This window comes from Brachionichthys hirsutus, chromosome 15 (genome assembly GCF_040956055.1).
Source record: "Brachionichthys hirsutus isolate HB-005 chromosome 15, CSIRO-AGI_Bhir_v1, whole genome shotgun sequence".
In the NCBI taxonomy this organism is placed as follows: domain Eukaryota; kingdom Metazoa; phylum Chordata; class Actinopteri; order Lophiiformes; family Brachionichthyidae; genus Brachionichthys; species Brachionichthys hirsutus.
The window spans coordinates 10,181,386-10,242,333 of NC_090911.1; the positions used below are offsets into that span (position 1 = coordinate 10,181,386).

At 48.5% G+C, this 60,948-nt stretch overlaps 2 protein-coding genes and 1 non-coding gene across 3 annotated transcripts; 1 reads left to right on the top strand and 2 right to left on the bottom strand.

Moving 5' to 3' along the window:
• Positions 1-23,360: 23,360 nt before the first annotated feature.
• Positions 23,361-23,434, bottom strand: trnat-cgu (transfer RNA threonine (anticodon CGU)). The gene has a single exon. It is a non-coding gene; the product is annotated as a tRNA-Thr (tRNA).
• A 2,394-nt stretch (positions 23,435-25,828) lies between these two features.
• dnah9l (dynein, axonemal, heavy polypeptide 9 like) lies at positions 25,829-52,638 on the top strand. The gene is made up of 90 exons (XM_068748351.1): positions 25,829-25,873; positions 25,963-26,153; positions 26,245-26,440; positions 26,580-26,679; positions 26,828-27,039; positions 27,119-27,352; positions 27,460-27,627; positions 28,042-28,158; positions 28,401-28,538; positions 28,748-28,872; positions 28,966-29,161; positions 29,285-29,389; positions 29,462-29,653; positions 29,753-29,953; positions 30,027-30,362; positions 30,450-30,527; positions 30,602-30,657; positions 30,733-30,853; positions 30,943-31,112; positions 31,195-31,417; positions 31,505-31,621; positions 31,775-31,861; positions 31,977-32,135; positions 32,274-32,357; positions 32,446-32,604; positions 32,787-32,909; positions 33,302-33,424; positions 33,491-33,715; positions 33,792-34,010; positions 34,098-34,265; positions 34,409-34,534; positions 34,616-34,723; positions 34,806-34,937; positions 35,018-35,178; positions 35,255-35,411; positions 35,494-35,639; positions 35,754-35,870; positions 35,945-36,083; positions 36,399-36,491; positions 36,570-36,764; positions 37,017-37,094; positions 37,178-37,310; positions 37,473-37,600; positions 37,669-37,817; positions 37,894-38,044; positions 38,199-38,330; positions 38,421-38,594; positions 38,665-38,869; positions 39,151-39,316; positions 39,397-39,499; positions 39,641-39,778; positions 39,883-39,984; positions 40,135-40,296; positions 40,394-40,477; positions 42,114-42,223; positions 42,292-42,454; positions 42,543-42,666; positions 42,774-42,916; positions 42,987-43,148; positions 43,247-43,306; positions 43,394-43,567; positions 43,656-43,802; positions 43,990-44,103; positions 44,294-44,437; positions 45,130-45,312; positions 45,536-45,637; positions 45,724-45,858; positions 46,219-46,392; positions 46,474-46,606; positions 46,714-46,816; positions 46,901-47,023; positions 47,111-47,315; positions 47,395-47,559; positions 47,706-47,846; positions 47,984-48,154; positions 48,229-48,351; positions 48,449-48,642; positions 49,262-49,410; positions 49,486-49,613; positions 49,902-50,039; positions 50,116-50,205; positions 50,271-50,462; positions 50,560-50,679; positions 50,778-50,837; positions 50,949-51,131; positions 51,230-51,412; positions 51,528-51,643; positions 51,714-51,826; positions 51,916-52,056; positions 52,391-52,638. The coding sequence occupies exons 1-90, from the start codon at positions 25,844-25,846 to the stop codon at positions 52,636-52,638; spliced, it is 13,086 nt and encodes a 4,361-aa protein (XP_068604452.1). The 5' UTR covers positions 25,829-25,843.
• A 102-nt stretch (positions 52,639-52,740) lies between these two features.
• LOC137904205 (protein kinase Npk) lies at positions 52,741-60,298 on the bottom strand. The gene is made up of 11 exons (XM_068748352.1): positions 59,992-60,298; positions 58,965-59,052; positions 58,056-58,157; positions 57,496-57,561; positions 57,366-57,394; positions 57,122-57,259; positions 56,916-57,002; positions 56,155-56,229; positions 55,911-56,017; positions 54,227-54,407; positions 52,741-54,153 (listed from the first exon to the last, which is right to left on the bottom strand). The coding sequence occupies exons 1-11, from the start codon at positions 60,148-60,150 to the stop codon at positions 53,221-53,223; spliced, it is 1,965 nt and encodes a 654-aa protein (XP_068604453.1). The 5' UTR covers positions 60,151-60,298; the 3' UTR covers positions 52,741-53,220.
• Between the last annotated feature and the right edge of the window lie 650 nt (positions 60,299-60,948).

Below are 60,948 nucleotides of genomic sequence, written 5' to 3' on the forward strand. Positions count from 1 at the left end.
GCCTGTTTATTATTCCTTCCTTAATGACACTAATTGTACTGTTCCATTTAATTAGTTCTTGATTGAGTGTGTGTGTGTGTGTGTGTGTGCTGATCAGTGATCATGAGAATGCTAATCCCGTCGTTGAGGCCGGCCTCTGCGTGCGCGATAGAAAACAAAATGTCTGAGTGACTGGGTTGGTCGCCTCGCGCGGCGCCCCTGGAGATCCGCCATCTTCTCGTCACCGACCTCCAATCACAGAGCAGAGCAAAACCAGACATCCACAATTATGGAGGTGGAAGGAGAACAAGTGGGATCCATTACAGTTTGCAAAGATCACAATTAGTCGTGCACGATGGGCGGGGGGGGGGGATCACAGGCGTTCTGTCGCCGCTCCGTCTCTCAGGCTAATTTTCCCTCGTTTCTTTGTTTCCTCTTTGCTGTTTCTGATTTGTTTTTTTGCCTCGGGCCTCACGGAGCCCCGTCCAGGTCCTCAGACATAAAGAGACACCGCTTCTGCCTCCTGACTCTCTGTTTTCAATCTAGAACTGTTGCCATAAAGCACAATAACAGCTCACTGTTCATTCCTTCATCCTCGCGCCGCTCTCGGTGCGTTTGAAAGTAATTATTTTTCTCTGCGCCTGTGAAATGGGACGTTCCTGATCCGCTGATGAGAGCAGGCTGGGAGGTGGGATTTAATGAAATTGAATACATTACAGGATGCTGTAATGGCGCACGCAGGCCAGGCGTTCCCAGAGTTCTGCTGCTGAAACCACTTCCTTTACCAAACTTCTCCAAACATCTCCAATCCTCAAACTCCACGACGCTCGTTTGTTCCCTCGAACTTTGACTTGCGGCATCCGCTCCGCTCCATGGGAACAACTTGAGGGAATGTTTGTTTCAACTTTTGACAGTTCTAAAAACGTATCCTCCACCCGGGATAATATGAAAGCAACGCTTCTTGTGATCAGAGTCGGAAGTGAAGTGACTTGTATTCGGCTCGCCGGAGTTTCCTTTCATGTAAGCGAAAAAAAAAGTAAAGTAGGAGACGCTTCAAACCGCGACGACGATGGCAGACGCTCTCATCGCTCGTGTTATTTCAAATGCAAAAATCCTCCAGTGTGGCTGTTCTGCGGGTTGTTTTTAACACAACTCCGGCGAGCGCTCAGCAGTCGCGTGGCTATTGCCAAGATGTCGCCCGCCTCTGCAGGCGACGTTGTTTGATGGGAGTCTACAGTCTGCTCTCTGCCACCTCTTGGGTTCTCCTCTGCGACGGCGCCTGTGTCTTCATTCTTAAAGAAAATGCTGAAGAAACAAATGCAAAAATCAGTTCCGTAAACGATGCAAAGACAAGCAATGATTATAGCTGCAGCCAGACTGACTGTAGTTTAGATAATGAAGCAGCTTTAGATCGATTATATTTAAGACAGTTGTCCTTGCATGTTGAACGCAAATCTAATATTCCTGTTACCGAGTCCGGATATAACATCACTGACCCCTGAGTGTCCTGGTTATTCTGCAGGAAAAGGAGGAATTAAGGTTCGTCCGTATTCTAAACCCGTCTGCTGGAGGACAGACAGTAAATGTGCGGCACAGGTCAAAGGTCAAGCGCGGAAGTCATCTCGTGTCTCAGAGGTCATCTGTCTCGTCAACCACTTGCCTGTAAGCAGACGTGTGTGTGATGCTCAGGGGGAGAATATGAGCGGTAGCGCGTCTGCAGGCAGCATCGCAGCATCAGCATACAAACACGTCGGTAATGAAGCGCCAGCAGTGCTGGCTTTTACCCACGTATCCGTCTTCCACATGCATTATTCACGGCACACGGCCATTTTGCCGCCCAGCGTACCCGGCAAAGATTGGTTCCACTTTTTATTCATCGGTTTTTCATCCCAGCCCTCCCTCCCTTCCCTCCTCCTCCTCCCTTTCTGCAGGTTTTCAATTAAATTAAGGCGAACGCAACGCTAAATCTACGCAGCCCACATGGCAATTAGAGCGCCAGCCACAGAGAACGAGGAGGAGACGAGATGCCGAACACAGCTCAGGTGAGGCAGAGTACTTATTAAGGGCAATGATTTTAAACAATGCACCCATAAGTTCAAATGTAAATTTTCACATTTTAGCCCAACATGAAAAACTTGCAGGCGATTCATTCAAACCGAGTCAGCAACAGAACGGCGCTCGTTTGAGCCGGGAAAGCAATTTATGCTAATAAATGCTTCTAATTCAAAACTAAATTACATTTTTGGGCAGAACCTCCATCTGTGATTAACACCTATAATCTCAACAGACCTCGTAATCAGCCAGTAACACCTCGGCCTGGCGGCGGGAGGCGTCGCCGTGGAGCCGCGGCTGATGGGGTCAGAAAGGAGCAAAGTGACGAGTGGCTGGTTTCGGCGTGCTTTAAAACAGAGCAGCAGTTATAACTCTATAAGATGATTGGTGATCGAACTGCAAAGCAACAGAAACCTTGCATGACATCGATGACCAAAAGGAGTCACTTTCTGGTTGCCATGGCGATGGGTTATGCCTGTTTCTTCTTCAGTGCGTGCATTCTCCAGTGGGCACCCACGTAAAGCGAGAATTTTCGGAGTCACCGGTCGTTTCAGGGAGAGCAATGTTCCCGACGCAAGCAGAGACAGAACCGAAACAACCAGTTAAAGGAAAGGTCAGGCTGGTTAGACTGATGGTCTCCCATTACACGAAGGCAGGAAGTTAGGACACACACACACACACACACACTCATGCATTAAACAGCATTACTATGTTTATGCAGATCCAGTTCAAATCTGATTTTAACCCCTGATTTTATGTTAATGCCTCAACCTCAACCTGTTTTGGCTTCTTTCCCTTCATTTTTTTCTTTGTCTTCCTGAGAACAAGGATCCCACAGAATCATCTGCAGACACACGTGACGGTGCTCATGTCTCGCGTCAAAGAGAAGTTAATATGGCGACATTTCGCCAGAGGGCTTTTTAAATGAGATGTGAACGGTGCAGCCGAAGCAAAGCGGGAGATCCTGGTGTCGGTTAACAACGGAGAACAACCTGGGAGGAGCAGGAGGAGCAGGAGGAGCAAGTGGGTTAGGTAGGGATACAGGCAGAACAAGGAATGGAGTCACAGAGGAGGGAGACGGAGAGGGAGAACAGCGGAGACACTCGGCTGAGCAAAAAAAAACTAAAAATTCACAACCCAGATTCGATGAATGTCGGCTTCACACCTGAAAGCAGCTTCATAGTTCAAACAAAGGCCGGCCTTCAGCCTCATTGATGATCCTCCAGCTCTAAACTCTTTCTCTCATAGAAAGATGTTCCGTCTCACTCCAGAAGAAGTAATGACATCGACAAAAATGTGTGAGTGAAGAGAGCGAGCGAGCGCCAGCGGCTTCGGAAGGCTGAGTGACATCCTATTTATTTGGGATGATGAAGATATTTCCATCCGTGCAGCCGTTTGTGGCGTCAGTGGCTGGGACGGCCCGTCAGGTCCGCTTTAGCTCTCCGTCCCGTCGGCGTCGCTGTCGGCAACACACGCATCAGCACGCCGGCCGTCTCCCTGCAGAACACAAGAGGTGTGTGCTTTGACATAACAGCACACCACCCAACACACACACACACACATGTGGGGTAAATGCATTACCCTCGCCTTTCCTATGTCGCCCAGCCAGAATATGTTACCGCCTGATTCCCTCTCTTGCACACAGCCAGTAACGAAACGCTCCGCCAGCAGCAAGGCGGATGCTCGGTCGTATTTAGCAGGTTGAGTGTTGGACGTTATGGTAGCATAAAAAGCAGCTTGTGAAACGTAACGAATCCTTCAACGGCGCAGCGGCGGCGGCAAATAAAGCTGGAACCGTAATGTCATGGCGGGACATAAAACAGACGTCCAGGGGGCAACAACTTCAAGGAGCCCCGAGTCATCAGAGGCCGGACATCAGTTGCAAACACACACATGGGTCAGACATAAATGTGAACACACACACACACACACACACTAATTATCTCTCTCTGCACAGTCATAACTTTGAGAGTACATAAGTGGCTTTCGGGGAGACTGCAGGCAGAGAAATGATGACACACACACACTCTGTAAGCGTGTACTGTGTTTGTGTGTGTGTGTGTGTGTGTGTGTCTTCCCCAACACACATTAAGTGGTGTATGGAGACTGAACTCTGGCTGAACTCGGGGTAAATGAGAGGTGAGCGGCGCCGCCACTCCAAGCTTCACCCAGTGCAGAGGTACACTGGGAAACTGGAGATACTGGTGGCGTCCGACTAACTGGAAGTCCAAGTTTAAATAGAATTATATCTAAATGATTCCCTCGTTTTAGGGAGGGAAGAGGCTTTATTGGTTAAATACACTATTTATGAGCTGTTTACAAAAACACAAATCAGCTAGAACAGGTTAAATAGAGCAGTACAACAGATATTATGTTTTCATGCTAATAAAACAACAAATAATACTTTTACTGCAGTCTCTAAATTCAGCTCTCTAGTACTTTGTGCTGCTAACATGATGCATATCCCGACTGAAGCTTCTGGCAGCATTCCTGAGGATAAAGAATATTCCTGGTTTATGTGCTGTCCGTCACAGCGAGATTCAGCCATCAAGGATGTTTTTCCCATCATTAGAAAATCATTCTCAATCATTATCCAACAAACAAACAGAGAATAGAAATGACCCACAAAACACACACACGCATGTAAAAGACACTATTTAATGAGCCGTCAAATTCAGCAATCCAACAACGAGTCGGAGCGATGACGGCGCGGCAGGGAAAAAAGAAGGCGTGGAAACATGTGCATGTGTCCTTATTTGTATTCTGCGTGGCGCTTTACCTTCCCACAGGCCCACCGATTGGATAAACAGGACTGAAGGCGGGCAAACGTGCATCTACGTCTCAGTTCACTTCATGGAGAGGACAAGCGGCTTCGCATTAGCATATTATTTATTACGTTTGCCTTTTAAAACTCACCTTCTCTAAAGATGTTCAGATTGTAAAACCCAATTTGTCCTCACCAATAGATGCCTCCTGCCCCCCCCCCCCCCCTGCAGCTCACAAAAGGTTAATGTAATTAAATAGTGCACAAACACACACACATGCGCTTCTTGTTCAAGTGTAGGGAATGCAGGAGGCACAAAGCTGCACGCCTTGTTGTGCGACTGTGTGCGTTAGTGCACACGGAGGACGATGGAGATTGACTTGTTGAGTAATGAAAACCCACTGCAGCACTCCTCGGAGAGACGGGGCGAGGGAGAGGAGCGGCAAAGTGAAGCAATGAAGCAATGAAGGCTCCAGAGGCGGGCCGATTCTCCAGGCCCCCGCAAAGCCAAACACTTAGCAGGTGTAGAAACGCCCCCCCCCCCCACCTCCAGGGGTGATGATGCTGATCCATTTCCATGGCATATATGTGCTTGTCTGCGTCTAAGCGTGTACGGCCATGTCTTACATCAGAGCGGCGGTAGGTGTGAGGTTTCGTAATTTCCCAGGATTCCATCCTTCTCTTCCAGGGAGAGCAAAGTGAGGGATGGGGTGGAGGAGGGGTAAAGGAGAAGGGGAGGAATAGGATTTATCCTTTACGCTCCTTGATGAATCTGCTCTGGGTGGCTAAACTATTTATGAGCCTCAAAGATAAATTCTTTCATGCGTCTCTTCCCTTCCTGGCCGCGGAACCCAAATCTAATTCAGCCCGGTGAAGCACACGCATACATGTGGAGATGTGTACGCATACACATGCTGAGCACAAAGCCGCTGGAATTTACACACACACACACACATAAATTAGCATTTGCGTCTGCCGGTACACAAATGCATATTTCATGAGGGTGATGGCTGGAGTGTTTCGCGTGGCAGGTCTGGCGCTTGTGGAGACCAAAGGACCAGCACAGGAACGGGCTGCGATCCGATTATCGCAGGAAGCCGGGGCCTCGCTCCCGTGGCCAATCTCCATCTCTCTGTAAGAGAGTGAGCAGGACTCGGAGCCGCTTTGTTTACGCTCCAAAACATTAGAAAATGTGCTCCTTCATCTGTGTAAAAAATGCTAAATGGCACCTCGCACACTGTGAAATTAAAATCAGCGAGAGTGTGGAGTATTTATGAGCTGACTGCTTTGGAATTTGGGTGTAATCATTGGCGTAAAACTTGCATGCCGACGTTTTTTGGCTAACATACCAAAGGTGGCACCGGGACACGAGAGGAGAAGACAGGAGCGCTGAATCTCCTTCCTCGCCAGGGAGTCAGAAAAGTTTAGCGGCTCCTCGTTTCCTTTCCTGGAGGGGAAAAAGGTGAATAATCACGTTTAACCATCCGAGACACACAGACAGTGTAACCTAACTTTATTCTGCCGGTTGAAATGAAACGGTGAGCGAGCTGGCTTGCAAATCACATCAAGTCAGGCTAACATTATTAGCATTCTGCAGGAACTCGGTCCACGGTACACTTCCACTGGGGTCGTCCAGCCCAGCCTGCATTTGGAGCTTTGCAGCAGAGTTGAAGCACTGACATTAAGCATTAAGCAAACATAAAATATGAATCTTGAAAATAACCAACGATGCTTCAAGGGGAAACCCTTTAATCCGGGTTATCGTCACAGAGACTACAGAACCGGGTATCAATCTGAGGTTCGCCATCATGCAGTGAGAACGCCACGCCGGATCAGCTGGAAGTTGACTCAGCAGCTTTTCCCATGCCTTTGGCTTTCCAGAAAAGCAGTGGCTCTAATGCGGCGTGAAGCCGGCACTGCAAATCAATGCGTGCCAACAATTCATAGCGACGAACCTCAGCATCCATTCCGTAATCTCCTAATCAGCTCGAAATCAAAAGCATGTCGCGAAAAATCTAGTGGGAGTGGGAGAATGTCCTCGTGATCGGGATTATTTTTGCTAAGCTTGTAGAAAATTAATTTTCCAAGCTGCGTTATTGCAAAAGGAGATCGAGGAGCTGCGTTTCCGTCGCGGCTAAACGCCCCGGAGTTATAATCATTTCGACAATGAGAGCTGAGCGGCGGCTTCCTGGCTGAACAGAGTTCCTTTGTCCCATCGTGATCAGAAATGAAAACACACGCAGTGTTTGAATGTATCTGAGAGAAGACAAACAAACAGGGATAAATGCTGTTCCATGTACCGGCACCTCGTAAACAGTGCAATTATTGTCTGCAGACGAGGGAACATTTTTGCCACGGCTGGAATCCTCTGAGACACATGGGAATGTATGCAAAACGTCAGGATGTCTTCATCGGTGAGAATCGGTGTTTTAGAATGTCTCCCTTTATTAACATTTGTCAGAAGGTTCAATAAACGCTCAAAAATTCATTGTTTAGGCTGCGGAGAGATACCGGTAAACGTGCTTTTTACATACATGAAAACAGCATTTCAGTGAACATCTCGCTGTTCGCTCTTGTTTCCAGTCGAATCTGTCGTGGACTCCAAACTCTCGCATAGATACTCGCTTAACTCTGAGAAACAAATCCAATCAGGCTCATCCCCCCGAAAGAAATCATTCTTTAAAAGTTCTGGAACATCTTTCAGAAACTCTCGAAGGTCTATTTCGCGAGAAGGCAGAGGGGAGACGAGCTGCTTTGTGTGAGCCCAAATCAAGGCGACAGAGAGAGAGACGGAGGTGAAAAATTAGGATGACGCTGGGATGCAAAGTGGCTTATTGAGTAATAGATGGGACTCATGGAAGGACAACACAAAATCACAGAGAGAAACAGAAAGGGGGAGAGAGATGGAGGAGTGACCGCAGGAAAAGGGAGTCAGAGTGACAGACGGAGAGAGAAAATGCCGGCGCCGGGGGGGTTTGATCGGCTATTCTCTGAGGTGCATTGATCATGTGGAGAGGTTATTGAAGCCGAGGGCGACAGACAAGAAGACAGACGAACAGACCTGCAGACAAATCAGCTGCTCTCTCTTCCTTTATCTCCCTTATCTCTCTCTCTCTCTCTCTCTGTATGTCTCTCTGTCTCATCTCTCAATTCCCAGCTCATCTTTTTCCATCTTTCTTTTTTACTTTCTACCAGCCCCCCCCCCCCCCCCCCGTTTGTTAGTATTTCAGACACTTTAAATGAAAGGCCTTTGCTTTTTTTGGCAGGTCGGGATCGCTCGCAGGCATGCTGCGTGCATAAATTGCACCAGTGTGTATCGGCGTGCAAAGCGGCGCGTGGCAAAGAGGTAATGAATTCCTTGGCGAAGCAACGACAACAGCTTGCAGATCAATTTTTAATAAGAGCTCTGCAGTTCGGAAGCAGCGCAAAAACCTGTGTGTGCGTCTGATAAGGCCTCTGCTGCTGGCTGGCAGAGTGACAAACATATTGTCGTCAGTGGCCTCTGACCAAAATCAGAATCCCTCTATGTCGTGTGAGTGTGTGTGTGTGGGGGGGGGGGGGGGGGTTGGTTTTAAGCCAGCTGCTGCATCTTTTTCCTCAACATGGCTGACACAGGTCTGATTTGATCTCAGGTCATGGCCTCCTTGTCTAGCTTCTCATTCACTACTTTTCAGTAGAACAGCAACGAGAAGCCGCCGCCGAGTGGCCCGTAGTACGTTCCCGGAGTCACCGTAATGACTTCCCACTAGAAAGAGAGCGTTGAGATTCAGAGCACACCTCTGGGGTGCGAGCACGAGGCTCGATCAAGGCAGGGGAGGCCATTCGTATTCAGGCCCAACGCAGCGCCTCGGCTCCCATCCGTTATTCATGAGCGTGAACCTCCTGCCTCCTGGCCTTCACCACTTCCCACACATGCATCACACCTGAACCACCTGTGAAAGCAGTTATTCAGAGAGCATTAAAGGGACTGGCTGCCAGCTCCTGCAGGGGTGGGGTCGGAGAGGTTCAAGGGCGCGTGCAGAGCCCCAGATTGAGGTTTTCACCTCCCGAATCACCGCAAGCAAAAAAGAGCAAACGTGGGATGACTGGTTCATTTTTCTGTTTGCCTCCTCTTATCCTCTAGTTCATTTATCTTTGGGAGTGACTTCATTACGTAACAGTCATTGCGGCGCCCACATGACATTCACCTCTAATCCCAGGTTAGTGGGCTGGCAGCGCTGATCTAATCTCTGCAAAAACAATACTGGCGCTTGAAAAAGCAGAGCGACAAAAGACTTTCTGGGCCTGCAGCGTGGAGGACATCTGAAGTCCTGAAGGGCCAGTAAAGGTTAATGCAGGACGAGTGATCGGGCCGTCTCCGGCGCCGTTCCCGCCGCCGTTCCCGCCGCCGTTCCCCTTCAACCTGAAGTATATCCGATGGCGACTGGGGAAGCGAAGTTTAAGTCTGTGGCTGCTGTAAATCTGCTCCTGCGTTATAATGTGAAGGCCCACAGGGTCACTGAGGCGTCGTCCCGTATCGCCGTCCAGTCGTCTAATGAGGCTGCTCGCTGAGGCGGTTTGCTGACTACGCTGCACCGAGCTAAAGAGCTACGCTAACAGGCCGAGGCTGTTCATCACAATGCCCCCCCCCCCCCCCCCCCGTTCCTATTGTCTCTGCTGCTTCCCGCCTGTTAGCCCAGCTGTTCACCCTGAGCCGTCTACAGCCGGGCCATGCATCATTACACTCTAACCCCCCACTCTTCACGCCATCGTCCAGTCGTCCATGCGGGACAAACGCGCCGGACAATGGCCTGTTTATGTGCTCTACTATTTATTTGGCGTTCTCTTGGACTCACTGGTAATTTTCTTTTTGCCTCTGAGCTCGGCCTCCAGGAAACATCAGGCGCGTCCTCCGCTCACCTCTCAATCAAGCCATCAGAACCTCGTCCAGTCTTTGTTCAGCAAACCGACGGGATCCATTCTCCTGCTCCAGATTGGTGCTTTTCATTTGGGTCGAGAGCTGAACTCAAATGACAAATACAAAACTAAAAACTAGCCAATTTCAGTAACTTCCTCTCTTGAGGTTTAATGGCAATATCTGTGTTTTATACTGCGCTGTATTTTAAATTGCCCCGGTGTCGAGCAGTGCCCACGAGGCTTATAGGGGAACGTAAGTCTTCGGCACGAGTCTCTCAGACTCTGAACGGCAAACGTTTGCAGACGTTTGGGTTTTATCCGAAAGCCTTTATTCGTTCAACTACATTGAGAATCCAAACACTGAAATGCTAAACTAATGGAGGTTTAAAGTTTGTGACCCGTCGACAGAAAGTAGAGGTGCATTTTTAGATGTTTCGCGGGTCGGTGCTGAGAGCAGGTGTTCAAATGGGCTTAGAAGGGATGTGCTTATTGAGCTGGCAAAAGAGAAGTGGAGTCTCATGACTTAAATATGATCGAAAAGTGTAATAATGTGTGTATTTTGTGTGTGTGTGTGTGTGTGTGCAAGGCCGTGCGTTGAGCCCCAGGATTGTGGGACTGCTTGGCTCCAGTGAAAGGGCATCGTGGATTGTCGTGTTGGACAGTCGCAGGGAGAACAGACATCGAGGTACGTTTTCGTGTTCGGTGTGGGGGAGCCGTTTTCAAAATCCTTCACCCATGTATGCATTTTTAATGCCGCATTGGAGATGAGAGCTAAAGAGCTACACAGCCCCCCCCCCATCTCGTTGCAATTATCATCTAATGTGACAGGTGACATTTTCTAACTCGCTGGGCCAGCCCCTTGTTGGGAATTCAGATGCATGATAATGGAGTGTAACTGAATGATGACCATTTACTGTTGTCTGCACTCAAAAAGAAAGTGCACGAGGAAATCTCTCCACTGCTCTGCTGAATTCTACCTCTATGTTATGTAAAAGAGACGAGAGGCGAATAGAAGGATGCAAAATTCTTTCACACATGTCCAAAATCAGATCATCACAAACGTCTCTTTGCAAGAGGAAGCAAAAGCACAGCCTCCATGAGGAAGTGTTTATTGAACAATACAATTAAGCCACTGGTCATCTTCCTTTGCTCCACATTAAAGATGTATACAGATATGTGTCCGCATGTTTTCATGTTTTCAGAGAGCTCATAGATACAGATGAAATATAGCAATACCAGGAGAACCGGCTGGGGGGCAGTGTTGCTTTCATTCAAGTAAGGCATGATTAATGTGTGCGGAAGAATGTCTTACATCTTACATCTTGATGTACCTAATTGTCTCACAGATTAGCAAAGCACATTGTTAGCTTCACGTTTGTGTGCTTACGAGGTACTTTATCAAAAATCCGCCTGACAATCGTCATATTTGTTGCCGTGGAAGCATTTAACTCTTTACCGCCCTCTTGTGAGTGTATCTGTGCCAACGTAAAAGATACATTCACAACTTCCTATCAGTCAGTTCATTAGTGGCTAAACTGCAGCCAACGTTACCTTTCTGGGTGTTTTCAGAGGCGTGCTGTCGGCCATCGCCGGTATAAAAGCGTCCACTGTGATGTTAGAGAAGTCAGTGTAGCCACCGTTCTGGTGTTTCCTCTGGACACATTAACACACAGGTCATCTCTGCCCCCACCCCCCCCACACACACACTCCTCATTAGTGTAATAAGTGAGGAAAGGGACAGCGCGGGAGAGAGACAACGAGAGAACGTGAGAGAGAGAGAGTGCTAAGCAAGGTGAGGAAGATCCAGCGAGACGCCCTCATTACTGCATAAACCCTGAAATGGAGTGAAAAGTGGAGGACAAAAGAAGTGAGAGAAAGCGATGGCTGGAGGAGATTCAATTTGCATTGATGAGGCATCCGCCGAGCTCAGAGCTCATTGTTTAACCCTGAAACTTGGTTTGGGAGGAAAAGGAGAGCAGAGACAGAAAAGACCCTCAGATGAAAGAAGAAAGAGATGGACAAGAGAAGGGAAAGAAAAGAGAGATAGCTGTAGATCATTCAGTATAATAATCGCATGTTTATTATGATGTGTGTCCTATAGCTACTGCATGCACACAAACACACACACACACACACGCTTCTCAGCAGGCTAAACGCATCTTCTTGCCAGTTCATCATAATCAATAGGCTGTCTCCTGCAGGTGAGTGGAAATTAGGAATAGATGCAGACAGGAAGAAGGAATGAGAAGAGGAATAAACCACCTTTTTTATGCATGCATGTGCAAATTGTGGTTAACAGCATGAGTTCAGGTTTGTGTCAATCCGTGCACAGGTGTGTGTGTGTTTGTGTGTGGCTCTATTTCCACCAAGCTTACTCTACAGCAGGTTTTTGTGTTTACTCCTCATCCAAGTGAAAAAAGCAACTTAAATAAGATTTCATGCAGGATTCACAAAGGCCTGCTCATTCATCCACCGTTGCAATTCCTCGACGGTCATTTTCCTCGAGGAGCATTGATGAAAGACCGACACTGGCTGAGAGGAGAAGGCACTCTGCAGCTATTCTGTGAGGTGCAGAGACAAAAGGAGGAGGAGAAACATATTAGCATAGCATTGATGAAACACACTGTAATCTGAAACAAGGGCAGAAACAAAAGGGCGGCATCCTCCTGTTCCCCCCCAGGAAGAGTTTGTGCGTGTCACAGACACACACATGAACACACACGCCTCCATGCGTGTAATGCATTGTTCCTCAGAAAGGTTAATTCATCCCAATCCGACGTGTTGTTGTGCCGGGAGAAAGGGTGCTGAAAAAGAGGGGTGAGGGCAGAACAAAAGGTACAGCAGTGAGAAATAAAAAAGTGGCAGAGGAATGAAAAGACAGGAGAGAATGAGATCAGATCCACATTTAAAGCCTCGTTTCTGTGAATCGAGCAAACGAAATCCAGGAGCTCAATAAACAGTGAATACCCATTTGTGCACCATTAATCTGCAGGAAGGAGGGGAGCAGCTGGGAAATAAATCACCCGCATTTAAAGAAAGATTCAAGGACGGCCCAAAAAATAATTTGCCTCCCACATGAAGCCCAAAAGCTGATGCCACGAGTCGCACGAGGAACACGCACATTGCAGCGCCTCCGCCGTGTCGGTCCTTGCAGCGAGTGACATCGTGCTGGGAGGTCTGGTGTGTTGATGCTGCACCCAGTAACACGGAGGAGCAGCATTAGAGGAGGATCTAACAGACAGCGGGCTGCCTGGCGACACGTGTGTGGTGTACCATGGAGGAAGATGGAGGACCCAGATTACACCGACGAGGGTTTAGAAGCCAACTGTGGTTCTCTTCTAGTTTGTGTTTGGCGTAAACACGCCAACCTCGGAGCGTTTGCAGGATGCCCTTATCTTTCTTCTTGATTCGCTTCTCCTGCCAGAGACTTTGGCGAGTGAAGGATGACACGTGAAGAGATGGTATCTAGTTTTCCAGAACATTAGCGCACTGCACGGTGCGGTGTAATGCCGCGGCCCTAATGCACACAGTCACTCATGTTCGCTAATGATGTTGAATCGCCGCCGTGGGGTGTCTGCAAGTCACCGTGGCGACGGCGGTGTCAGCGGTGGCGGCGTTTGTTATGAGCACGTTTAAGTAGCAGCTCTTAGATGGTAATTATGGCGACGGTACAGTGGCGCCGCTGGAGACCAGAATGTCACCCGGTCCCCCCGTGAAAACTGCATTTTTTTCAGATTTGGTTTCTCTACTTTATGGAATTCTGGAATGTTCTGGAAGTTTGAGATGCATTTTCTTTCTTCAGAGGTTTTGATCTGAGCCTTTAACCCGCTTGTCTTTCTTTTATCTTTATTCACTGAAGCGCAACGCGTTCACCATTACCTCCTCCGGGGGCATCGTCAAACCTGTCTCCATCCCATTCACCTTTTTTTTTTTGCAGGTTTTCCCATGTTTCCTCTATTTCCTGTAGGACGTTGTGATCTTCAGGCCCTCTGACACGTCGTTGATTTCTCTGTCTATCCTCTTCTTTTTCCCCTTCTCCTCTGGTTTTATTATCATCCCCAGTCTGATATCACCCCTGTTTTTATTCCTCTTTTACAAGGAACCATTTTTAAGATTTCAGAGCCAAAGAGGAAGCCCGACAGCTTTGAAGCGGGAACGGTCCGGGTGCCGAAAGCAATCTACATTGCAAAATGCTGCAGTTCAATGTCGGACTTTCAAGCCAGCGCATAGAGGGCACCTTTTAACTCAGTGCTAGTAAAACTGTCGTGAACTTTATTCACTTAAATCTCACATCTCTTTTCAGCAAACAGAAAAATTTGATTTTAGACTTTGATGACAGAAGGCATTTGAATTTAACAGAAAATGCGACAACCTTCGCTCCTGAATAAGAAGGCGACACTTTACAACTCAGCAAAGGTAAACTTTACACGACAGAAACATTTAACAGTTCGACAATAAATCAATCGCTAGGTTCATTTTTAGGGGGTGTGGATGCCTCTCAGAATCTTTATTAGTTTTTTCAAAGTGGCTTATATTCCTTAAAGGTAAACCAGCCAATCAGGACTTCCCTTCACGAACACGCCTCTCCAGATCCTCTAATTGGATATGGAAGCTCTGTTCGAATGCAGCGGCCATTGATTTGTGTTGTGCAGGATATTCTGCAGTGCTGACAGTAATCCAAGAGTGAAATAATCCAGTTAAACTTCATTATGGCAGCACTGATGCTCTACTCCCAGAGGTTGGTTAGTAAAATAGCAAAAGCTTCACCCCACTCCTCTCCCGCCGCCTCGAACAGAACTCCGGTACTCGTTCACGTCGCAAACATAATCAGAGTAAGGGATTGGTGCAGGCAAACGCCTCCACGCACACACAGGTGTTCACACGGAAACACACACATCAGGGAACGACAGAACACACCACTGCCAATCAAGTTGTCATGTTCAAGGAAGGACGGGTCTGCAATCAGCAGGAGAGGAGAGGAGACCCTTCAAAGCTGCATAGGGGGTCTGAATCTGAATTGGATTTCAATGAGAGCCTGTCAGGACCAGGTGCCTGATGAATGCTGCCCCCATCCCACCTTGTACGCACACACACACACACACACACACTCATCTCTTCCCACTCCACTCTCTCTCTCTCTCTCACCACCTGGCTGTGGCCGTCGGCGCTCAGTGGGGCCCCTTCCCGTCGGTTCGTCTCTTCATCAGACTCCTCTTCTCTTACATGCGATGACGATCCGTCCACAATGAAACCATCGACTGCAGCGAGCGCCCACTGAGTGCATTCACAGACCGAAAATAGAAAAGCAACGACAGGGTCTACAATTACGGTCAGGAAACATGAAATGTGGTAATCATAAAATCAGAGCAGAGACGCTGCAGCTGTCTCGCTGCATACACTCCCACACTCGCACGAACAAACACTGGAATCAGATCTCAACTGCAAAAATCACGAGTGGGTGCAGGATCTGAGCTGAGTGCCCAAGCTCTCGTCTCCAGCTGCTGACACTCTGTGACGATCGATAAATGGGAGTCAGCAGGGGCCACGGGGTCAAACGAAAGCAGAGAATGAGACAAATGAGATTCATTCAGCTACACTAATGTGCTACGTCTGATATGAATCTGCTGTAAGCTGCTGATCCTTTTAAGCAAATTCAAAGCAACTTTCTTTATCACAAAATATTTTGTCAAGATTTATTATGGAACATGTGCTTAATCTCCACCAGAGCCCTGAATCAGAATTAGCATCCAGACGTAGCGCAGTCGCCTCACAGCAAGAAGGTACCAGGTTCGAATGCTGTCTGATTCTAATGGCCGTGCATCAGAAACACGGAAAATGTCAATACTCCTAAATCCTAACACATTTAGGAGTATTGTGGATCTGGATCAGGATCCGGATCCGGATTCAGTCTGGACACATTCATCACTCAGGAAATTAAACAAAGACGTCTGTTTTGCCACTAATTAGTAATCTGTTTGTGTTTGTAGGTGTGTGTAGGTGTGTGTAGGTGTATGTATGTGTGTGTGTGTGTGTGTGTATGTGGGGGGGGGAATTGATTGTGGCTGGACAGGAGACAGGAGACAGGAGACAGGCGTATGGGATTGCTTAGTGAGCAATACTTTACCTGCATCGGACACACACACACGACAATGATTGTAAAATTTTTCTTGTTTCATACTTTGTTCATTTGTTCAGTATTTGTGTTTATTTGATCCGTTTCAACCTGATAAGTGTTCTAAATATGGGGACGGTCACTCGGGCATTTGGACTGTCTCTTCACGGTGACCTTTAAAGGTTGGTTTAAATCCCACCTCAGCAGTCACTGAGTGGCCGATCGCCATCTGATGCAGACGTCAGACGCCGTTAAAGGACCGGGAAGTGTTTTGATGGAAGCGGAAACTCAAACGCATCATTTGCAAACCGGCAGCAGCCAGTGCTGAAGGCAAATGTTGGAGGACAGACGCTCCTTTAAATCTGTAACATGCCCAGACTTCCTCTGGTCTCAAGGAGGACAAACATTTCGTACATGAAGCGCATATTTGCATTTTAGGACATTGTGCTCATTTCGCACAATCTCCAAAGACCAGGCGATAAAGACGAGACAGATTACCCTTTTCTGGCTCGTGCACCGCTTTGGCAACGGCGACCTGCTGACGAGAAACACTCTGCAATAGTATTGATAGTTATTTATGAGACAGGTCTCACATTAAAGTCACATAGATTAGGCATAAATGTATCAAGTCTAAATGCTGTAATATAACGTTTAGGCAATATTGCCTTTTCACAGACTTACTTCAGCCTATTAGGGACAATAACTCATGAGAGGAAGGAAGGGGTGGGGGGTGATGGCGTGGGGGGGGGGGGGGGGGGCGTTCAGAATAGCTGCCTGTTAAGTAGTTTGGGTCTTTATAAATGTCACATGCATCCTATTTTAATGAACAACAGTCGAAAGTACAGCGCGCGCACACACACACACACCAACAATCACTGAAATGCTCTCGTAAAACACAAGACATACAATTTCATTAAACACAATAGAGGACATGTGCAGAGAAGAGCTTCATGGGACAAAGAGACCAAGCGACGTCTCTGTTGTTGTTGTTGTTTGTTCCATGGAGGGATTAACAAGAGGATCTAATACCCTCTATTGTTTTCCACAAAGCCACGACATGATGAACTTCAAAGATCCTGACACGACTGCACTTACACACGCACACGCACACGCACACGCACACGCACACGCACACACACACGCAGGGGAAACTGCCTACACAACAGCCATAAAGGCAAAGTTGGCGTACAAAGATATACTAATCAATCAATATGCTAAGTGAACAACAGTAAAGCTCGGGGGAAGCATTTTAATGTGACACAATAATAAGATAGAATGTAAAATAATAATAAAGATAATAAAGTGTAGGGTAGAGAGAGAAGCAGCAGGTTCATTAAGGCCAGCGGATGCAGATGAGATGCAAAGAAGCATGACATCAGCGAAGGCGATGCCGCCGAGGGATGCGGCGATGACGGCATCAAAGGGGGAGCAATGTGAAGCCTTTATTTATGCCCTCCGTCTCCTCCGTCCACCTTCTCTCCATCCTCACAGATGGATGCAAACAGCCGTCCGTCATCACGAGATGGGATTTTTGGATTTCCGCTGGTCACTTATAAAGATATAGTGTTGAAGCTTCGTCAGTAGAAAAAGGTATTTAATGTTATCACACACACACACTTTGTTCAGCCCATAGCTTGATGGCGTCAATAAACACTTTATTTTCGATCCTTAAAGATTGACAGAACTCCATTATGTTTCCTTCTCACCCAGAACAATCTTCCCATTCTTCTGCCGTCCGACCTGCCGCCCATCTTCGCTTCTACACCTCCTGACATCATGACAGAAAGCCTCTCTAAAGCTTCACGCGTGACTGAGCTTCGCCATTTTCCTTTCGTTAGCAGCACAGTAACATGTCACGTGTGTTCGAGTGTCTGTTGTCTAATAAAGAAAGGAGGAGGGGATCAGAAATAGAAAGAATAAAGAGCGATAGCGCTCCAGCTGCTCTCCTATAGTAAACCTTTGATCGCCCCGGACAGAAAAGATTGCATGAACGGAGGAGAAAATGGGCCGAGCTGTCATTTAGCAGCTAGCTATAAATGATGTTTCGTCTGTATACCTATGGGTGTGTGTGTGTGCATGCGTGTGTGTGTGTGTTTATGAGGTCGAATAAACAAAGAAAACAAGGTCCATCCTTCTTTCACCAACAGAATATTAACATCACATTGTCCCTTTGGTTCTGGATTCTGTGCATCAGCTCAGGTAGTCAGAGACGCTTCAGAGAAATGCATCGCACAGGTGCGTCAAATAAACAGTCTATAAGCAGGTTATAGGCTGGTTATAACACTTTCAAATGAATAAGGCCCAATCTTTGTCTAGGAAATGGAACGCATTTCCGTCATGTTATCATTGGATGAGTTGCATTTGTTCAGACATCCTTCATAACGTTCTCACCAAGCCCGTTGCTGCTGCCGTTATTAACTAGTGACAAACGTGACCTCATTTACAGGACAGAAACAAAAGTGCATGCACATATAAAAACATACAAATTGTGATTTTTCTCCTTTGAATCCACATTAATCAGATTTTGAATCGACATCTGACCCCCACCCCTCCATCCAAAGAAACTCTGTGATAGCCAGAGAATCCCCGCCGCAGCCCGGACTCGGCTGATTACCGCCTTTAAAGCAGCCTCGTAAAAGTAATTATGCTTTGTCGCGTGCTCCACATCCCAGCACCACTTAATTATATCCCGTCAGCAACTATTACGAAGTTCAATAAGTAAATGCTTGGATGAAGGACATGATGGCTCACCTATTATTGCAGCCGTCTCTAATTTACATCCCAAACTGTGGCAGCGGTCCACGGCCTGGACGCCCCCTGACGTCCCCTCTGTCCCCACAGGGACAAAGGTCCTAAATTAAGCTTACTGTATTTTAGAAACCTCAGCGGCCTGTGCTATCTAATAAAGTACTAATGGAGAGAAACACAGGCATCTCATTAGGAGGATGCCAGACGATGCGCACGCACACACACACACACTTGAAACAACTTTCCTCTGGCTCAGAGCCGGACATTAATGATGTTCCAGCTGGTTTTAACAACTATTTATTTATTGAGGGAGTAATTCTGCAGTGCCGGGAACCTGATGAAGGCGTTTGGGGAATTCTTAAATACTAATCAACCTGCAGTGTTTGTCTTTTTCCGGAGAGGAAAAGGAGCGGGGGAGAGAAAAAGGGCTCCTTTGTCGTTTACTGTATGACCATTTATAGGAGGGCAGTAATGTGTCAGAAGTTTGACTTGGTTCGCTTTTTTCTTCTTCTTTGTGAATGTACAAATTGTTGCTACACTGCCCCCGACGATTTCTGGTGGTACTGCAGCATTTAGTTGCGAGGCAATCTAAATGGAGACTTGGTGACAATGCATTATGATTGACAGCAGAGGGAGGGAGTCAACGGCTCATTAATGAGAGAGACGGAATGGAGGTGAGAAAACGGAGGAGGCAGTTTGGCTTAATGAACAGGAGTCAACTATGAATTATGGATCTTATCCTAATGGTTGACTTACCCATCTTATTACTGGTGTGTGATTGGGAAACAAATGATTATCAGCTTTATAAAATAAGGGAGAAAAGAATCGGCGACTCCAGGGGATCCGGATCCTGAGACCCCCACCTGACCATTTTATGTGGAGGAATGAAAGAATTGGAGCAAAGGGGAGAATTGAGACGTTCAAATGTATGAACCCGGCTCGGGGCGTGACGTACAACGTCCCATCAGCAACCACAGAGAGAGCTCACCTTTAATTAAGACGCTGAACTCTGCTGGGGTTTGTCCTGAAGGAAGATCCTGCAAAACTGGTGAAAATGTCACGTATCATATAACGAATCCCTCTCTGCTGCACAAACACACTTAGAGCGGGAGTTGTGCATGCATCTGCACAGACTCACATCTCCCAAGTGATGTAATGCATTTGAGAGCATGCACACACACACACACCCTCGGGCATTTATCACCACACTGGTCAAGGTGGAGGCATCTCCCACAATCCATCGCTCAGCTTAATTGCACCAAAAGACTTGCTTTTATGCTTTGCCCACAGATTTACGAGCGCCTACAGCCGCGCGTGGGCGCCTGCATGAATGCATAAATTAGCAGCGAATGCACATCTCACAGTCTGCAAAGGAATAAGGTCGATGTGCTTATTGACACCTCACCTCCTTCTCGCTTCCTCCCCTCCCACCATCCATCTATCCCTCTATCCATCACCTCCCTTTAAAAGCCTGTTAGGAAACCCAATACCTTTCATTAGCACGGAAAGATTAGCTTTTTTGCGGGAGGGGTGTATGTTTGAGCGAGTAACAGTGGGTGGGGGACTGGGGGGGGTTAATAAAGATAATCAAAGATGGCTGTGCCAGACAGTCACTTAGCTTCACCTACAGCAACAAACACACATGAAACGCTGCAACCAGTCGAGCTGGAACAGAGTTTCATGACTAAATAAGATGCCGTCGCTAACATTAGCCAAAACTGACATTAGCCTACAGATTGACTGACGGCACGAAAGCCAAGCTGACGGACAACAATGACAGCCATGGGTCATCTTCATGCCTCTCCTCGCCAAAGGCTTCAAAAGTCTTGATGCTACTGAGCTTCTGGAATGTTAGCTGATGCATTTTAGGTGAGGAGGAACGAGCATAAGAGTCATGGAATCACATGAGACGAAACAAATATGTCCTTCAGCCGTGTTTTTACGGGAAAAGACAGCTTATGATGAATATTCAAATGCGAGCTCTTATGGTTGAGGGTCAGTAAACATGAAGGAACAGCTGTGCAGCTTTGCTCCAATACAGGCAGCCAGATATCGCCGCACGAAGTCCAACGTGTTCGGTTGAGATGCTTGTTTATTGAAATGTCTGTTGCTCATCCATTCCTGTTCCTGAACCATCTACCCGGGGAGAACCCACGCAGATACGGGAGGAACATACAAACGCTGCACAGAAAGGAATCAAAGAATTGCCCTTTGTGAGGCAACAGCGCAACCCACTGCGCCACTGTGCCACCCTCTGTTTCAACATATTTGTGTAAAAATCCATTCATAAATGAATAAAACAAAAAACTAAAGTGAGAGAGACTCAATCTAGAAGGACTTTTACATAGATGGGATCCATTTCCCCAGGGATGGGATCCATCAGAGGCACACACACACACACACACACCTACACACACACACACACACAGCAGACTTACAGTTATTTAACCCACTATTTCCCAGGGGAGAGGGTCTTTAACAGTAACAAAGCAGTGTCCAATCACTTACATGTCTCTCTGGTGCCTCCTCTTTCCATGGAAAACAATCTGGAGAAGGAGATTATCAGCGGCACACACACACACACACACCTCACCTAATACCCATCAGCTTTTTGGACTGAGGAAAATCTATATTTCATCTGGGGTGCTGCGGTGTTTGTGCACATGCTGGGTTTGTTTGTCATTAAGCCTAACCCCTGTGGCTCACCTAATCAGGTTGCTGTGTGTGTGTGTGTGTGTGTGTGTGTGTGTGTGTGTTCTGAGGAACAGGAGAATGTGACCGCATGCGTGCCAGAGCGGTCGAAAGGTGTCGAGGAACGCAAGACCCAGGCAACGGATTCGTGTAAACACACGCTTGGTGGCGCATTAAAGTCATCGATTAGCTTTCGAGGAGCGATCGGAGCGTAAACCTGATCGATTACATTTGTTTCTTTGTGTGTGAGGCTGGTTCAGGGTCATCTTCATCCCCACCTTTCTGGAAAGTTGCGCTAATATTCATACACTCTGCATGTTTTTATAAAAGCATCTGTATCTGGGTTTCTTTTTTTAGGAGTGTGTGTCGTTGGTACGGATAATATTGATCAATGATAGCTATGCAGAGAGCTTAGAGGCCTCAACTCTACACTCAGCCAACAATTACCGAGTTCCCCGAAGTATTTCAAAGCAAATCTGACTCTGAGCCTGCATTCCACAGTTAGCATGTATGCTACATTACGATCTTATCCATGAGTGGCGTCTCGACCTTTACCAACCTGCTGTAGCCAATCGAAAGCGGAGGTGGGCTTTAACGGCCTCCTTTGTCTTCTGACATACGGGAACATCGAGCTCCTTTCACCTCATTTAGCAAAATTGCAAAGCATGAGAAAGATATAGGCCGCATTACAGAGTTGCTCTTAATGTTCTCGTATCATGAGGGGGGGGGGGGGGGGGGCGTAAATGAGATGAGACAACTCCACTTCAGTCGCTTCTCCTAAATGTTAAAGAGACAAAGCCCAGTTCTCGGCGCTCTTAAAACGCTTTCCACCGCTGTCGGGGAGCAGATCTGTCTCGTTCCCATTGGTTGGGATGTTTCTCTTGTGTATCTCATTCCCGTTTTATTATCCTAATATTGCCGAGGTTAGCAGGCGATGATAAATCAACAGGAACGGTACTTTCTCTCGATGTCAGAGACCAATGGAACTTTGTCTGCATGTGAGGGAGAGTGTGTGTGTGGATACATGAGTGTGTGTGTGGATACGTGATGCTCACTGCATGCCCAAAAGTGGAATTATGCCTAATCAAATCCAGCTAATGACAAAGAGCAGATTGTTGTCGATCTGCCCCCACAGCTGAAAGAGCTATTCATGCGCAAAGAGGATGAGGCATGAGAGAAATGATGATTTTAGACCACCTTCGGGGGGCAATCCCTAGAAGCTGAAGGCGAGGGAGGGAGGTGCTTCAGGTTAAAACGGCGTGGCTCTCCCTCGCAGCAGGGAGGAGAGTATTACATCTCCTACAGCAATGACTCTGTTCAGGACCAATGGGGAATACTTATCACCAATGGCCAGCCAAGTGCTTATCTCTCCTCAGTTGCTCCTCTGCTCCTTCATCACTCTTTTCTCTCTCATCTGTATTCTCCAAGCCCTCCTAACCCTCCTCATTCTCTCTCTCTCTCTCTCATGATCCTCTTGTCCGAGGTTCTTCTTTTCCGGCCTCCGTCCCAGCAGAGCCGGGCTGACATTGGACATGAGGTCAGAGAGATGGGCAGTCATCCTCCTGATGTCTGCAGATGCTAATGGGCTTAGTTACAGTTTGAGTGGAGACATCCAGAGGGACGCCCTCGCTCACATTGAACTTTAGACAGGCTTACACACACACACACACACATCCTCTCATCTCTACTTTATAAAGCAGATAATCCTTTTTTTATTTACTCTTAATTTTATGATGAACAAGGTCTCATTCTAATCATGAAATATATTTGTTCATTGAGCTGGGAAATCACAGTTCAAAATGTGATCGTCCATCCATCCAGTTTCTTGTAGACAAAGTGGTGGCATTTGTCTCGCGGGTCTGCTGGAGCCTATCCCAGCTGGCGAGAGGCGAGAGGCAGGGTACACCCCGGATGAGACGCCAGCTCGTTGCAGACAGCGACGACGAATTTTAAGAAGAAAGTGGTTGAATGGTTCTCGCCCTTCGCCAGCTGAGATAGGCTCAAGGCAGAAAAGCAGCTGCAGACATGATGATTGAGATGGTCTCGTCTACAAGAAGATTATAGATAGATATTCACACACACAGAGTCCTTGTGGACTGAGCTGCTGGTGCCCGAAAAAGGCACTGCTGGGATTTGAACCCAGGATCTCCTGTTTACGAGACAGGCGCTTTAGCCAGTTAAGCCACAGCACCTGAAAATACTTCACATTAAATTGTGATGTTAGGGAATGATCAATCCACTCGTCGTGACGGTGCCCCGAGTCAAAGTTCTGAGAGGAGTCGGTATGTCAACGGGGAAAATCCTTATAGTTTATGAACCCGTAAGGAATGAGCCTGACAGTTTTAATTTTCGTTTAACAGTTCTGAATATGTATAATTGTAAGTATTTATTTAGAGTTCTGATTGGCTTGCAGTCCCGTCGAAAATGAACTTTTTTTTAAAGCCTGAACAGAACGTCTACGTTTGTACATACGAGTATTTAGGAAACCTTTATTTCAGAGGCCCGTGCTAATGGAAATGCAAACTTCTATGTATATGCGTGGCGCATACATACGGTGAGCGTGTGCAAAGAGCCTTCATGCAAGCGCCCACTCAGATCATATTCAAACACACGCATGCATTCAATTATGCAAACAGAGTGAAGCATGGAATTACTGATTTCAGACAGAACAGAATGCCTGGAGAGGTGCCATGGATTATCGGCTGGCGTAGCCGCTGTTGTGAGCAGTGGGGATATTGACTTGACTATATTGGCTTATGAATGTTGAATACTTTTTGTGTTAAAAATAGACGTATACCTCTAAAGGTTTTATATATATAAAACAAAAAACCCGCATTTACTCTTTAGAAATATTAGCCAGAAATATTGCTGCTGAATCCAACCTTCTACTGTTTATTGTCTGATTACTGCAGAGCCATATATTTGGATCAAACGTGTCACAATAAGGTTAGAAATATACTTAAGTGTGAAATCTCCCAGAAATGCTCTCCCTTCTCCCGTCAGCCAGTTTCAAATTAGGGAAGGAAGACATCCGTGTTTCAAGGTTACCTCAGAAAGTGAAGGGTAATTATTGCTGTGGTATTTTAAGTAAAACGGTTAGAGAAATGCCCCATTTTTTTTTCCATTTGAATGGTATAACATGTGTAATAGGATGTCACGGCTGGGGTCACTTTGGATTACGTTTGAAAGATGCCATCAGAAACACTGTAACCACACTGCCCCCAAGTGGCGAATCCACGTACTGCACGTTCCTCTGCGTATGTGAATTTGTCTGGAAGATATTTATCTCTTGCGTTTAACCAAATGATGCACAGACCAGACAGACAAATGACAATTTTACAGATTATAGTGTTCAGACGAGAAGTCGCATCCTGCTGCATTGAAGAAAATGTGTAATGGAACCTACCTGTCCTGTAGGTGTCCCTGGATTTTAGCCTCCTGTGGAGGCTAAGGTTACAGATCGAGTTGCAGCGAGCAAACAGAGCAGAAGGATGATGCTGCCACCCTATGTTGCATTGTCACATCCCTTTTCGAGCGCTGCAGAAGAGAGAATAAACATTAGGTTGGGAAGGTGGAACGAGTGAGGTGAGTTTGCACCTGCGGTTTTCTGGTTCAACCCCACCCTTACGACGAATCGAGCAGCCTCCTGCCGTCTTCCTGCCAGCTGAGCGAGTCTCCATGGCTGAGCCCGCCGTCACCCGCATCACAAGCGGAGGTATGGCGGCCGGAGGCGTTCTCATCCCCCAGGAGCCTTCTCTCAAAGCTGGTGTGGTGTTGTCAGATGAGAGGGTGGACTTCCTTCGGGAGCAGGCCTTCTGTGTCCTGCGAGTGAAGACAGACAAGTGGAACCGCTTCATTGGAGCGGAGGAGAACCAGAAGGTGATCCTGGATTTCCTGGACCACATCTGGACCAACAGGCTGCTGCTGTTCACTGGACCCGGGGGGACACTGCATGCAGGGGATGCTCAGGTGAGAACGCCCAGGTGTGAGGTAAATGAACAAAAAGCTCAGGCTCCTGCTTTCATTAAAGTGATTTTCTGTGTCGTCTCGGTGAAAGTGAATTATGCAGGCAAATTCTACGGTGGTTGTAGCCTTGAGTAAATCCTTAATGAAGTAGTTCAGCTCTTGCTTTTTTGTGCATCCTATGTGAGAAATGTTGAGTGCTAATATCCCTGAGGTAAAGACTGAAGCACACACACACACACACGCGCACACACACACTGATTCTGAGGCACATTTCATTATCTGTTTGCTTGGGTAGCACCAAGACAAAATTCATCAGCAGCAAAATAGTTTGCAGCAAAATTCCTCACATCCTGAGAGGAAGGGAAAGCCACAGTTACAAACACAATAAACCGCCGCGTGAAATTTCCTGGGCTCGCGATTTACCCTCCATCTAACGCGCTTCTTCTTGAAATAAGTCGTTACTTATTTCTGGGGCTTTCAATGCCTTTGAAAGCATTCCTACTGTTTCTGCTTTGGTGAAGACGTCCCCGCCATGGAAGACAAAGCTGCTGTGTGTGCTGAAGAGAGGCGTGAGGAGAGTCGCCCGCCAGGGATTCAGGCAGCAGCTACGCCTCGGAGAAGTGCCGGCTCACCCCATGGAGCACCTGCCAGTAGTCATCTCCGAGGTTTGTCTGTGTGTCTGTGTGATTTAAAATGCTGAAACTAAAACAGAACCTTCTCCTTTTACTGATTACTGCTGTACTATCCTGTACAGGTGCTGGTGTGTGTTCTGTCCAACGGTCTGAGCCGCGAGGACTGGCCGCAGGTCGTGTCCGATGACATCCACCGGCACCTGGAGCACCTGAGGAGCAGGATGGTGACCCTGAGAGGCCACGCCGAGGGACGGACGCTCCTGCCTCTTCCGCTGTCCGTGGAGCGGGAACCTCTTCGAGACATCGCCCTCAGGTGTGTGTGTGTGTGTGTGTGTGCAGTTTGCTAGGTCTGTTTTAACTCTTTAAAGACCATAATGCTGCTGATGCCCCCCCCCCCCCCCCAGCCCCTCTGGTTGGCCGCTGGACCAGGGTTTGTTGTACTCCATAGAAACCCTGATAGTTCAGTGGTCGGGACAGATATGGAGCGTCCTGAAGAGGGATTCCGGAATGGCGCTGCGCCAGGGGAGCCACCCAGGCCCCACTGTGGAGCTCCAGTTTTGGAGCGCTCAGAGGGAAAACCTGCTGGGAATCCAGTCACAAGTAATCAACACAGCCCTACCCCCCCCCCAAAAAAAAAACGTATCAGCTCTATATAGAGAGACAGCAAGCACGGTGATTTATATAGAAGTATATCAAAGCATACCGAATAAAGTGAGTACTGTGTGTTCGTCCTCATCAGATCCAGAGTCCCAAAGTGGAACACATCATGGAGATCCTGAGGAGAGTTAAGAGCAGTTATTACTGCCCCTTCCAGGAGGTGTGCCTCAGAGTCCATGAGGGTAGCTCTGCATTACTTCTCTTTGCACGGCTATCATTAGAACAGCATCATCAATACGCTCACCTCAGTCAGTCTTGTTTCTTCTATGCGGAAAGTCTCAGTCGACGATGTCATAATAATGACGATAATGTCATAATTGATCCTTGTAGCGGTGCTGGAAGCGGAGGACATCGATCTGTATCTGCGCCCTCTGAGGAGGCTGATCAGCAGCCTGGAGGAGAGGAGCTTCCCAAAGGTCGACGCCCTGCTGCCGGCTCTCTTTCATACGCTCTGCCTCATCTGGAGCAGCTCGCAGTACTACTGCACTCCACGGCGCATGGTGGTCCTCCTGCAGGAGTTCTGCAACCTGATCATAGAGAAGGTACGGCCGTGCACCCTCCCCCCCCCAAATAGATTGATGGATAACACACCCGTGGTGTTGACGATCATCTGTGGCCCAGGCCTTCATCTACCTCCTCCCTGAAGAGCTGTTCAAGATGGAGCTGGAGGAGGGGGTGGAGAGAGTCCAGATAGCCGTCTCAGTTCTACGAAACCTAAAGCAACTGTTTCACGCTCACCGTCAGCGGATCCCCGAGTACTACAGAAACACCCAGACTGTCCAGCCGTGGGACTTTCCAGCCACGCTTGTCTTCCAGCGTTTGGACCGCATAATGGAGAGGCTGGTCATGATCGAAGTGAAGCCATCATTTCTTTTTTATGTCAAATTATCTGTTGTCATTGTTTTTAAAAAAAAGGGCACCGCTCCTAAGTTACCACCACCTCCCTTCCTCCGTTAATTCAGGAACTTTTTGCCACAGCGTTGGATTTTCTGAAACTGGAGAAGGTCGAACTGGGAGGATCCAGAGGGAAGGTCTTCAGCGAGATGGTCTCCGGTATGAGTGAGGAGTTTCACGACCGCTGGCGGACCCTCAGGGAAAGCAAACACGACCCGCTGGACTACAGCAGCGATGTGAGAGTCAGTGAGAGTCAGGCGGCTGCGTAATTCATATTAGGAGTGGCATTAATAGGCCCAGATGAATTATAAAAAAATAACAAGTGCATGTTATTTTTCTGCCCAGCCGTGCAGTAATTGGAAATTTGTAAAGCAAAGTAGTTGCCAAGCAACACGCTTATTAAAGAATCAGGGCAGATGTATTAGTCCGTGCATCAATATTTAATTTGCTAGAAAGTTTGCAGCTCATTTATAGCAGCTTCCACGCAGATAATCAAAGCTGGAGCTCAATCACAAATTGATCTGCACTATAATGTTCACTAGTGTTTTTTTACTCAGCCAATACTGATCAACTCAACGGAGGAGAACTATCTGCGAAAATATTTAATCAGAAGAAAATGTGAAAGGTTTCGTTGCTGTTGTTGTGTCCAGAAGTTTGTTTGTCTCTATGGACGGTTCATGGAGCAGAACAAAGACTTTGACCAGAGGCTGGGAACTGTCCTCAATCTGGCCTTTCAACATTCCAAAAACCTGAGGTCATCCTTCAAGGTAGGTCCATCACAATCACGCTCGAGTCTGTATATGCACGATCATAAACGTGTGCAAAACCCACTGAAAAGAAGCAGAATCAGACCAGATAGAGAGCCCAGATGAAGGAGGTGGTGGTGGCTGATGACCCTGACAAATCCTTTACAAGCTGACTTCTTCAAACTTCTGCCAGAGATCTGTCAGACGTCACACAGCCTTAATGAGCTGTTGATATTGTTGTTGTTGTGTTCTTTCCTTTGCAGTTGTTGAACATTTTCCAATCCCTGCTCGAGAGACCCCGGATCCACCATCTGTTTTCTCCGAACTACAATGTGTTGTTGGCCATGTTCAACCAGGAAATAGACCAGTGTTGGTTTCTAGTGGACCAGCACAGGGACGGGGTGAGACAGGCTGAACAGAAGTTCATATTTAAACTTGATTAATTACATAGTTACAACACCAGGAAGCACAAATAAACATGAAACTAATTAGAATAATTAGTGATAATAACCGAGCACGGAAGCAGATTTTAACGTGACACCTATGAGTTTAGAATTTGCCCTTTTAGAATTATTAGTGTATCCGGTTTGATCCTGTTTGCGTGTTGCAGCTGCGGTCGGGTTGTTCCGTCCTGGGGAAGAATATGCCGTCAGTGGCTGGAAACCTCAAATGGTCGCAGGAGCTCCAGAATCGCATCCTCACCAACAGGACCAGCCTCTGCCAGCTGGCTCAAATGTCTGGACCAATCACAGTCGTCTCTGAAACTCATTTTAATATTCCCAGCATATAGAGGTCATTTATTTGTTATTATCTTACCTCTATTATCAGGCCTCTGGGGTGTTCTGAAGCGGACAGCGTCTTCCAGAAGTGTGAGCGGGTTCTCGAGGTTGTGGTTCAGAACGACGAGGAGCTGTTCTTGGACTGGACCCGAGGCCTGGAGGAACTCTGTCAGACCCACCTGAAGGAACCTCTGCTCAGGGTGGATCGAGACACGGGCCTGTTCGAGGTCAACTTCAGCCCTGCAGTAAGCAGAACCGGATGGAACCGCCAGGAGTCTCGTTAGATCTGGATCGGATAGAGGCAGTAACAGTGATTGTCAAAAACGTATTGATGACACAAATGATTTGTCCCTCATTGCTCTCCTTAGTTAACATCGGTGCTCAGGGAGGTGAAGTATCTGGGAATGCTGAAGAGCCATGATATTCCCAAAGCAGCTCTCCAGCTCTACTCCAATCGGGAGAAACTTTACATGGTGGGAAACAAAGCTTTGACGTTTTCCTCCTGTGGAACTGCTGAGATGTTGACCTTTCATTGCATCCTTTAGTACACTCAGACGCTGACGCTGGTGACCCGGTGGTACAACCATCTCCACGCCACCATCCTGGCTGTAGAGGCGGGACTGGTGAAGGACGAGATGGATGGGGTGAGACGACAGCTCGACCCGGCCCTCCGGGAGCTGACGTGGGCTCAGGACGACCTGTGGGACTACATTCGGAGCACGCGAGAGCTGGTCCAGGTACAGAACCGTTGTTGGGTGAATATTTGTTTCAAAAGCCTCATGTTGGTCAAGTATGGCAGATTTAACTAGCCTTCTCCTCTCCCCTGCCACCGTCAGAACATTTCCAGCCGGGTCCAGAGGAGCAACTCGAACGTGGAGGCCATCCGAGCCCTCATGGGGAAATTCAGCCACCAGGCCTTCATCACCAGGAGGAGCCACGGTTCTGCCCTCCTCATTCTGTCGGACATTGAGGAGAGTGTTTCCAAACAGCACACGTTCATCAGCAGCACAGGAGAGCAAATACACAACCTGCTGACGGTATTCCCTCAACGCACTCCCGGTGTAGCCAACTGCTTTTATGCAACCAAACTCTATTTCCTCTGCATTCCAGGAGAACCAGTCTCTGCTCCGCGTTACCGACCTGGACGGCGCCGAGTGGCGGGCCTACACGGACTACGTGGACCGCATGGTGCTGGCGGGCTTCTCCAGCGCGGTGCGCTGCTCCCTGCAGTACCTCGTGGACAACACGGATGAAGTCCAGTGCACCGCGCCTCTGTTTGAGGTCCAGCTCATCCTCAGCGGGAGCGAGATGACGTTCAAGCCCCCGTTGGACTTCAGCCACGGCGGAAACTTCTGCGACATCGTGGATAAGATGGTGGCCGACGCCACCAACATGGCGTCCTTCATCCCCAGAGTGGCGTTGCATAAGCAGCTGGATAACTATCAGGTGATTCCAGATTAGATCATAGTTCAGGGATTTGTTTGCACACAGACTCTCCTATGTTGTGTCTTACGCTGTGTCTGCCTCCCGTAGCGGGACATAAATGAAATGGACGACCTGTCAGAGATGTGTCACGCCATTCGCTCTCGGGCGCGAGCAGCAATCTCCAAAGTGAGTCCGTTTGTTCTGTCCGCACCTTCAGGCTCGTTCGTCCTCGCAGCTGTAAAGACTGTGTTTGTTCTCAGGTCAGAGAATACCAGAGCTCTTTTGCCAGCTATCGCTATCTCTGGACAGACGACAGGTCAGGAGCGTTTGTGGCGAGTAATTTGATTGCTTTATTACTGCTTTATTACACTATTTTCTTCCACTTCCACAGGAGTGAATTCATGAGGCAGTTCCTGCTTTATGGTCACGGGCTGAGCACCGAGGAGGCCGAGCTGTACGCCGACTATGAGCTGAAGAAGAACCCGCCCACCTTGGAACACTTTAAAGAGCAGGTTGCTTTGCCGCGTGGGTGTGGCCAGGATTGTGTGTTTCACTACCGGTAGGTTGCGTCCCTAGAGCCTGCTTCTCTGCTTCACCCCAGATCAACCTGTTTGAGTCTCTGTATGAACGAGTGAGCAAGATGGAGGACAGGAAGGTGTTCTGTGGTTGGCTCCAACTGGACATCTGGCCCTTCAATCACACGCTGATGAACGTCATCAAGCGCTGGAGTTGGATGTTCAAGGAGCACCTGCTCAACCACGTCAACGAGAGGTCCGGAGTACAAACGCTTGGATTACAGAGCGCTCCCATTTCCCGAGTTCAAAATGAACGTCTTTTTTATTTTATTTTGCAGCGTGAGTGAGTTATCCTCTTTCGTCCAGGACACGACTCACGGTCTGTCCAAAAAGGTGTGTGACGGAGACTATAAAGGCCTGGTGGACATCATGGGACACCTCATGGCCATGCGAGACCGACAGATCAGCAGCGAGCAGCACTTCAAGCCTCTCAAGTCCACGGCCGAGCTCCTCAAAGCCTACGGGCAGCAGCTTCCGGAGAGCGTCTGCATGCAGCTGGAAGTCCGTCCCGACTAACCCCAACTGCAGATGTACACAAAATACGTGTGTATTCATCCTGACATCACATTCTTCAATCTGTCGACACAGGAGCTGCCGGACAAGTGGAAGAGCCTGAAGAAGATCGCGTTTACCGTTAAGCATGAGGTGGCGCCACTGCAATCCAACGAAGTCTCAGTCATACGCAGGAAATGTGTTCGGTTTGAGGTGAGGCCGTGCGGGAGCGAGGTCAGGTGTCACGGCGAGCTCCACGCCGGACACATGAGCCTTCTCCCTTTCTGCCCTGCATTATGCATGACTAACAGCCCCTACTCCAGTAGCTGCACCCTCAAGGAATGGAATTTTCTTTTTACATTTTAGGTTACGCAGCACGAGTTCAGAGAACAGTTTCGTAACGAACCGATCTTTAAAATAGACGTGGAGGAGCCGTATGAGCTGATGGATGAGGTGAGCGCTAGGACAGGCCCTTTGCTACCTACACAGAAAAATTACTTCATAAACATAAAATGGATTCAGAAATGGAAAGTCGCAGCGTTTAAAAATGTCTCCGCCCCCCCTCCAGTCCGATCGATCCGTGGCCGTGATGGAGGCGGAGATGAAGAAGCTCCAGGACACGGCCGATCTGTTTGAGGTCAGTTTTCCGGACTACAAGCAGCTGCGCCAGTGTCGCTCGGACATCATACTGGTCAAAGCGGTCTGGGACATGGTCGTCTTTGTCAAGGTACACAACATCAGAACGTCAGGACTACATTCTCCACACTGCAAGCACCCACAACTACGAACCCCACCCCACCCCACAGGAAGAGATGAATATTCTTTTGACTGAATAAAGTTGGATAAAGATTTTTCTCCATTCCAGACCAGCATAAAGGACTGGACCAAGACTCCGTGGAAGGAGATCAATGTCGAGCAGATGGACATGGAGCTCAGACGATTCGCCAAAGTACGACGGATCCATGGAGGAACGTTCTTACCCATCATTTGTCATACGACTTGTTGCACTCAAGAGCATCTCTGTCGCCCTGTCAAAGGAGATGAAGGTGCTGGATAAAGAGGTGCGAGTGTGGGACGTCTACGTGGGTCTGGAGTCGACTGTGAAGAATCATTTGACTTCTCTGAGAGCCATCAACGAGCTGCAGAACTCCGCTGTCAGAGAGCGACACTGGCAGCAACTCATGAACGCCACCAGGGTATGGTCGCACACTGTCTGGTCCTGAAATGTTTCATCACGTCCCCGTCCCCCCCACCCCCCATGTATTATTTATGCAATCTCCATTCTACCATCCTGCCGACTCACGGCCAGGGCCCGCAACGGCTCAGTGAATCCAATCATCTGAAATCTGATCACACTTTTTTTTCTTCCGGTCCCCAGGTCAGGTTTGTGATGGGGGACAGCACCACCCTCGGGGACCTCTTGGAATTACAGCTTCATCGTGTGGAGGAAGAGGTCAAGAACATTGTGGACAAAGCTGTGAAGGAAATGGCAATAGAGAAAGTAAGAAGAATCACAGAGTCCGTCCATTCATTCATTATCCAACCGCTTATTCCGTCATCGGGTCGCGGGCCAAGCTGGAGCCAATCCCAGCAGTCAATGGGCGCGAGGCGGGGTACACCCTGGACAAGCCGCCAGTCCATCGCAGGGCAACACAGAGACAGACAATCAGCCACACACTCACACCTACGGGCAATTTAGTGTCACCAATCAGCCTAGGCTGCATGTTTTTGGCGGTGGGAGGAAGCCGGAGAACCCGGAGAGAACCCCCCCCCCCCCCGCCCCCAACTGAGGGGACCCCTGCGCTACATAATAATTGGTGTTACTTTAATCTAGTTGCGTGTTTCATGCTGATCTTCTCATGTGATGAGATGTCTTGCTGTTCCCACATTGAGGTTTTGGCTGAGATAACGCAGACGTGGAGCGTGATGTCGTTGTCATACGAGGCTCATGGCAGCACAGGAACCCCTCTGCTCAAAGCAGATGAGAATCTGATCGAGACGCTGGAGGACAACCAGGTGACTGAGACATTAAAGAGATGAAATGATAATGAATGGGTTCGAGCACGTCTTCGCTCTCCTCAGGTGCAGCTGCAGAACATCCTGATGAGTAAGTATGTGGAGTATTTCCAGCCAGAGGTGAGCGACTGGCAGAGGAAGCTGATGGTGGCCGACCTCGTCGTCTCCTCCTGGACATCTGTCCAGAGGACCTGGGCCCATCTCAACAGCATCTTCACCAACAGCCACGACATCCGCTGTCAGCTGGCAAATGACGCGGAGCGCTTCCAGGGGATTCACACTGACTTCCAGGTAACACACAGATAACGAAGAACCCATCTGAACACTTCTCATGCTTCATAAGCGACTCCCTCGTCTCCCGCCCCAGAGCTTGATAACCGCGGTGGTGCAGAGCGATAATGTGGTGGAGGTGACCAACCGGCCCGGCTTCCTGGAGAACCTGGAGACCTTACAGCAGAGGCTGTCGGTGTGTGAGAAAGCCTTGGCCGAGTATCTGGAGACCAAAAGACTCATATTCCCTAGATTTTATTTCGTCTCAGCCTCAGACCTGCTGGAGATTGTCTCGAAGGGCACGCAGCCTAAAGAGGTGAGGCGTTACAATTTAATTCTATTTACCATTAGAGCCTGTAAAGGTGTGGTCAAGAAATAAAGCTAGTGTGTGTGTGTTTTCCAGGTGACCAAGCACTTACTGAAGCTGTTTGACAACATAGCAGATCTTCTCTTCAGGGAGTCAGAGACAGGTGGAGGACAGGAAGAGGATGGGGAGGCGGTTGCCATGGGAATGTACAGCCGAGAGGGAGAGTACGTTGAATTTTCTGAGCCGTGTGTCTGTAAAGGACAGGTACGTAAAAACTCTGACTTAAAAATAAAAGTGGACTCTTGCTCTGCATTGAGCGTCACATGCAAAGGGTGCAGATTGGTAGTGAACACGGTTTCCGTGGAGTTCAGTCTAATTAGATTTTTTTTTTAACTGCCCGGTTGCAGGCAGAGTGTTGGCTCAGTGCCTTAGAGAGCACCATGCGCTGTACGGTCCGAAAGGAGATCCAGGAGGCGGTGGCTGCATATGAAGACAAGCCGCGGGACCAGTGGCTGTTTGACTACCCAGCACAGGTCTGACCGTGATCGTTTCCTTGGAAGCATCGTGTAAACGCTCTACATCGCTCTGATTGTCCACTGTCTCTCCACATGCAGGTGGGTTTGACAGGCAGTCAGGTGTGGTGGGCGACGGACGTGAGCATCGCCTTCGAGAGGGTGGAGGAGGGATTTGAGACGGCTCTCAGAGACTACAACAGGAAGCAGGTTGTGCCATCAGCGTATTTATATTCTGTACAGCAATGAGTGCTGTTTCGCTCCGGGGTGATCGCTGATTCTGCTTTTGTAGATCACACAGCTGAAGTCACTGATCAACATGCTGCTGGGAGATTTAACCCCCGGGGACAGGCAGAAGATAATGACCGTCTGCACCATCGACGTCCACGCTCGAGACGTTGTGGCCAATCTGATAAGTCAGAAAGTAAGAGGCCTTGGATGTATGAGGTATTTATATCGGTTGGATCTCTCTGCTTACCCATCTGGATTGCATGTTCCCGTCAGGTGACGACGGGTCAGGCCTTTGCGTGGCTGTCCCAGCTACGCCACCGCTGGGATGAGAACACCAGACAGTGTTACATAAACATCTGCGATGCCCAGTTCCAGTTCAGCTACGAATACCTGGGGAACACCAACAGGCTGGTCATCACCCCCCTCACTGACAGGCGAGCCCCTCATTCATATTAAACCTCGTAGTAAATGCACAGGTCAGCTCACACAAGCCAACCTTACCTTCATTAGGTGTTACATAACTTTGACCCAGTCCCTCCATCTCACCATGAGTGGCGCCCCCTCTGGCCCCGCTGGCACCGGTAAGACAGAGACCACCAAAGACCTTGGGCGTTCCCTGGGTGTCATGGTGTATGTGTTCAACTGCTCAGAGCAGATGGACTACAAGGTATTCACGCCGCACAGACGCCCTCAGTCATGTCCTATTAGGTCATATTCACTGGCTTTGTTTTCACTCGGCATTCCTTCAGTCCATAGGGAATATTTATAAGGGTTTGGCTCAGACGGGAGTGTGGGGATGCTTCGACGAGTTCAACAGGATCTCAGTGGAGGTGCTGTCTGTGGTGGCTGTGCAGGTCAAGACTATCCAGGACTCCATACGCAACAAGAAACAAAGGTAAACAGGGAAATAGTGGCGTTCACTATGAGCTATCCAAATATGTAATCCTTACTTTGTCTGATAATTGCTTCAGAGCTGATCAGCAGTCTCTTTGGTGCTGCGTGTGTGCAGGTTCCAGTTCCTCGGGGAGGAGATAGAGCTGAAGCCGACAGTTGGGATCTTCATCACTCTGAACCCAGGCTACGCTGGCCGCGCCGAGCTCCCGGAAAACCTCAAGGCTCTCTTCAGGTCTGATATATTCAGTGCTGGAGTTTGTAAATGTGTGGGAGCTTTGGTTAATCACGGGCTTGCTGACCGTTCAGGCCCTGTGCCATGGTGATCCCAGACTTTGAGCTCATCTGTGAGATCATGCTGGTTGCAGAAGGCTTCATCGACGCCCGTCTGTTGGCGCGCAAGTTCATCAGCCTCTACACTCTTTGTAAGGAACTCCTGTCCAAACAGGTGTGTAGAACCACTTCCTACGTGATGCACAGAACACTGGATGTACTGTATTTTTATATATTGTATATATATATATATATACATTTATATATGTACTTGTCCACAACTCCGCAGCCGTGCATGCTGGTCATTGTAACAGCAATTCCTTGTCGCTAAACACATACTTTTAAATTTCCGAAAGTCGCTGTAAAATGAGGACCGCCTGTGTTTCTCAAATGCTCAACTCCTCTGCAAATTATTATGAAATTAAGCAAAGCCCATGAGCTTGATCAGGCACATATTACAGTCCATGCTTTCCTGACATTTCATCTTCAGGATCATTACGATTGGGGTTTAAGGGCGATCAAATCAGTCCTGATTGTAGCAGGATCCCTGAAGAGGGAGGACCGGAGCAGACCTGAGGAGCAGGTATGCATCAGTGCGGTAGCTTCATTCAGATAAATGCTTCTACATTATGAAACTCTCCCCACATCATTTCCTGTCTAGGTGCTGATGCGGGCACTGAGGGACTTCAACCAGCCTAAGATAGTGACCAGTGACGTGCCGATATTCCTCGGGCTCATCAGCGACCTGTTTCCTCTGCTGGATGTTCCCAGAAAGAGAGACCCTGAGCTGGAGAAGGCAGTCCGACAGTCCGTCAGCGAGCTGCACCTGCAGCCCGAGGAGAACTTCATCCTCAAGGTGTCTTGATGGCATCGCCTTTGTTCCTCGATTTCTGTTGTGGTACCAATTGGTTTGGAACAATGCGAGCCTATGTCCATAACTACTCATATACTGAATATATTTATTATGAATATATTTATTAGATAGAATGTTAGAGTACAAGTACAGTCACACAGTAGCATGTATTACAGTACAAATAAAGTCAAACATCCTGTCTAAGAGGAGCATTTCAAAAAAGCCCTTGCGGTCCTGTTTCCGTTGTGCTTACAGGTGACACAACTGGAGGAACTGCTGGCGGTCCGACACTCTGTATTTGTTGTAGGAGGACCGGGAACCGGAAAGAGCCAGGTTACTTCAGTAAAAACTCTGCACATTGTGAAACATAAAGGGTACGAAATGGCAAACTTATATGTTTAAAAAAAAATCACCAGATCTTGAAGACTCTCCACAGAACCTACGCAAACATGAAGATGAAGCCCATGTGGAGCGATATAAATCCCAAAGCTGTGACTACCGATGAGTTGTTCGGATACCTGCATCCAGCTACCAGGGAGTGGAAAGACGGTGAGGGGCTTGAGGAGCGTACCAGGAGCTTTTTCAATTAATTATAATCCGTTAGTCCTTCCTATTTAGCTAAAAGAAGTCTTGCTTGAGTAGTTTCCTATGTGATAAATGAAACTTATTAACGACAACACATTCAATATCTCACTGCATACTCCGCTATAGGTCTGTTCTCCTCTACCATGAGAGAGTTGGCATCATTGGGTCATGATGGACCCAAATGGATGGTTCTGGATGGAGACATTGATCCCATGTGGATCGAGTCCCTCAACACAGTTATGGATGACAATAAGGTCAGGTTGATTTTTTTTTTCTCTCACTATTTGAACAAATAATGAACTTCTCCAGTTGCTCTGTCCAGGTTCTGACTCTGGCCAGCAATGAGAGGATCAGTTTGTCCTCCTCCATGCGTCTACTCTTCGAGGTCTCTCATCTGAAGGCTGCCACTCCAGCCACCGTCTCCAGGGCAGGCATTCTCTACGTCAACCCACAGGACCTCGGCTGGAGCATGTAGGAAACACATAAACCCACCGGAAAAGGTCACAGAGTTCTTGCCATTTCACAAAGTCTTGTCTTTTGTTCCCAGGTATGTGACAAGTTGGACAGATACCCGACAGGCCCAATCAGAACGAGCCAACCTCACTATTCTGTTTGATAAATATGTGCCGTCCTGCCTGGAACAAGTCCGTTGCAACCTGAAAACAATCACCCCCATACCGGAGAACAGCATGGTGCAGGTGAATATGCACAACATGCTGATAATGTTTGTTACCCACAGGCCAAAGACTATTAAGCAGCCTGTCACAAACCTTCGCATCCCGTCATCCCTTCATTATGTTTAGGTCTTGCTTATATTGGAAATGAGTGGGGTTAAATTTGTGTTTTTCACAGACACTGTGTTCTTTGCTGGACTGCCTGTTGACGAAGGAGAACACTCCTCCAGACTCTCCTCGAGAACTTTATGAGCTCTACTTCGTCTTTGCCTGTGTCTGGGCCTTTGGAGGGGCCCTCTTCCAGGATCATGTGCGTTGTTACTAAATGTTTACAAGCTCACTCCATTTTCCACAACTCAGATTCTTCTCCCAAATGGTTAATGTTGTGTTTTCTGTCCAGCTGAATGACTACCGTGCGGAATTCAGCCGCTGGTGGTCCAAAGAGATGAGAGCGGTGAAGTTTCCCTCCCAGGGGACCGTCTTTGACTATTTCATTGACTCTGAGACTAAGAGGTTTACTCCTTGGAGTGAGAAGATGGTGCCATTTGAGCTGGAACCTGAAGCCCCTTTACAGGTACTGAACGTAATTATTGCACGTTACGTTCACACTGGGGTTTTAGACTAACCGTTTCAGCCATTTTCAGACTGTGTTGGTCCACACGCCAGAGACCGTTTGTCTGACCTACTTCATGGACCTGCTGCTCCAAAGGGGCAAACCTATCATGTTGGTGGGTAACGCCGGAGTAGGCAAGACCATCCTGGTGTCGGATAAAGTGGCCAAGCTGACAGAGGACTACATGGTGGCTAAAGTTCCCTTCAACTACTACACCACGTCAGCCATGCTTCAGCGTAAGAATCAAGGCACTTTACAGCAAGGGAAGACAGAACCCAACTTGTCCCACAAGAGCAAGAATTTTGATGACAGTGGCAAGGAAAAACTTGCATTTTAAAGGCAGAAACCTTGAATAGAACCCAGGCCACCCATCTTTTTTGATTGGTCGGAGAAAGAGTGCAGTGTGTACACATCTTGTACAGGAAATGCATTGCTTGTAATTTCACTAACACTATTTCGGTGCAGCTTGTGTTTTAGAACCCATAACCTAAATTCAGTGTGTGTGACATGCTGCTAGGTGTCCTGGAGAAACCCCTGGAGAAGAAAGCTGGCCGAAAGTTTTCTCCTCCCAGCGCCAAGAGGCTCATCTACTTCATAGATGACCTCAACATGCCGGAGGTGGATGTTTACGGGACCGTCCAGCCGCACACACTCATACGTCAGCACCTCGACTACAACCACTGGTTAGACAACAGAATCACGGCGCTAGCGTTGCCTACGGTTAGGGTTCTGAACCGAAAACAATTCCACTGAACCTTCACAGGTATGACAGACAGCGGCTGGCGCTGAAGGAAATTCACAACTGCCAATACATCACCTGTATGAACCCAACGGCTGGGAGTTTCTCCATCAACCCAAGACTTCAGGTGTCGATGTTTGCACGTTCACACGACCTGTTTCTCAAACCAACAGAGTGATTCAGAGTTCAGAATTCTCCTCATCTAAGGGCAGCGTGAAAACAGGGATGAATGAATGAGCAGGTACTCTCGCATCTCTCATCCTTTCAGAGGCATTTCTCAGTGTTCGCTGTGCATTTTCCCGGCGCCGATGCGTTGGCCACCATCTTCTCCAGCATTCTGTCAGCACACTTCCTCCAGGGTGGATTCAGCTACGGGGTTTCCCGCTCCATCGGGACCCTCCTCCAGGTACACCCTGACTCAGGACAGCATTCGTCATTAAAAGCATTTTTGTTCCAAGCATTGTTTGTGTGTTCTGGCATCTATCCATCCACCTGTTCTTCTACTTCCAGGCAGCGATATGTCTGCAGCAGAAAATCAGCCAGAACTTCCTCCCCACGGCGATACGTTTCCATTACACCTTCAACCTAAGGGACCTCGCCAACATTTTCCAGGTAGCACATTCGAGGGTCATCCAAAATGATCCTACCAGACGGAGGCTGCTTTCTCTTGGGTTGATTAATCCGTCGAGTTGGAATGACAGGGGAATGAGGCCTTATATCCCTTCATGTGTCCATCCCCTCGGGATGGAACGTTGTGTACAGGGTATCCTGTTTGCCATGCCGGACAGTATCCGATATCCCTCGGACCTGGTTCACCTCTGGTTGCATGAGAGTTCCAGGGTCTACTCCGATAAATTGATGGAAGAAAAAGATGTGGAACTTTTCAACAAAATCCTACTGGATACCGGCAAGAGATATTTTGAGGTACAGAACCCACGGTGTAGTCAAGACATTGAAGGATTCTTTAAATTTGATGTGTTTACTTTTTTTTATTTATACAATATCTCTGTTTTTTCTTCAGGGAATAGACGAGTCCCTCTTTATCCACCAGCCTCTGGTTTATTGTCACTTTGCCCAGGGAGTGGGAGAACCTCGCTATCATCAGGTTCCACATGTCCATACACACACGAATCTCGTATACAGTATTTACCTATTTGTATTTTCTGATCCTGGAAATAACATGGTTGACTTTCATTGTGTTGGACTTGAACTCACTTATAATGCAGCTCACTTGTGGTTCTCTGATTCAAAGATGCAACTGCGTAATTTCTGTTGTCACGTCTGATCCCTCAGATCAGGGGCCCCCAAACCTTTTCCTGTGAGGGCCACATAACTTTTCCCTTCTCTAATGGAGGGCCGGGGTCAGTTTGTACAGGAAAAGTGTGATGATGGCAGGGGTGCCTAAACATTTAGGGGCCGAATGTGGAGGCGGGCCCTAGTTTAGGCTTCATCTCACCATCACGACTTCTTACCATAAACTACACACAGTGACATGAATCGAGTGAACTAGAAACACACGCACAAACTGGCAGCCACATGAAGGCAGCCACATGAACTAAGATCCAGTGTCACACGCAATACCGCTCACACCCAAAATCAGTCTCTCTCCAGCATTATCACAAAATGCAGAGGCAAAGAACGACTGGAGAGTGTCTGAAGCCGGCTGGCTCAATCAGCTGATCCAATCCAGCCGCCGAGGACCAAACCTCAAATTCTTGTAAAAAACCTGCACGCTGCACGCCCTGGTTTTGAACCCTGGACCTTCTTGCCGGGAGCCGAGTGTGCTACCCACTACACCACAGAGACCTGGGTGCCATCCCATCAAACCTTAGGATAAATAGACAGTAGCATTGATGACTTTAGGCCAGCGGCACTTGTTTCGAATCCAGTACGACGTCAACTGGTTGGAGAGACGTCCACTCCACATAATACGTGAGGAAAAAGCACAGCGTAGTACAACACAACAACACTGTGGTCTGAGAATACCTCAAGTTTCCTCACCTATACGGTGGCGTAGTCGGTAGGGTTACCGGTCTACTGCCAGAGGAACTGGGTTCGCATCCGGCTGTGGGAGTGGGGGTGGAGCAGGGGCGGCAGGGTAGGCCTAGGGCCTTGCCTGGGCGGAGTGAACTGGACCGCTGGTCCACTCCACTCCGCTCAGGCGTGCCCTGGGCCTACCCTGTTGCCCCTGCTCCATCTCATTCCCGTAGTGGGATTCGATACCAGGGCCATTTTGCCCCCCTCTACAGTGCTGCCAACTATGCCACCGTGGAGGTGAGGAAACCTGCCCTGTTATTACAAGGTAATTACTTTGTAGGCATGAATCGCTATATAGGCTAAATATCAGGTTATCACACAGTAATTACCGCGTAATTTCAGACCAGAAAAAAGTCCATGGAACATTAATTTTCTGGTCATCTGTGATCATTAAATTTGAATTGCTTTACACGTGTACATAAGATGGAAAGGAACGTCAGAAAATAATTTTTTGGGTCTCTGGTATTGTTCAGGGGGCCGGGCCAAATGTGGAGGTGGGCCAGATCCGGCCCGCAGGCCGTAGTTTGGGGACCCTTGCCTCAGATGCACAACAATGGGAGATGATGATCATTTACTATGTGGGGCTTGAATTAAAAGTTAATCGTCACGTGTTTGGGCTGCAGTTTAATATCAGTGTGTCTGGCAGTTCACACGTAACCTGCTGTCCTTGCTAAAGAGAGTCTGTTTACTTGCTTTTCTTTCAGGTCTCAGACTGGGAGAAACTTCAGAAGACCCTGGTGGATGCTCTGGAGCATTATAATGAGCTGCATGCTGTCATGGACCTGGTTTTGTTTGAAGAAGCCATCCAGCATGTGTAAGACACACACACAGATACACACATACATACATGCGCTCATTATTAACCGTGGTGATCGTGGTCAGGTGTCGCATCAGTCGGATCCTGGAGGCTCCCTACGGTAACGCACTGCTGGTGGGGGTCGGGGGCAGCGGGAAGCAGAGTCTTTGTCGGCTGGCTGCCTTCCTCAGCACGCTGGAGGTTTTCCAGGTCACTCTGCGTAAAGGCTACGGCATCAACGACCTCAAGGTGAGCAAGAATTCACACACATGCATTTTGCAGGGCGATCCTGTAGCGTGACATCATTGCGTGTTCTCATGTGATGCCTCATCTACAGAGTGATCTAGCAGCACTGTACATAAAGGTTGGGGTGAAGAACATCGGGACGGTGTTCCTTCATACCGACGCTCAGATTCCTGACGAGCACTTCCTGGTTCTCATCAACGACATGCTGGCCTCAGGTCTGCCTCCCTGGATCAGGATCCGACGCACGTTTCCTTCTAGGAAAGGAAATATCTCATTGTTTTGCAGAAATGTAATTTGAGCTGGCCTTGTTTGTGTTATTTAGGCGACATTCCTGACCTGTTTGTCGATGAAGAGGCGGACATGATCGTGGCGTCTATCAGGATGGAGTTGAGAGGATTGGGACTCATCGATACCAGAGACAACTGCTGGAACTTCTTCATCGAGAGGATCCGACGGCAGCTGAAGGTCTGAAACGGTCATTTAAAGTTCATTTAAGACATGGTATCAAATGCTTCATATATCACATGCCTCCCAGGTGGTCTTGTGTTTCTCCCCTGTTGGGTTCACGTTGCGGACTCGTGCACGGAAGTTCCCGGCTCTGGTGAACAGTACAGCCATCGACTGGTTCCACCCTTGGCCTCAGCTCGCCCTCCAGTCTGTCAGCTCCACCTTTATTGAGAAGATACCTGGACTGGAGGTGACTGGAATTCATCTACCTTCACGTATTACTTTTTATTAAAAAACATCTGGATGCTCTGATTCCTGACCATCCCCATCCATTTTTCCCCTCTACAGCCAAACTTGCGGACATCTATCAGCGAGTTCATCTCTTACGTCCACACCAGTGTCAATGAGGTTAGTGAGCTCAATGCACCACGAGGCGATAGCCGCCAACATCTCTGACGTCACCTCTCTGGAATCCTGACCAACCGCGTCTAATAGGTGAGTGTCAAGTACCAGCAGAGCGAGAAGCACTTTAACTACACCACCCCAAAGAGTTTCCTGGAGTTCATGAAACTTTATGGCAACCTCCTGGGGAAAAAACGCGCCGAGTTGTCCCAGAAGATGGAGCGGTTAGAGAACGGCCTGCAGAAACTGCAGAGTACGGCTTCTCAGGTTGGACGTGCCTTCCACTGTACACTGTCAGGTTAATCACGAATCTGATGCTTCATTATCCTAATCGCTTCCTGCTCGACCGACTTAGGTGGAAGACCTGAAAGCTAAGCTGGCGGTGCAGGAGGTTGAGATGTGGCAGAGGAACACAGATATAGAGGCTCTCCTCGCTAAGATAGTTCAACAGACCGACAAGCTTAACCAAGAGAGAGCTGTGGCAGACGCAGAGGAGCAAAAGGTGAGTGTTTATTTCTGCTTCATGGCTGCACTATTTAAGATTGCACTTCTTGTCCCTGATGAGATTCCAGGTCAGGCGCCGGTCTAAGAATCAAGTTGTCCTAATGCTGCAGATGTTTCTGGAGTTTTTCTCCCTCGCCTCTCAATGGGACGAGGTTTCTCCAGGAACACTTACTTTGTTTCTTCAGGTAGCCGCCATCCAAGCTGAGGTGGCCAAACAGCAACGGGAGACTGAGGAGGACCTGGCCAAGGCTGAACCTGCACTGCAGGCAGCCAATGCAGCTCTCAATACATTAAACAGGGTGAGTCACTCATGTGGACCTAACTCCTTTCACCGCAACTCATTTTATTTGTTCTATTAAATTACATTTGTTTTATGCAACATTTTTTATGTGACAATCTCTGGTAAACATATAAAAAAAAGGAAATGCAGGTTTTGGCTCTGTCCCAGACACACAAATGGAGTTTTGATATACGTGCAAACTCCTCCAGCTGAACCTGACAGAGCTGAGGACGTTCCCCAACCCTCCAGCCATCGTCTCAAACGTCTCGGCCGCTGTCCTCGTGCTCCTCTCTCCCCAAGGCCGAATTCCAAAAGACCGGAGTTGGAAGGCTTCCAAGATGGTCATGAGCAAGGTGATATTTTGCAGCCACGCCTCGTCTTTCGTCAGAGATTAACGGCCGGCCACCGCAGAGCCAGAAAAATGCCCGTTGCCAATAAATTCCTTAAACTCTGCTGAAATATGAGCGTCTTGCATTTAAAACGACCGATTGCAGTTTTACTCCACAATCACTGGTCTAAAACACCAACAGAGAATTTAATATCTAATTTTGTTAAATCATATGTCTCATAATGTTTTTATTGGCTGATTTCTTTTTTTTGCCATCGTAGCTCTTCTCATCCATGATTTCTCTTCTCGTCTCCGTTTACTTATAGTCTGATTTACACAGAATGCTTTATAACCTCCATATTTCATGGTCGATGATGCCTTGGCCTCATGTAAAGAGATATGTAATCTCAGCCAGGAACTTTATCGTGTCATAAATAAGTGCCATAAAATAAAAGGGAGGAAATCTCACATAAACGATGTGCTACATTAGAAAAACGAGAATAAAACGCACTCTTTTTGTTCCTTTTTCTAGTCATTTTGAGCCCTCCTCACTTCATAGGTACAGTGCAGTAAAAGCACGGAGCTGTTGTAGAAACTTAGAGTCCCTATAGCTGAAAATATTTAATATGTTGCCGTGGCCCCGATTGATTTGTCATGAACGCATGCAGACTGAGATGACGTCCTTTCATCTGACCCACACGCTAACATCCGTCCTAGGTGGACGACTTCCTGCAGGCGTTGGTGAACTTTGACAAAGAGCACATCCCCGAGGCCACGGTGAGGTGCGTTAAGGACGAGCACCTCAGCGACCCGGAGTTTAACCCAGAGTTCGTCCGACAGAAGTCATCCGCTGCTGCGGGTTTGTCTGCTTGGGTCATCAACATCATACGCTTCCATGAAGTACGCTCAACTGCACTACCTGTCACGTACAGGTGCATCATTCAAACTATAGCCCGACAGGGACGCGATCTCTTCTGTCTGACCCATTCTCTTTCTCCACCACATTTCTTATGCTGCGTTGGACAGATCTTTGTAAGTACAACTCTTTTTAGGCCTGAGTTTTATGACCGAAGGGTTGTGGTTTTGTCCCAAGGTTCTTTGTTGATGAACAGACTTCCCACAGGTACTCTGTGAGGTCAAGATGAAGAGGATGTGTCTGGCTCAGGCCAACGCTGATCTGGTTGAGGCAGCAGAGAAACTGGAGGTCATCAGGAAGAAGCTGGCTGTAGGTCCATTCAGACGTTTTCACATCACGTATAGGCATAGATGAAAAGCATCGCATGTATCCGCTCCCCTTCTCCGATATCTCAGGAGTTGGATGGCAACATGGACATTCTGACAACAGCATTTGAGAAAGCAACATCAGAGAAACTACGCTTCCAGGAGGAGGTCAACCGCACCAACAAGACAATCGAACTCGCCAATCGGCTGGTCAAAGGACTGGAGGTGAGCACAGAGTGCTGGGAGGCTGTATGTCGTACTTTTTAAACACACAGCATTGAATTATAAGGCAGAGAAATATATCAAAACAGAGTATACGTCCATGAATGCTCTGAGGAAAAGACAGGAGGCGGAGCTAGAAATGGCGGAGATGAAGATGCTGAGGTTCTCCTTGGGAGTGACCAGGTTGGACAGGATTAGAAATGAGACAATAAGAGGGACAGTGAAGGTTAGACGTTTTGGAGACAAGGTCAGAGAGACCAGACTTTGATGGTTTGGACATGTCCAGAGGAGAGACAGGGACTATATCGGTAGAAGGAAGATTTCAGGAATAATACCCATATATTCACTCTGAGCATGTCTTAGAGTGAGAACGTCCGCTGGGCCCACTCAGTGGCTCAGTACCACAAACAGGAGGAAACGCTCAGCGGAGACGTCCTCTTAACGTCGGCCTTCATCTCATACGCCGGATCCTTCTCCAAGAAGTACAGGAAAGAGATGCTGGACAACCTCTGGATGCCCTTCCTGCTCAGCCAGAAGGTCACAATCGCTCAGGCGCTTCTCAAACAGCTCACAGCAGAAGATTTGTTGGCTCACGCCTCCATGTTTTCTCTCCATCAGACACCCATCCCCATGACGGAGGGGTTAGATCCGGTGTCGATGCTGACTGGTGACGCCATGGTGGCCCAGTGGCACAATGAGGGTTTGCCAGGAGACCGAATCTCCGCTCAGAATGCAGCCATCCTCACCAACTGTGAGCTGCTGCATCAGATGTGCTTCATCACTTCATCATCAAAACGTTAGCCGATGACGCGCTCTGTATGGCGTTTGCTCAGTGTGTGTGTGTGTGTGTTGCTTCAGGTGAGCGCTGGCCTCTTCTCATTGACCCTCAACTGCAAGGCATCAAGTGGATCAAGAGTCACTGTGGCGGCGGCCTGAAGGTGATCAGTCTGGGCCAGAGAGGGTGAGCGTTCGTGTTTTTTGTCTCTTCATGTGCGAATTCTAACACAAACAACCCCGTTTCATTGTTTGTTGTTTCGTGTTGCAGCTATGTCGATGTGATAGAACAGGCTGTGGTGGCGGGGGAAACCGTCCTCATAGAGAACCTTGCAGAGACCGTCGACCCCGTCATTGACCCTCTGCTGGGCCGGCACACCATCAAGAAGGGCGGGTAACGCAGGACAACCACACACGAGAGCATACTGGACCCACAGAATCAGCACTTAGTCCTCTAATGTCTCCGTTTCCTATGTTTCAGTTGTATAAAAGTTGGGGACAAGGAGTGTTTCTTCCACCCGGGCTTCAGACTCATCCTCCACACCAAGCTGGCCAATCCTCACTACAAGCCGGAGATTCAAGCCCAAACCACCCTCATCGATTTTACCGTGACCAGGGATGGACTGGAGGACCAGCTCCTGGCCCAGGTGGTGAATCAGGAAAGGCCCGACCTGGAGAACCTCAAGGTGAGGACATTTTCTTACCGGGCTTGCCTTTTCCTTCCCTGGTGTGCACTTCTTTTAACGTGCTTCCGTCTCCCTGCAGAGCGATCTGACCAAACAGCAGAACATGTTTAAGATTGAGCTGAAGCTCCTGGAGGACGAGCTGCTGAGCAGACTGTCTGCTGCGGAGAGTAACTTCCTGGGGGACGACGTTCTGGTGGAGAAGCTGGAGACCACCAAACACACGGCTGCAGAGATCGAGATGAAGGTGGCGGGATGAACATTTGCGCTCAACTGTTGTTTTGAATCTTCTTATTTTTTTACTTGGTGCATCCCCTCAATGTCTGCTTAAGCTTTATATCCACCCTTTCCATTTGTCACTCCTCTGCCTTCTCGCCGTCTTTCTTTTTCCAGGTGCTGGAAGCTAAAGTTAATGAGGTGAAGATAAACGAAGCCAGAGAACACTACCGGCCCGTCGCCGTCAGGGCCTCTCTGCTCTACTTCATCATGAACGATCTCAACAAGATCAACCCCATGTACCAGTTCAGCCTAAAGGCAAGGAGACAGACTCACACACCGTGTAAAACAGCATCCCTCCACTTTATCATGATGCTGAATGTCTTCAGAGACGTCGGCGTCATGCAATCCCTGCGATGGATTTCCTGACGGTTGCCTTCCCATCTCCTTCCCAGGCCTTTAACGTGGTTTTCCACAAGGCTGTGGCGATGGCAGAGGCTTCGGAGGACGTGAAGAGCAGAGTTAACAATCTCATAGACTGCGTGACCTTCTCCACCTTCAACTACATCAACCGGGGACTGTTTGAGAGAGACAAGCTCACCTTTACTGCGCAGCTCGCCATCCAGGTGAGGATGTCAGCGAGCATTCAAGAGAGAGAGAGACAGGTTTGCTTGGCCTCTAACCGTCGACCCTCTTTCAGCTGCTTCTGATGCGTAAGGAGATAGATGTACGGGAGCTGGACTTCCTGCTGCGTTTTAACATCGACCACAGCTACGTCAGCCCCCTGGACTTTCTTTCCAACTCAGCCTGGAGCGCCATCAAGGTGCACAAGCACACCAGAAAAACACATCCAGGATGTATTTTGGTTTTTCTATAAATGTTTTTTGTCAACTGCTGTCCATTGTTTTTTTTCTGCCCAGGTGATGAGCTTCAGCGATGAGTTTCGTGGTCTCGATCGGGACATCGAAGGCTCCCCTAAACGCTGGAAGAAGCTGGTGGAGTCGGAATGTCCAGAGACGGAGAAGTTCCCCCAGGAGTGGAAAGGGAAAAGTGCCTTGCAAAAACTCATTATGATGAGAGCCCTGAGACCTGACCGCATGACCTACGCTCTCAGGTGAGACGCTTTTTGGTGCCAGAGACAGCCGAGACAAGTCTTTTGAATTGCCCAGTTGGATTCCAAGTTCCTGTGAGTCCAACATCTCAGGAAGACCTTGAAGAAATCCTTCAAACTTGGCAGAAGAAGCCGCTCAAGCTCAATGAGCAACTGATTAGCCTATGGTAGCAAAGGTCGCTATCACCTTCTTGGCTGTAACTCAAGAAATGGTAAATTAATGATGACGAAGATTCAAAAAGTCATAAAATGATGAAGTGATGACATTTTATCTGTTCCTCTCTGGCCGTTATACAGCATGATAACTCAGGAACAGGAGGGAGACGGTGACGATACGTCACACTGGTCCATTACTGCACCAGTGACGCTGATCTACAACGTTCTATCAGACCCCGAGTCTCTTTCCTCGCTGGACATGATCCAATGAAATAGTCGATCACAACAGTCGCGCATTGCCTTTTATGCAATCCTTTAATCCAAATCTGCTAGCATTTAAGGTTGAAGGCAAAGTTTTAGGCCGGATGCCATTCCTGCCACAACCCTCTGCTTTCATCCAGGCTTGGGACAGGCTCAAGGGAGAGACTGGCAATGCAAATTCTTTTTTTCCTCTCGTTTTTTGTAGGACTTTTGTGGAGGACAAACTCGGGGCCAAATACACCGAGGGCCGAAACACTGAATTTGCCAAGTCCTTCAGAGAGAGTGGTCCAGCCTCCCCGGTGTTCTTCATCCTCTCCCCAGGAGTGGATCCACTGAAAGATGTGGAATCACTGGGTAATCAGAGTAACTGTACATTGGTGGGGGGATTTATTTTAATCAACACACTGATGCACTTACATATGCTTCCAGGAAGGAAGTTGGGTTTCACCATCGATCTCGGGAAGCTTCACAACGTGTCCTTGGGCCAGGGCCAGGAAGCTGTGGCCAAGGTTGCCATGGAAAAGGCTGCGAAGGAGGGTCACTGGGTTATACTGCAGGTCTGATCGGAGGAAAGATGAGTTGGATAGACAAAGCTGATGTTTGAAGCTTGGTGTAAATTAAATGTAGTTTATATTAAATACAACAAGATATAATAAAGTATTTTTTTTTTTAACATAAGTAAATGGGAAAATCCAGATTGTTCTGTATCCAGATCACTCTCATCTTCAGATTTTTTTGTTTCATGAAGATCCCATCCAGCAGCTTCTCTGTAATCCTGCTAACAAACAGCAATGCTGTGGAAAACATCGGATTCAGAATGCGTGTCCTCATTCTCACCCACATAGAACATCCATCTGGTCGGCCGCTGGCTGGGCTCTCTGGAGAAGCTCCTGGAGCGTTGCTGTGAAGGCAGCCATCCAGACTACAGGGTGTTTATGAGCGCTGAGCCGGCACCGACTCCCCAGGAGCACATCATCCCTCAGGTAGAGACGCAGCAAGTCATCGTGTAACCAATGCAGACCATTAGCTTCATTTGATCTTTTAAATATTTCTCCTCAGGGCATCTTGGAGAATGCAATCAAGATCACCAACGAGCCCCCTACAGGCATGCTAGCCAATCTGCATGCCGCTCTGGACAACTTTGACCAGGTGGGGGTGTCTCATGCTTCATGCGATTTCTGTATGTGTTCACTGATTTACGTCCATCTGAACAGGACATCCTGGACCAGTGCAGCCGTGAGCAGGAGTTTAAGACCATCCTCTTCTCTCTGTGCTACTTCCACGCTTGCGTGGCCGAGAGGAGGAAGTTCGGACCCCAGGGTTGGAATAGAAAGTACCCCTTCAACACCGGAGACCTGACGATATCCGTCAACGTGCTCTACAACTACCTGGAGGCGAACGCACAGGTGGGACGTTCTGTTGCCTTTGTGAACACGCGAGACAGCTCGGTTTGACGATCGCTATCCTGACGTCGATTCTTCATCGTCGACTGTGATGACGAAGGTGCCGTGGGAGGACCTGAGGTATCTGTTTGGGGAGATCATGTATGGAGGACACATCACTGACGACTGGGACAGACGTCTCTGCAGAACATACCTGGGGGAGTACATGCAGCCCAGCCAAGTAGGTTGAGAATGTGCTCAAACACAGGAGAACAGGGGGGGGGGGGGCTGCAGATTCTTTTCAGGATGAGGAAGCATGTTTGGTTTGTCGTTTCCCAGTTTGACCGTAAGCTCGCTTTGGCCCCCGGCTTTGTCGTCCCCTCCAACCTGGACTACAAGGTAAACAGAGATACACATTTCCGTTGAACGGATTTACTTACATTTTACTTACTGAATATGTCCGACTGAGCGGACGGACAGCAGTCACCGCTTCTCTCCTCACGTCGCCAGGGTTACCACGGTTTCATAGATGAGATGTTGCCCCACGAGAGCCCGGTGCATTACGGGTTGCACCCCAATGCGGAAATCGAGTTCCTGACCGTAACGTCGGATAATCTTTTCCACACTCTGCTGGAGCTGCAGTCTCCCGACGCCGTGATGGGCGAAGGAGCGTCACAGACTCTGGATGAGAAGGTTTGGCTTTACCGCCGAGCTCGATCAGCTCTGCAGAGGTTTATTCCCCCCCCCCCCCCCACCCCCCGTCTGACACGCCGACTTCTCCCTCCACACAGGTGAAAACCATTTTAGATGAGGTGCTGGAGAAGCTCCCGGAGGAGTACAACATGCCTGACATCACCTCCAAGACGACCGAGCGCTCGCCGTACATCCTGGTCTGCTTTCAGGAGTGTGAGCGCATGAACACGCTGATCTCTGAGATCCGCCGCTCGCTCAAGGAGCTCGACCTGGGACTCAAGGTTTGCCTTTCTGTTCCGTTTTTCTTTATATTCTTCCCTTGTCAGATTAATAGAACAAACAGAACTGCACATACGGCGTGTTTGCGTGGTGAGATGACTGTTCCATATATCCAAGGGCGAACTGGCCGTCTCGTCCGAGATGGAGACGCTGCAGACGGCCTTGTTCTTTGACAACGTCCCCGACATGTGGACCAAGCTGGCCTACCCCTCCACCTACTGCCTGTCCGTGTGGTGGGTCCCTTTCTATCGGCGTGTGTGACGATTGGCTGCCTCGATGAATCCATACGTCCGTCTCTGGCAGGTACAACGATGTGTTGCAGCGCTGCAAAGAGCTGGACAGCTGGACCCAGGACTTGTCTCTGCCCACCGTCGTCTGGCTGTCCGGCCTCTTCAACCCGCAGTCCTTCCTCACCGGTAAACACGCATTCACGCACCAGAGCGACCGCCTAGGGTCGGCTGATATGCGCTCACGGCTCTCGCCTCGTCTGTCTTGTGCTTTCCAGCGGTGATGCAGACTCTGGCGCGGAAGAACGAGTGGCCTCTGGACAAAGTGAACCTGACGGTGGACGTCACCAAGAAGTTCAAGGAGGAGTTCAACCAGCCGGCCAGGGAGGGTGCATACGTTTACGGGCTTTACATGGAAGGTGGGCGGACGCTCGGCTTTCATCTGGCATTACGCAACGCGACAGCGCTAACACTACACCACCCTGCCACCCCAGATGGAGAATATCACTAGCATTAAAGACTTTTCACATCAAATTCAGGATTTATTTCTTATTTTAGCAACATTTTTCAGCGTATAATGATGCAATCAAAGCTTCCAAAGCCCGGGCAAGAGAAAAATCAAACCTAAAGATGTTCTGACATTGTAAAAGGTTAAATCCAATCAGACTGAAAATGTCCGAAATGAAAAGATTTGAGACTTATCTTGGCAGTTTGTCCGGTTCTGACGCTCATCTCCATCGCCGTGCTCCGCAGGCGCCAGGTGGGACACCAAGGCCGGGGTGATCGCCGAGGCCCGTCTGAAGGAACTGACTCCAGCCATGCCCGTCATCTCGGTCCGAGCCGTGCCCAGCGACCGCCAGGAGACCAGGAACATCTACGAGTGTCCGCTCTACAAGACCAAGATCAGAGGCCCCACATACGTGTGGACCTTCAGCCTGAAAACCCGGGAGAGGCCGGCCAAGTGGGTGCTGGCGGGAGTGGCTCTGCTGCTCAGCGTCTGATCAGCTGATCACCACGGGAGGGTTTTTACTCTATGTTGTGAGGTAGACGCCCCCCCCCCCCCCCCACATCGTTCAGTAGACCAACAGAGAAAATCACAGGAATGGAATCTTTAGTTTTTATTGAAAAATGATTAAATATACAGAAAGAAATGCCGAAAATTCACACGCCAGACACGGTTAGAATCGATGAAAGTTACTTTAGACAAATCAAATCTAAACTACAAGCAGGAAGAAGGTACGGCCTCATGGGCGGGGCAAGCCCAGGTTCAGGTGTGCGCTTGTACCTTTTCTACCTTGTTATGCAGCGGTTTTAATAGCACGTTAAAATACGCAGGTGAAGTCATTCTGACAACCTGACAAGACCACGTCCGTCTTTGCTCCTTCCTACTTCACAGTACACGTGTGTGTGTGTGTGTGTGTGTGGTGTTCATCAATGTAATAAAAAAATTAACAAAACGATGTATGTATACCAACAACAGGAGATCCTAATGCACATACAGTAGCTCCGATACCATACGTGCTAACATCGTTATTGTTTCGCCTGTGTGTGTGCGTGTGTGCATGTGTCTACGTGCGTGTCTTCTAGTCACTGTCAGACCAATCAAGCTCCATCATGTCCATGGCCGCCGTAGCCATGTTGATTTTGGTTCCGTGTCGCACGCTGCAGCTCTTCACAGAGTTCTGATTAGACGATGACCTCATGCTTACCTGCACCCCCGAGTGACCCATGACCCCGACCTCACCTCTAATCTTTTGGCCGAGGGCCTCGCCGAGGTCGCCTAGGACTCCCACGTCGCTCCTACGGCCCCCGACTCCCACCTCGCTCCTCGCTCCGTGACCCAAGACCTTCATCCCCCCAAGGTCGCCCATGTCCACGTCACCCATTCGCTCCATCTCATTCATATCTAAGGACAGGATGTCCCCAAAACTCCCGTGGAGACCCTTGAACATGGCCGGGAGCCTCCCCCCTCTCTCCCCTCCAGCCTCCAGCCCTCTCTCCTCGACCCTGTCCCCCAACTTCTCTATCTCCCATCCTCCCTCTTTCTCCCCGTCCACTTCCGCCTCTCCAAACCCACCGGAGTATCCTCGGACGATGGTTGTGACCCTGCTCCGCTGCACCCCCCCTCTCTCCACATCCCCTCCCTCCCACTTCCTCTCCACTACACCGCCCGGGAAGCTCCTGAGCGTCACCTGCACCATCCCTCCCTCCTTGCTCCCACTCTCATCCCTATTCCTCGGCCCCCAGCTTTTCTCCAGCAAGGTTTCTTCCTCTTCATCGTCCTCCTCTCCCAATCTGCCCTGCAACCCTCGGAGCATGGCGTGCAGCCTCCCGCCGTCCAGCGAACCCATCCCCCTCTCCATCACCGTGCTGCTCCCCCCCCTCTCCGTGTCTCCGTTGCTGAGGGTGCGCAGGAGGCAGCTGACGCCAGCACTGCTGACCCCGGCGCTGTTGGAGTCCTGAGAGTGCGACCGAAAGAACGAACCGCTGGATCCGATGGACATGGAGGGGAAGAACTGGAAGAAGAGGAGAGGGTTCTAGGATGGCAGAAAGGTTCTGTTTGGATTGTGTTTCTTTACTTCCACTTACAGGCGAGATACTCGAGCGCTCCATGAGTAGGGAGGTCGGACTGGGAGTCATGTTGGACCTCTCCATCAGTCGCTCCTCCCACAGTCTGAGCCTCCTTTCCCTCTCCTCCAGCTCCTTCTCTTTGGAGTGAAGCTCCCTCTCCAGCTTGCGGAGGCGCTCCAGAGTCGACTCGATTTCGCACCTGTGGTTGTGAGACGCAGACAAAGCCGTTGGGCTTGTTGTGTAAATGGAGACGCAGTCGAGCAATAACTATGCTGCTGCCACCACGCAAAGTGTTATTTACATGTTTACATCATGTGAAAACGCGTCGTCCTTATAGACTTTATCATCAACACTGATCATCAATTTAACAGATAAGGAAAGACAAAAGCTGACTGAAAGACATCAAACACACTGATCTGTGATCAGATCTCATTGATGATCTCTGAAACAATAAATGTATTGCCTCAAACTCAAAAACTGCCATTTAATCTGAAAGCGCTTCAAATTCATATCTAATTGCATATTAGTTATAAATTCTTAAACTTGTGTTATCTTATTTTATTGAATCCTCCTCTAAACAGTTTATAAACAGTCATTTTTCTTACTTTGTCTGTTAATAATGTATAATTTTTTCTCATAAAACATCACAAAAATGTCAGTTTTACCCTTAAATGTGTCGTTTTGAGAACTCAAGCTGATATTTATTAGCATTACAGGTACTTTTATTGTTGTGCATTGCTTTAATTTTGTTTATGAGTTAAATGGGTTATCATCTCTGTCAGTGTAAATCTGCATCGCTGCCTCTCCGGACATTAAAAGGATCATCCAGAGTTAAACGGCGTGCGTTCTAGTTTTTAGCAGGCTGAATCAAGTGTTGATCGATGAAACTAATAAACAGTCGGCTGCAGTTCCATCTGCCGCCACAAGAGTTCAGTGTGAGAGAAAAGGATTGATCTGACTCACAATCATACCTCCTCCGGTGATCCCTCCATACCTCCCTGTTCATTCATCCTGCTCCCTCACCTCCTTCTCCCCTTTGCTTGTCCATGTTTTCCACATGTACCCAAAACTTCACTCAAAATTGATTGCCTCGCTACACTCATGTTAAATATGAACAGAATCTCTCACCCTCTCTCCTCTGCTGCCCCCCCCCCCCCCCCCCACACACACACACACACACACACACACTCTCTTCAACTCATTTCACCCCTGTCATCTGTCCATTCTCCATCCTCACTGTTGCCCAGAAAGTACAATATACTCCCGTTCCTCCCTGGTCTCGTCTTCTTCAGCTCATACTTAATTTCTGTACCCCCCCCCCCCCCCCCACATACACACACACACACACTCTCTCTCTTCCCTCTGAGGAGTGAGGGCAGAGTGGAGGAGGAGAGGAATCTCTTCCATGGACTCTTTCCAGCTGGCTTATTATAGACTGAAGTAGAGCACAGGGTCACACATTCAAATCCTCCTTAGCGTCAGGCTGCAGAGACGCGTGTGTGTACGTGTGTGTGTGTGTGTGTGTGTGTGCATGCTGGCATGTTGAAGGTGTTTGCATGCATCGACGTTTATGAACGCAATCCACACCCTGCATTCACCATCCAGACAAGACAGTGGGATTCACTGGATACGCATGGAAATAAAAGACGATGCCTCAGTCTCTGCACACACACTGTTTTCTCTTGTGTGTGTGTGTGTGTACCTCCACTGGTCCTTGTTGTGCAAGAAGGAGTTGCACTGGTCCGGCAGTCTGCTGTCGTTGGCCATGGTCTCCAGGGTTACCAGCACCTGTTTGAACTGTGGACGCTCCTGTAGGAACACACATGCATACAAGATTGCATTAACAGGCTACATCTATATTTAGTGTCCTTAAAAGCATTAAAAAGATGAGGAATAAAACTCAGACTCAGCGATCGACCCTTCTACACCTCATCTGTTTCGTTTACCTTTGGTTCTGCTTGCCAACATTTCCTCATGAGCTCTGCAAAACTTGCTGGACAGCTGGTGGGGATGGTCAGCCTCTAGAAACGCATGAACACAATCCTTTTTCTAATGTCATGTTAGACCTTTGAAAAGTGAATCCATCATTTCATCAAATGGCGTTTGATTTGTTCATCAAAAAAACGGCGTTAACTTTTTCCGCACTAAGAAGAGCTAAAAAATAGTCAACCACAACTGTTTTTTGTTGTAAACTGCAATAAGAATGCTAAGCCCCGCCCCACCACTGAGATAATGCCCTTGAAGTAACGACCCCCCCCCCCAGGTCAGACAGCGCCGTAGTACAACGCAGTAAATGGAAACTGTTTTCTCGGGGGATTAATCCCAAAATATCACCAGCTCTGAGTGCAGAGAGGGCAAGAAAGAGGGCCAAGGAGAGAGGTATAGAGCGAAGTAGGGAAAACCAGAGGGAGACTTTGAACGGGAGAGAGAGAGAGTTATTTAGGGAGAAGTGAAGCCCACTCTCCGTTTCTCTCTCGTAAAGGTTTCAGCCAGGGGGGGGGGGGGGGGGGGGGGAGTCTGGCCGAGCTCCACTGCTGTGTATCCAGGCCTTACAAGAGCAGAAGCTGACATCAGGCCTAAAAATACCCAGCCTCAGCCGCTCGCAGTGGAAACCATGAGAGCATCGCATTGTTCCTCCGGCCTTCTCAAACTCTGCCGCGCCGACAGGTCATCAAGGTGCGGGTCACGTGCGTCGGGGTCGGGTTACCTCTTGTTTTTCCACCACCAGCCACGCAACCTGCAGCCCTTCGAATCCTTTAAAAGGAACCTCCCGAGTCAGCATCTCCCACAACACCTGAGCCACAGGACAGAGCGACGTGGGACAAAACCACCAGCCGACAGAATTTGATTTTCAGAGCTAAACTCACAGTCCCGTGGTGCCGATACTGTATTTTACGTTTACTGTGAACTCACCACGCCGTAGGAGTATGTGTCACAGGTCTCAGAGACGGGCAGGCTCTGAATGACCTCCGGAGCCATCCAGGGAAACGTGCCCACCACCGTCATGTGGGTGGTATGAGACAGGAACTTAGATGCTCCGAAGTCACAAATCTGCAACCCCAAAAGAGACGTGAGCAAAACCCAAAATGATCCGAGCGTCTGAGCCGAATGAAAAATAATTACATGTGGTCGTCTGTGCATCGCCGCCGTTACCGACCTTCAGCACTTTTTCTGCAGTCATCACCACTGTAAAGAAAAAAACGGGTCAGACGAGTGCGCCGGCGCCGACATGTCAGCGCTAACGGGTCTGGGGAACTCATTAAAGAGCCTTTAAGGTTGTGCGTTACCGTTCCGGGACTTCAGGTCTCTGTGGATGACTTTTACTGGAGCTTCTGCGTGGAGGTAATGCATTCCTGGAAGGAAACACAGGGTTAATAATAAATAGAAAGGCAATCTAAAAGCGCAGGCCTCCGCCAAGCACCTCAATCCCCCTATATTGTGATTTATACTCAAAATTATTGTCCGACATTTATTTTATTGATCTTTTAGAATTTCTTAGATCTCGATAATGTCCTTAATCCATTTCTGATCCGGATGAAATTTGATGGTAAGATAGAGAGCCCCACCCTGCATTTTTTGCATTTCAGATCAGTTTAAAGCTTAAATAATATAATATAATCTGTCTGATGTTTCAGATTGATATTAGGTTTTAAAAAAACCGAAAAGCCATTTAATGATCTTGTAGATAATCCTCGGTGATTGATCTCGTCGTAACTTTGGTGACCTCTAACATTTATTGTCTTATTTCTATCACATCTAGCGTGTCGCATGTCTTTGCTGCTGTGCGTCTTTTATTCCCAGTAGGTGATGGAACCCTGGCGGGTTATCACCATCATCATCATCATACCTTTAGCTATCTGTATGGCCCACGTCATGATCTGCTCCATGTCCATCTCTTCACTCTGCTCGCTGGAGAGATACTCGTAGAGCGACCCCCCATTAGCATACTCTGCAAGAACACACAGGCCATCACGATGCGAGGAGCATCACACGCAGTTCGGCCTGCAGACAAGCTAACAAACTGAGAACGACTTAATCAAGCGTGACCAGACTTTGACTTATTCGTGATGTCGTATGAAGTTGCTGCCCACAATTTTTGGATTATTTCTATAGCAATAAAATAAACACAACATAAACATACAGCTTTTTTTAAATTGAATTTAATCAGCTGACATCCAAACCCAAACAGCAGGTTTTAAACAAACGTCAAACATTCAATCGTGCACAACATCGTCTTGACCGCGAGGAGGACGGCGCGGCAGCGAGAACCGTTGCCAGACGGCCCACAGCGACGGGTCAGTGCTTTATCTTAACCGTATGACCCCATCCAGGATTACAACCACATCCAAACATGCCGGTCTCAGTTACAAATGTCCTGCCAGGAAACGCAGCAACAACCAGCGCTGGAGTAGACTTCTTCAAAACACACACATAAACACCGGCCAGCCACCGAAAACGACCGGCGCGTCTATAAGTAGCATGTAGGATCAAACACGCACCAACACAGTCAATACTCGCACAATCGTCTGGTTTAAACCCGCCCTGACCCCGACCCGTCGGTGCTTTACCCCAACCAAGACCCAATATTATCTGTAGCAAACGCCCACAAAGACGACAATCTGTAATTGGAGACAACTTTTTAAAACTCTTTTCTGAATGAAATCATGGATTCAAATCCTCCCACAACCTGCGTTGATATCTGAGAGGGTACAAAGTTCACACACGCACACACACAAACACACAAACAGGGCCTGACCTGTGACAATGCCATAGTTGGGCGATTCCAGCACGGCTCCATAAAACTGAATGATGTTCTTATGACTCAGGACGCTGAGAATCTCAGCCTGGATGAGGAGACAAGAGGACACGAACTGTTAGTCATCGGGTTTCCGGCACGGCGGTCTGAGAGCTGAGCGGAAATCTTTCCCGATAAACCGAGAAGCATGTCTCGTTATTCAGCAGTTCATTTAAACAGATGTAGATCTTACCACCTACAAATATAGCTATTTGAATCAGCCAATCGCTGCTCTTCCAGACACACAGATTGTGTGTTTGCATCCAACAGCATTCATTTGTGGGTGCAGCTTCCGTACATCTATATCCTGCGATGTCTTTCCTTTCTTTGCTCTGTAATAATTCAACATTTCAAAGCAGAACATTGTGTTTTTTGTGTTGTATTTTTCTTGCTGATGCGTCTGCGCTTTTACTTGTGACACATTCGCAATAAACTTTTATAAATCCCTCTCTCATTGTGACGGGGACTGCTCTTTATTTTCATCCCGGTCTCCTTCCAGCTTGGCCCATGTACGAACTTTACATTATTGAAATCGGTTGCCACAACAAATCGGCCGTGCCCGTTTGACCCGCAGGTCGCCATCACTTGTAACAGTTTCCTGACACTGAGCTGCGAGAGCTTCTACCAGCCCGGTTATGAGCGGCGCGGTGCACGAAGCCCCGCATGACCGCACACACCTCGCCCTAACGCACAATGGGAGGAACAGGGGAGTGCTGGCATAAATAAAATAAAAAATGCTCCTTCCACAATGAGTGGGAGGAGGAGGGGGGACAAGGAGAGGTATGTTTAAGATAAACACATTCATACAGAAAGAGTGGGAAGGAGGGAGGGAGTCTTTGGAGTCCCAAGAAACTGCGGGAAAGTAATGGAAACGGATTCATGCCGTTCAGAGCAGCGAAAGCACCGCAGATGAATCTAGCACTGCTTCCGATTTTCACATGATGCCGCTCTGTTGCAGGAGCGTCGGGTCACGCCGTCTCATCCTCACCTCCTTGTCGATCTTCAGAAGCTTCTTCACTGCCACCTCCTTGTCCTGGGAAATCCAGACGGCTCTGTAGACGCTCCCAAAGCTGCCTCCGCCACAGTTCTCATAGAAGAGCAGGTCCTCGTGCTTTATCTGCACAAACGACGAGCCGGGGGACGACATGGCATACTGACCCCGCTAACACACACACACTTCCCCTCCAGAGGACGTCCAGAAGAGTGTGTCCCAGTCACAAATCAGCCCAGGAGGATAGGAAATAAAGAGGTTTTCCACCGCGGGATCGGAGTTGATGGAGCCGGTCCAGCAGAGCAGGCTGTCAGAGAGAAGAAAGCAGAAAGTGCTGGAAAGAGAGAGAGAGAAGTTTACTCGCTGTGAGTCAGGAGAGGTCGATGCCCCCCTCCGTCATCACCTCACAAAGCACTACACTGCCCGACTGTGGCGATTCGGTGCAACTACAGCGCGTAGCATGCACACAAACACAAGCACAGAGCGCCGAGATGAAGGGGAGGCGAGCAGCAGACGCACTGATCAAATATGGTCACTGGCATCCAGGGCAATCCTTCCTGCATAACTGTGGCTATATAAAGCTCTCCACACACAGCGATGGGCACACAACAGTGGGATACAGCAGGTCAAACACAAAGCAGGGACGACTGCCACTAGCATCATCAAACACACACACACACACAAAGAAACGACTCAGTGACATCATCAAGCATGGCAGCAACGGTGACATCACCGAGAAGGGAGGGGACAGGTGAGATCAGCCAAGCTAGCCGCTTCCAGAGGACACAGAACCCGCAGGTGTTCTTCCTCTGGAGAGCAGGAATGAACCAGTCCACAAGCAAATCGCTAAATAAACCAGAGGAACGTGCGTACTGGTCCTCCACCAGTACGTACAAGATGTTCCAGCTGTTGTTGTCACTTTGGACTTCAGCAGCTTCACTTAGAAGAATGTCA

Coding starts and splice junctions, on each gene's coding strand:
- LOC137904205 (XM_068748352.1), bottom strand. CDS start 60,150: ATGTCGTCCCCCGGCTCGTCGTTTGTGCAGATAAAGCACGAGGACCTG. Junction 57,395..57,495: donor AGACCTGAAGTCCCGGAACG/GTAACGCACAAC, acceptor TTTTCTTTACAG/TGGTGATGACTGCAGAAAAA. Junction 54,154..54,226: donor AGCGCTCGAGTATCTCGCCT/GTAAGTGGAAGT, acceptor CTCTTCTTCCAG/TTCTTCCCCTCCATGTCCAT.
- dnah9l (XM_068748351.1), top strand. CDS start 25,844: ATGGAGCACCTGCCAGTAGTCATCTCCGAG. Junction 42,224..42,291: donor GAAGAAGCCATCCAGCATGT/GTAAGACACACA, acceptor GATCGTGGTCAG/GTGTCGCATCAGTCGGATCC. Junction 42,455..42,542: donor ACGGCATCAACGACCTCAAG/GTGAGCAAGAAT, acceptor CCTCATCTACAG/AGTGATCTAGCAGCACTGTA.